Source organism: Cololabis saira, chromosome 9 (assembly GCF_033807715.1).
Source record: "Cololabis saira isolate AMF1-May2022 chromosome 9, fColSai1.1, whole genome shotgun sequence".
Classification (NCBI taxonomy): Eukaryota; Metazoa; Chordata; class Actinopteri; order Beloniformes; family Belonidae; genus Cololabis; species Cololabis saira.
The window spans coordinates 24,560,294-24,632,382 of NC_084595.1; the positions used below are offsets into that span (position 1 = coordinate 24,560,294).

Sequence of the window (72,089 nt, forward strand, 5' to 3'; positions counted from 1 at the left end):
ACTGGCCAGAGAAATAATTTGGTTCACTTCAGTTCAAACCAGTATCAGTTCACAACAAATGTCATCTTGCATACTTCACAGAAAGTAGATAAGTTAACTGTTGTCCCATCAAATAGGTTAACTGTTGTCCCATCAAATACAGTCCACTTCAAGTGAATTATAATGATTATTATAATGAATCCATATATTTTGATTAAATTCAGTTAAAGAGAATCCGTTCATAACCCAGTTATTATGATTTAAAAGTTATGGAGGACCCAAGTGTAGGAAATCCAGAGGCACGGGTAACATTATTTTCAACCACAATCAAAAATATAAACTAAAACGCATGTCACGGGGAAACTGAATTAATGGAGCTCGGTCCTCAGGAACAGCACCAAGTAAATGGAAGAGATCATCCTACTTTTTTTGTAAACACATGGTAAATTTGAACCGATCTTTCCACAGAAAAGTGACAAGGCTGCACTAGCGAAAGAGAGAGAGTTGATATGGGAGAAATGCATTATCTACATATTTATTGACTGTTAAGGCATGTGTGACAAGTGATGGAATGTGGGTGTAACATAACTGCCACTGACTTTTCATGCAGGTGAAATCCTGTTGGTGAGGCTTTCCCTCTCTAATAAGCCATGTTCAGCATCCCTCTCACTGTCAAGTTAACTCACATTAGCAAATACATTAACAGCTAAATAAATAGGTAATTAAAACCAAAGTATTTTGTGTGAAGTAAAGGGATAATATTTGCGCTGGGTAATATTTTTGATTCATAAAGTGAAAATATCATGAAGGCTATGTTATATAACTGTGAACTAAATAACATAAGAAAGTAGTGCTAACAAAAACAGGGTAGACTATGCCAAAGTATCTATTATGATCCTCAATATACTTTCCAGAGGAAAAGCAGCTCCATTCTTACCAATGTAAACTCTTCAGACGTTCAGACGTCCCAAAAATGTGCATTATTGCCTGATGAAATGAAAGTATTTCAGCTTTATGAAGTGGGCGATACAGAAAATAACTGTGTTTGTGGAACAACACTTGCTCTAATCCAGGTTTTTCTCAAAGAGTAAATCAACAGACTCCAAGTATAAGTTTGTTCCTCAAAAAGGCTTGGCTTAACCCGCTTTCTCAGGGTTAATTTACGACCTTGTTGAAAAATGAAAGCCCCTAATTTTCCTCATTTCAGGTTCAGCATGCTCAGAGTTCACACACATCGCCTTTTCTGAAATATGTCCCTGATCCCTTTACTCGTAATCAGCCACATTTGCTGTTATCGAGACAGTAAAACAACAGTAAAAGGCTTCATCTGTTGGTTTTACCATTTCAGCGGACATAATCCTGACAATCCTGACTCATCTTTCTCACAGATCTCATCCTTCCCTGTCACAGATCTTCTGTAACTAGCTGTGGATGTGTTATTTTTCCTCTTTGAGGGATTCTTACGCCCTTTACACTGTGTGTGACTTTGAGCCACCAGGGACACTTACTGCTGCAGATACAATAGTTCAGTTTTCATAAACAGGGGATGTAGCTAATATTATCAGCACAAAGATAGACTTTCCAGCAAGAGGAGCAAAAAGAAGCAGCTGTGCATCCTGGGAAAGCTTGGCAGGGAGTTTGGGATTATGATCAATCTCAGTATGAGTAAGTGATGATTGAACTACTCTCCAAATACATGGGAAAAAACTTAAGTGTGAAAGTAACAAAGACTACAGGGTAGTTCTTTTGAAGTGTTCATGATGAAACGTTTCTGTACTGGAAAGGCATCCCCGATGTTTGTATGAATCTACGTGTGAACAAAATGAGTAGAGGAAGAAACACAGGATAAACAATACAATAACAGCAACAGGAAGAAATGGACTTAAGTGAACAGGAAGCTGCCAGACTTCCCAGTCAAGATGTAAATAATTGGTGTTAATGATTGTGAGCACTGAGAGGGCAGTTATTCACAGCTACATGGTTTTGCCACACATTTATCAGCAATACTTACAAATATGACAATGTGATACTTAGTCATTAAACTGACATGAGAAAGTTTACACTGCCAGCATGCCATATTTTATCAACCATAAATTCTGCACTAAATTGTCTCCTTCAAATTTTAGTAAAGAGCCAGGCTTTGTGCAGAACTCAACTAAAGTGAAGAGGTGTGCTAATGTAGGGAACAACTGCCTTCATATTTAAAAATAGCCAGTAATTCCCAGGAAGTTTGACTTGAAAAGCTCAGATACCACACAGTCATAGAGAATCAGAATGCTAGAGTTCCTCTCAATTATATGTAAAAAAAAAAAAAAAGGAGAATATTGTATCAGTTTGAATAAGTAATTCCTCTTTAACGAAGAGTTTAAGGCCTTAACGAAGGCCTTAATTCATAACTTCACATGTATTTATAGGTGTGTCTTATTGTATCATGTATATATGGAGATGTACTGTATGTATACACATTTTTTCCAAAGTGTGTCATGCTTTCAAGTTACATAGCCGAGAGAGAAGAGTCGTAAACTCTGATGTTTAACCTTTGGTATTATCCCTGCGGTGTTCCGGGCATGTCCCACCGGGAGGAAGACCCAGGACACGCTGGAGTGACTACGTCACTCGGCTGGCCTGCGAACGCCTTGGAGTCCCCCCGGAAGAGCTGGAGGAAGTGTCCGGGGAGAGGGAAGTCTGGGGATCCCTGCTCCGACTGCTGCCCCCGCGACCCGGACTCGGATAATGCGGTGGACAATGGATGGATGGATGGATGGATAATAGCTCCTTTCAAATCTTATCTAAAAAGGATTGGTGGTGGTCATTGTCCTACTTTAAACATATTTAGTTTGGAATATACAAAGACATTTAAATATACATGCGTAAGAGACAGTTTTAAAGGAGCTTGAGGCCGGATTGTGGCAAGATTTATGAAAAAAATCAGTATACATTTTAAGTTTTCTAGTAATAATGTCAGATGAAGCGTTCCAAACCCAAAAGAATGAGCCCTCTAGTGTATCTCTCCTTTGCCTTGAACAGGCTGTGTGCTGCGAAATGTGCTGCAATTCGGTCCCGAATTTCCCGCGCTGGGCTGCGGATGTGACGTCACATGACGCTGCATGCACGTTCTCCCCGTTCTCCCGTGCCGGCTTCACTGTTGGCTGCAGTACCCCCAACGGCCGTCGTGGTGAAGGGTGGCGCTAGAGAGTCTCATTTCTTAAAAGGAGCCTCAAGCTCCTTTAAATAAATATAGTTTTCAAATATTGTTGATTGTGTCAGGGTTTGACACTTCCCCCTAGTCTTTCAGTTTCTGTTTTTCCCCGCCTGTGTCCCATCTGCCCTGATTGTCTGCACCTGTGTCTCATTGTGTCTCGTTATCCCCTGTGTATATCTGGTCTTGTCATTCCCTTGCTCCTTGTGGTTCCGTACTGTGCTTCCCTCCATGTGCTCCATTAGCTCTAGTTATTTGATTCCTGTTGCTGTGAGTTTTGATCCTGCTAAGCAGCGCTTTGTTTTTGGTTCTTGCCTTTTTGTTAATAAATCCTTGTTTTTTGAGAGCTCTTGCCTCTTGTCTCTCTCCTGCATCTGGGTCCTCACCATACCAGCCTGACAGCAGGCCTGACAGAACGGAACCACCAGTATGGACCCAGCGGGAGAGAGTGCCGCCTTCTGGGACATTGTGTACCGGGAGGCGGAACTCACTATCCCTGGTTGGCGGCACCCAGACGAGCTGGACTCCCCGGATGAGCTGGAATCCCCCTACCGGGGAACACGCCTGGCTCGGGGAGGGCCCCGGAGCATTCAGGCTCTGGAGCGACGACGGCGTCGACGCCAGCCCCAGCTAGCCGCTGTTCCGGCGGTGGTCTTGGGCGCGTCGTTGGCGGTGGTCCCGGACGCATCAGCCCCTGCTCCGGTGATGGTCCCGGACCCCCCGCAGCCAGCACCACGGACCCGGGTCCTCCGTGAGTTTGGAAAAATGTGCACAATGCCATAAAATTTTGTCAAACAAAAAGGGGTTCCCCCTTTTCAAAAATGGTCAGACAAGCATGAATAAAGAGATGAATTTTGATTGGCTAAATAGATTCTAGTTTGTTTATGTGAATAGAGAGTCTTCCTCGTACAACAGAGTTGGTCTTGGTGTCTCACAGTGTTCTGTACTTGGGCCTTTACTTTTCATTCCATATATGCCTCTGTTAATGACATGAATACTACCTACTTATTTCCTGTTACTAAGTTCAGAGAAGACGTGTGGCTGTTGTTGATGGGCCTGAGTACTTCTCTTTTTCTTTTTTTTTTTCTACCTTGGCCTGAGTACTTCAAACAGACTATCTAGTTAATAAGTTACTCATGATGGTGGCATTTAGTCCTACTATAAGGAACTTTAGAGTTATATTTGACCAGGATGTTACCTTTAAATCACACATTACACAAATGTGTAATACTACCTTTTACGAACTATAAAATATTATAAAAATGGAAACTCCCAGATCAGAGTGATGCAGAAAAATGAGTCCATGCATTTGCTACTTCCTTGTAAATTCAGGATATAACTTGAAGTTTGTCTCCTTACGTATCAAGCCCCTACATGCCTTGCTTCTCCCTGTCTTAAGCAACTTATTTTTCCATATTATCCTCACAGAGAATTTCCGAACTCATTTCTTTGATTCCTAGAGTTTTCAAAAGTAGAATGGGAGGCAGAGCCAGCTATCAGGCTCATATCTTGCTCCCAGTGACAGTTCAGGAAGCAGGGGAAGGCAATTTTAATTGTACAGCACATTTCGGCAACAAGGCAATTCAAGGTGCTTTACATAAAAATATGAAAAGTGAAGAGAAAAAAATAAATACAATTTAAAAAAGTTACAGTGCAATGGCCGAATAAAGAAAAGTTAGATTTAAGCTAGAGTTATAATTTAGTACTGAAATTAACATGGTTTAAATTGAAATTCATAAGGGTTTAAATAATTTAGTCAAAGGCAGTGCAGCCACACCTGCAGCCCCATAAATGGTGGTAACCTCAAGCACCGACACTTTTATTTTTGTTTATTTTGTACACACTTTTATTTATATTATGTTGAAATGCATAAGTTCCATTTGTAGCACGCACATTTGGTTAACTTTTTATATTCAACTTTTTGTTTCTTTATGGTTTATTGGGACTCCAGGTTGCAGCTGCCAGAATGAGGCGATTGGGACTGACCAAGGGCAGCTACATCATCGTGGGGAAATCATGGGGAATTTTGTGTAAATATTCACTATAATTTAAGTGCATTAGTATAATTTTGTATTTAAGAATTAAGTTAGAGCAACTGCCATCCTCACTGTTTAGATTATTTGTGTAGGTCATTTGTTAACAATGTTTGGTGTTTTACTCCTGCGTGTCACTGGTCTGATCAGCCAGTATTTAAGTTCCTTATGTGTGTTTGTTCAGGTTAGGTCCATTTGGTTTTGTTTCAGTGTGGTGGCTGTTATTGCTTAGTTTATTTAATTGACCTCTTTTAAAGGCCCTTTTAAAAATTTATCTTGGTAATAAAACCCTCTTTTTCTTTAAAATCTTCATGTCCTCATGCTTAACTGGCTGGCTCCCTCACAGTCAGCTGTAAACACACACGTTTTTAACCTTGATTTAAATGAACTGAGGGTTTTGAAATGTCTGAAGTGTTCTGGTAGTGTGTTCCACATCTGTGGAGCATAAAAGCTGAATGCTGCTTCTCCATGTTTGGTTCTGATTCTTGGGACAAAGAGCAGACCTGACCAAGAAGACCTTAGTCGTTTGATCCTGGAGACGTTCTTCAGGTGATAGAAGCCTGACTTTGTAATTGTTTTAATAGTCCATGACTACACCCAGATTTCAGAAACATATCAGTGGTTTGTAGCTCGAATACCTGAAGCTGTGTGCTGACTCTTAAATGATCTTCTTTTGGTCTACAAACAACTGCTTTTGTTTTATTTTTGTTCAACTGAAGAAAACTATGGCACATCCACTCACTGATTTGTTCCGTGTATCTACTCAACACTTGTACGGGTTCATTGTCACATGGTGACATTGTAATGTAAAGTTGTATATCATCTGCGTAGTTATGGTAACTTTTCTTATTTTTTATTATCTGAGCTAGCAGAAGCATTTAGGTGTTAAATTGGAGGGGTCCTAGGATACAACCTTGAGAAACCTCTTCCTACCCCTTTTCAGTCATGCTAAACAGGATTTGTGTGTGCATGTATATAGGTATCTATATATAAATAGGTGTACATTGGGTATATTATTTTACAGATGTATTTATTTCGTGTACATTCGATTCATTTATTTATATAAATGTATGTACCAGGGATTCTGTATTTCCATAATATCCACCAGGTTTTTGTAATTTTGTGTATGTGTATATTATGTATCCAAATTATTTTTAATTGGAGACAGCATTGTTACTTGATATTGATTCAGTGACAGCTTTTCTAATCTTTTGGATTTTTTCAGTAAAAAAGTTGGCAAATTGATTGCAGGCCCTTGTAGGGTGGAGTTGAGATGCTAGTGACATCGGAGGGTTTGTTAACCGTCCACAGTAGCAAACAAGGCACAACTGTTATTGATGTTTTTGTTGATGATTTCATAAAAGGATACCCTTACATTCCTCAGTTGTGAATTATGCCAGTTAAGTCTCTCTTTATATACAGTAGATATAATGAACCAGGAGTCCAATATTTTACCACCTTTGTTTGCTTTTCAACACTCTTTTTTCACATCTTACTAGTGGGGCATAATTTGGATTTATCTTGATTATATTAAACTTTGTAAACTTTGAGTGATTTCTGTGTAAAGTATCTTTTAGATGGCTTTTTTGTAAAAAGGCCCTTGAGAAGTAAAGTAAAGTGAATTTAATTGAATCCATCATTCATACAGTTTATGCTTTTAACATGAATCAACATTGCTCTGGCATATTTTATGTTTGACAGTGAACACATCTTGCGTGCGAACTGAAGAGATTGCCAGAGCAGCAGGGATTTATCACTATGACGTTATTATTAGTCACAGAAAACAACGTCACTTCAAAGTGCTTAAAGTATGTAAGATGCAAGTGGAGCATAGAAAGCTCATGTGACTCAGCTCAGACACAGTTGGCACAACAGCAGCTTCATGGTAGTTCACAGGTGGCCATTTAGAGTTTACAAACATCCTCCATAAAGCTGCTAACATGGCACTGACTCATCTTCACTGGCACATGTCTCTAAGTGCACCTGCACATTCGCATGAAGACCAAAAGAAACAAACATATATATACACACCAATAAACAAATCCATACTTGCACATACACACTCAAACACACCCACACAGTATAACAACATTTTATCTATAATGAACTATCATAATGAAGATAGTCGACAAGCTTGGAGCTGTTCTTGTGCAGAAACACAGACCAGAGAGTCTCAGTGAAAACAAAATGAGTGGTATTTCTCTACAGGCTGGTTATCGTCACAGATTTAACTATGCTTCCCAAGACCATAGCTGTTTACAAGCTCATAAATTTCTTAATGGAAAATATTTGCCCCCAACAAAGTCGCCGCCAGTGTTGCTGGATATATTACTCTGTGCATGGCTTCCCTTTTTCACTGACAAGCATGACTATAAATTGTGCAGCTTTCAGTTAAATCACCTTTTAATTATTATGACAACTCCAAGTCTATACGTGGACAAGTACAAAACAATAACAACAACAAAAAACAGCGAATCAGTAAAGAGAAGTAGAAAATAGAAAAATAAATGCTTTTAGTCCAAGTTCACCTTTGCTCTCCCCGTGCGTGCGAGGTTGCATCAGCGAGGGTATCCGGCATAAATTCGGGCTAAATCAGTGGAGATCCCTCAGAGGGATTAAGCTGAAATAGTTAATGATACTGTAAGTTCACCATTGGAAATAGTATAAAAGCCTAGAAATGGTCAGTATTCATTCACCAAGGTCTGTACAGACATTTATGTCTTAGTCCAAAGAGCAGACGAAGAAATAAAAAGAAAAACATAGGCTATTTTGTAACGCAGCACGGTGGCTTAGTGGTTAGCACTGTTGCCTCACAGCAAAAGGTCCCTGGTTTGACTCCCAGGCCCGGCAGGGTCTTTCTGTGTGGAGTTTGCATGTTCTCCCCGTGCTTGCGTGGTTTTCCTCCAGGTACTCCGGTTTCCTCCCACAGTCCAAAAACATGCATGCTAGGTTAATTGGTGATTCTAAATTGCCCGTAGGTGTGAGTGTGAGTGTGTCTGGTTGTTTGTCTGTATGTGTGGCCCTGCGATGGACTGGTGACCTGTCCAGGGTGAACCCCAGCCTCTCACCTGAAAAATAGCTGGGATAGACTCCAGCAGACCACCGTGACCCTGCAAAGGATAAAGCGGGTATAGATAATGGATGGATGGATATTTTGGAACTTAATCCTTCCCCTTAGTTTAATTTTATTGTATTTAATCTAGTGTTTATAATATAATATCTTAATAGGTAAATCAGGTAAACGAAATAGGTAAGAAAAGAAAGAAAAGAATCAGAAAAAAAATAGTTGTGAGTGAATTGGAAGTAGGCCTACTGTGAAAGAGGGTAACAAAAGTTATCAAAACATTTTTAAAGAAGCAAAAGATGGAGTCACTGTAGATCCCAGTCTGACTTTTTGTCCAAAATGGTCTGGATATCTATGTTCCCTCTGTCCAACTTCTTGTCATTCATGATGAAGATAATTTCATTTAATTTATGTCAAAACCATTGATGATGCCAAGATGATGGATGCAGCTCTTGATAAGTGACCTGTGAAAAACAAAATGAGACTGAAGATGAGGCAGCAGGTTCAAAGTTGATTTAAGACTAAAGTTCTCCAGACTTTCGTAGGTGTTTTAACATGTCCATCCATAACTTTGGTGGAGTCCACATGATGCAAATGTTGTCATTGGGGATCCGGTTCCAACAACCTAATTCAAGTGAATTTGTTATCACATTCATAGATTTCATCTTTCTCTGTGGCAGCAGACCTACTTGGATTGCTTATCCAAACATACTGCAGGGTGTCCGTAGTTCTATCGGCTGGTGTCTCCTATTTCAAATGCCTTTCAATCAGTACAAAAAGCATACATATGTGCATATTTAACATGTCTAATAGTTTACTAGAACTGTGGGGTTTTTTTTAAACTGCAACTTGACGTTCACATCAAAAACAATTGGTTGCTTATTCTGTTGCATTACTTTAATGTTGTTTGAGTGCCCTTCTGTTCCAATTAATTAACCAAAAATCTTTTGCAAAATGATTATAAAGATTTGTGGGATAGACTGACTGTTCTGATTCAAAGGAGATAACCACATAAAAGAGGGCTAAGATGGAAAAGCTGGAACACTAATTTGCCTGGTCTACAAATCAAAAGTTAATTATATGTATTCGAATTACGCACTGTCATATTAACCTTTTTCTATTTCTGTGCTGCATAGTTGTGTTTGTAAAGAGACTTTTACATAAACATCGATACATTTTTTTGCAAAGTTTTCTACCGTGCATTTTCTGTTTGTAGCATTTTGGGCCATTACATATTCCATGAAGAGGTAGTTCTGCACATCTAAAAAGCAAAAAATGATTATAAAGTTTTGTGGTACTGACGGATTTGATTCCACAGACCAATAACCACAACACAGAGGGCTAAGAGAGAACAGCTGTAAAACTAATTTGCCTGGTCTACTAATCAAAAGTTAATTATACGTATTAGAAGTAGGTACATTCATATTAACCTTTACTGTTTCTGTGCTGCGTAATATTTGTAAGGAGGTCTGAATTAATATTATTCCCAGTATCAGGGAATTTTGTGCCAGGGCTGTTCCACATGTAGCATTTTGAATGTTTATGTATTAATTGAAAGCTATTCTAGATATTTTTCTTTTAATCATATGCTGGAATCTTTCATCTTTAGTGAAAAATCTGAAAAAGGTCTATGATAAACCCTAGGGTGGGGTGTCATTCAAACATACAAAAGATTATTTTCATTGTATAATAAAAACCAAAACCTCCAAGCCATCAAACACATACATAAATTAAAAAGGTGCTTATTTCACATAACATCTATCCCTGTTGCCAGCTGTAAACCATGACGATACTGCAGGGTCCCTGTAAACATCACTGGGGTCCAGTAAGTAAGTAAGATACTGTGGTTTACACATTCCCCACTGCACACACAGACATTCATCAATTATGCTCTCCAGGCAGGCAAAGCTGGTTTATCTCATGACTTAGACAAGAATGCAACAGTACAACAGTGCTGTATACATTACTTGTGGAGTCCAGTGGCTGTTGTGTAGTGTGTAGAGGCTTTTGTCCTCCTGCCAAAAGGCTACAGGATCAATCCCCTGCCAAATTCTCCCTAAACAAATATTGAACCCTGTTTTAACCCCACTGGAACACAGCAATGTGCTGGGTCTGAACAAAAATTGCTTTTGCTTCTACAGTAAATCCACTTTCAGTTTTGTCATATTCAAGATCAACTTCTGTAAGAAGCCATTATAACTTATAAGAAACAAAAAATCTCAGCTCAGAAGTGCATAGCCCAACTAAACCTGTTATTATGACTATACCAGTCAATGCAGAAATTTTCAGATCATGAGCCTGTCAACAAGCAGCTGAAATGTGAAATCTCTCAAGGATGACAACATGAATTTGAAAATAATACATTTGGATACGTCTTGTTTTCTTTTTTTTTTTTTGGTCCCACTCACTATGAATGTTCAGTGTGGTTTATTCAGCCAAGTTAAACCACTAGGACCAAACTACAGCAGAAACTAACAGTTCTTATTTACTTTCCCTTTGGAAAGTAAGAATATAATTTAAAAAAGGCTCTCTTCCTTATAAAAATCTAATGACGAAAACCAATGGACTCAAGCTTCAGCCACACCATTGGCCGTAATAGACCCAAGCGAAAGGTGGTAAATCTTTGAACAATCAACAGGTCATTTCTGGATGTGTTTTATACTGTGCCCTTCCACTTCTGACGCCTTAACACTGACTGTCCATAATAAGATCCCAGACATTTGCAGGCCCTTCAAAACAATAATAGCAGTCCAAAAGTGCTGTAATCATGTAAGTTTGAAAGTTTGTGGCATCATTCATGTTATAAGACAGCCTTAAAAGTCAAGACCAGACTTTTATGGCTCTGTTCAGACTACCAATGCAAATCACTTCTTTAGCGTATTGATCAGAATTCAATCTTTCTGATTGACAATTTAGATTATAATACTAATGATCAGATCTCTTATGTGGGTCCTTGCTGATTTAAAGAAAACAAAACAAACAAAAAAAGACAAATGGAAATGGGTGAACTGGTCTATACTGATGCAAATGCCTGTCTGGAGCCACTGGACAGATTTTCTAACAGTTACAAGAACCAGTCAGAGACGTAGGAAGCTTCTTTGTCTCCGTGGGTGGATTATTACAGGCATGTTTGCTGGTGTCTAACAGATAAATACGTCTAGGTGATGGAAGAATCCTTCATCACTTCTGTCTGTCTGGTTAATGTAGTTGCTGTTTGGCATGTTGCAGCTGACTCAAAAGACAACATGAAATGCTATTTGACCAACCAGACCAATCAGATTGAGTCACATCTGATTGACTGGGGTTCAGACTGTCAAAAAAATCTCTCAAGATACAATCTGGGTATACCAAAAATTGGACTTGGGCTGGAAGTGTGCACATTGCTTTAGTAATAAGTTCATAATAAAATAAATGACATTCCCATCAGTCACTGCTGTATGTTTTTGTAAGTGTTAATAGTTGCATGTGTTACCCTAATAACACCAAAACTAAACAGGTAACATGGTTAATAAATTAACAACTCCATGATAGCATTGTCATGTTAGTATTACAGTTGTGCATATATTTATCACTTTTTAACCCTGGGGAGTGGGGTTCAGGTTTAGTTCACTTTGAATGTTTGTCTAGTTATTGTTAGCCATTTAGGTTTCCCCTGTGTGTGTTATTTGGTTTGGCTGCACCAGTATACAAGTTACCCTCATGTGTCATTGTGGCAGATCAGTTTTTTCCAGTTGGGTTGATCTGTGTGTTAAGTTAGAGTCTGACTATTGTTATATTTCTTTGACATCTTTTACAAGCCAGCTGTTTTATTCATTCTTTTGGATTTGTATTCATTTTGGAAATTTTTGGGTCAATAAAAACCCAGGTTTTTGAAATTATTGTGCGTGCTTGTTGCTTTACTGCTTGGTCCCTGACATGCACACACAGACAAAGAGAAGAGGCTTTGACCCAGCCTTGCTTTGTTTGCACTTCCATGGCTGCCACAGTTTGATTTAGTTTGTGATGGCTCAGTGGAAAATGTATGGCAACTTCACCATCTTAGCCAGTTGCACAGAGCAGTAGGAGGATATATTTGGAAGCAGTAAATGGTCTTTCTGTCAATAGAGTTGTTACTGAAAAGACTAAAAGCCAAAAAAAAAAAGACTACTCACACTGTCCACTGATATAAAACCATTACAATTGAGGCTTTTAGCTGAATTAGCTCTTACTGAGTGATGTTGTGGAAAAAGCACTTTCTTGCTCTGACAGACAGTTTGACAAGAAACACAGCTCTTGAAAGGATCCAACCTGCACCTTTTTGAAATAAAATTCTCTCCTCATCACACTATATGTTGTCTTATTCTCATGACTGACAGCTAAGGGAAACTTTTTATTGAGCACCGCTTTTAACTTCTTAAAGATAATGTACTTATGGTCTGTCTTAGGCGCTGCTTGTGTGATATTAAACACAAATATAATACATTATACAGTAGTCATGTGATTTACAACCTGTCCAGAAAACAATGTAAAATAAACTTGCATGGACAACAGCAGATTACCTATTTCACTATTATTTAACACAGACCAAACTATCAATTTGTTATCAGGCAATTTCAGGCAATTTGAAATTCATGATTTCACAGTGACAAAGATTATTCACCAGTGGAAAATATTCAAGAAGACCATTCTTCTCAGGTCTCCCAGCAAGTTCCCCTCAGTTTATAGATTGTGCAAAGCTTTGAGAAACTACAAAAATCAAAAGGTTACACGTCAAACTCTACACGCCTCGGTTAAAGTACAAGCCAATGCAGTCACAGAAGGTTTGGATGACTCCGTAAGAGTGCTGTCTCCAGATTTCAACAAACCAAAGCAAGGTTGTAAAGAACAGTTATTCAAAAATGAGACTATAAACCTCCTCAATTCCTGGCTAATAATTTTTATTTTGAGGATTTTTATTACAAATATGCTAATAATAACTTGGATGCACGAGGATACTACGTTCTAGGACCTACAATATAGGTGGATGATTTAAAAAAGAAAAAATCAAGGCTACTTCAGGTGGTCATTAAAAATGTAATTATTATAATTCAATAATTGCATAAAAATGTAATAATTGAATCAGTTTCATATTTGTTATATGGCCTATACTTTCTCCAAACAATTGTTAAAGTAAAACACATGCAAGCATGGAATTTGTGGCATTATGCAACAGAACCTTGAATAATGGTTGAAAAAGGCTTTTTATTTTCAGGGAAACAAAATTTACACTTGTAGAACAGAACATCTGAGATTAAGAAATATACACTTCAACAAATGACCATGAAATCTCGAGTTCTTTTGGTGCTTCATGGACAGGGAAAATGGAGTGTATCTTGCTTGAGTTCATTCTTAACTTTACTTTTACAAGTTAGCCTACAGTATATCTGCTTGTGAAATACAGTCTGGTTGTTATGGTTATATTTTGGCCATTGCCCTGATGTATGTACAATATCATACCACCAAAGCTGTTATGTGCACTGAAAAATCCTACATATGGTATAAATGAGGCAATAGCTGACGTTGGCTGAATTGTGGCTAAGATGTCGTTTTAAAAGTCTTCAGTGTTTCTTTTGTTTTTCTTGCATGTTTTTATTTTTCCTTGTGCTGGCCAGCTTTACCAGAACCCCGCGATGCCCCACTAGGTGAGCGTTCAAATTTATCGCCCTTCTGGTGTTCTTAATCAATGCTTTTGAGACTTTTGTCAAATTTTCCTTCCATCTTGTAAAATCCAAATAACTTCCAGACATTAGATTTGATGGTGGGTTGTAAACTGTGTTTGAGTTGGTCGTTGATCATGTAACTGGCTATACCCCGCCAGCAGCAATGGTGGGCATACACTGCAAGACCTTAGTGAGGCATCTGGCAACCTGCACTCTTTAAAATCATGATTTGTATCAGTTGACTTTTCCTCAGCCAAAAATGTATATATTACTTACACAAACTGAAAAGTGAAAATTTTCTATTACTATTTCCCCTTGCAATTTAAGTTGGCATCTGGCAACCTGCACTCTTTAAAATCATGATTTGTATCAGTTGACTTTCCTCTGCCAAAAATGTATATATTGCTTAAACAAACTGAAAAGTGAAATTGTTCTATTACTATTTCCCCTTGCAATTTAAGTTTTAAGAAAAATGCCCCCCTCCCTGCCAAAAAAAAGAAAGAAGGATTTTATCTTGCTGTCTCTTATGGCTTCTGCTGACAGCTGTCTTGTAAAATAAGTGATTACCAGCTTTCCTGGAAAAAAAACTAGTAAATATATGTGAGACCCTGTAAGAGATTGATTTAACCCCCTGTCTGAAAAATCAAACCGCAGTGACTTAAGACTGCATTCTTCTGAAGAGCCAGGAGGGGGAAACACTTGCAGTTGCCTGAAGAAGTCTGTTTGTACATAATAGATATACATTGCAATAAACATTTTATGTATATGTGTATATATATATATATATATATATATATATATATATATATATATATATATATATATATATATATATATATATATATATATATATATATATATATATATATATACAGTATGTACATATATCCTTTGCTCTCCTTCTGTTCTTCAAGCAACTATTACTTCTTCTGTGATTGCTTAATAACACCGATTGCCCTTTTCTTCCAGCTTATACCACTGCTGTTGCCAACTGAACATGTAAAGGATTCTCTGTGCAACACAGAGACCTGACTAGCGGTAGTTTTCTGGCTGCTCCCAGAGGGTGTACATGGTGAGCGAATGGGCTGCCATTAGCCCGCAGGGGGCCAACATTGCTTCTGGATCTAGGCAAGCCTCCAGCCCGCAGCACGCATACCAGCCCATCTTCCTACCTCCAGGGCATTCTCATTGATGGCTTTAACTGGTTTTTCCCTGTGTCATGATGCTTTCATTAAACTTCTTTTTTCCCTTTTTTTCCACTGCTGGGCATCTTTCCCATCTGCATTCAATCATAGCAATCAGCTAGCTTGCTAGGTTCTGGAGGACATGGAGGCAATAATCCTGTGATGATGGACATCCCTTTCACTAGAAATCTTAGTGTCTTGTGTCTTAGTAAGAGGATCCTTGCTTTTTTGTGCTTCAATTTTCACTTTGTAGTTGAAAGTCAGGTTTGATTAATCCACTAACATTAAGTTATTGGAGCAGTGAATAAAACAGATCTCTATTGAGAATAACTGTTCTTTTCTTATTACCAGCATTATTACAACTACATTCTTCTTTCCTAGCTTATGCATGATCCATAGCAGGATATGCAGTCCGTCTTAATTGGATGATATTGAAAGACCCGCACATTTGGCTCAGACAACTCAGATGTAAAGAACAGAACAATGGAAAAGAGGTGACAGACGCAAAGAAAAATTGTGTGGCTGCAAGTTTTAGTGGTACTGGTTGTTTTTATTTTGTATCCAGCTCCAGAACTCACATAAGGTTTGATCTATTATTGTTTGCTTATAGGAGTTAGGAGTAGATAGCAGTTTTTTCACTTGATATGATCTAACTAATGGTTGTAAAGGAGCTGCGGTAATGTTGTTTGACTTGTGGTTGTCATGCTGGTAGCATGTCAAGGGCATATTAACCATATTTAAAATACCCTTCTACTACGCAGCAATATATGAAGAAAGAAACCGCTGAAAGGACCAAGGAACACTGGAAAACTGCTGACATTGTTTGAGGTTCATTTCATTGTCAGTCTTCATTTCACATTGTGACAAATGAGGAAAATTCTTATTTTGGCTTGTGCTCTGCATTCACAACACCTATACATACATACATACATACATACATACATACATACATACATACATACACACACACACACACACACACACACACACACACACACACACACACACACACACACACACACACACACACACACACACACACACACACACACACACACACACACATACATACATACATACATACATACATACATACATACATACATACATACATACATACATACACACACACACACACACACACACACACACACACACACACACACACACACACACACACACACACACACACACACACACACACACACACACACACACACACACACACACATACATACATACATACATACATACATACATACATACATACATACATACTTGTTATCAGTATACTGTTTAACAGCCACCGTCCATGATATGCCAAGTGTAACCAACATATCTGAGAAGGCACATCTAACGTTGAATGATATATACTGTACATGTTTCAGTGAAACATATGCTGCCATCTAGACTACACTTTTTTTCTTTTAAGTTGAATGCCTTATTTATTTCAGCAAGAGACGCCAAACGACATTCTGCATAAATTACAACAGCATGGTCTTGTAATAAAAGAGCTTTAAATTAGCCTGGATGTAGTTCAGACCTGTCACCTATTAAAACATTTGGAACACTATGAAACATAATATACAACAAAGAACAAAGAATACAAACCGTTGAGCAAATGAAAACCTAAATAAATATATATGGAAAAACATTAAGCAATAAAGTCTAAATGACTTACACCTTTTTTTTGTTTTTAAAAATAAAATGAGCACAGTAAACAAAAAAAGACAGGATTGTGATAGAAAATGTTCTGTCAGTCAGTGTTTGACAAGAAAAAGTCAGAAAACGTTTTTTTAAATTGGTCCCAGGGCGCAATGTTTACTCTCAAATCTTAACATTAAAAATGTTATGTGACTTATATTCGTTGTGTTTACAGGTATCGTTTTTGAACAATTTTCCAATGAAGGCCTGCCAGAGTGCTGAACCCATCAACTTCTCAGCCTCTCTGGGATTTCCATACACTGCTATCTTTTAAACTGACCGCCTGCATGTAGACGTAAGACATTTTAGCAATATTATGATTTAATGCTTATTGTAATAGTTTATCAGTTTTGTTTTGGTTGACTTCAGTTCTTTTCTTCAATGCCTTTATTATGTGTTTTATCTTGAAAGCATCTATCTTTCTGTCTTTACCTGCTCTTCTGGTGTCCTTCCTCATTGTTCAGACTTTCATCTCATTGGCCCATGTGTCTATTTATTATCCATTTTTGAAATTGCTTCTGTACGCTGTCCAAGCAAAGCAGGCTGGTCAGTTGCATACTGGAAATTTTCCCTGACATAGCACACCACCCCTTTATATTTCATTTACTGCAGATTGTGCAATTGTTGGCATACTGTCTACCGCATCCTATATCTTGGTGAAATTAATATGTACTTGTAGTACAATATGCGGTTTTGAAAAGTCCCATTGCACTTCCCCACTTTTACTTCCCTACAAGTATGTTCGCTCCTGCTTGCTAGTTGTTCTTTCCTTCTTCTGTCTGCCCATCATCATTTCTTTTCTTATAAATCAAGGACCAAATCATTTTTCCTGCCTTCCTGCCTTCCTGCATTTGGGTCCTGCACACCTCAATAGTGACACTTATACATGATTTCCAGTCAGTTGATGATTATCAAGGTTGAATCAGATGATTTAAAAAAAAATACAAATATTTAGTTTCAACATTTGACATGATGTGTTTCAGAAGTATTTGATTTTCAGTAATTTATGCAGTTTAAATAATTAAACTGTAATCTTTCACAACATATGTCATAATGTACATGATGTGCACGCTACATAAACTTCAAAGACATATTTGAACGCTATAAATTACTTGAGAAGTTTCTGACTGTAAACATGAGTTGGGCATGGAAAATTTGGCTGCAGTGGGAGACAGAAGTTGTGTACACATCTGCCCACAAAGGAACATATCATAAACATCCTGGCATCTAGCTTATGTTCCCATCACAAGCTACGCTCATATTCAATTACCAAGTCAACATTCTTTGAGCAGTGCTGACGAGCTCTTGATGGACTGCTATGTGCATAACCCTGATTAGGACTTACACATAGATGTGATGAATACCGCAAGACCATTGGGAAATACTCCAGCATCATAAATCTGAACCGAAAACAGCCCTCCAGATTTTAAACTCTATTCTATTCTGGTCAATAGAAAAAAGAAGAACGTTAGTAAAAGCTTTAACAATTTTTAGTATTAGTTTAGGTGTGAAAATTATATTTTTACATCTTTAAGACTTGATTTACTATATTTTTCAGAAGCAGAGTCCCAGAAACATTAGCACACAATAAGAGCTGCATGAAGAATTTATGATTTGTGCACATGACTCGTTCACATATATTTTTCTTACTAAACCATTGGTTCAACCACAGACTGCAGCTATAAATCTGCTATATGTGCAGACAAGACTCGTAATGAAATCTATTCATGAACAAGATACATGCTTCAACAGAGCAACACATTTGTAATGTCACTGAAATGCAATATAACTCAAAACACCACATTTATGCAGAAATAGTGTAGATCATGTAACTAAATGGCTGCTTGTGGGTAATATGATACATCTGCTATATACATCTGCTATCTATGTTTAAATTTGAAATACATAACTTTGGTTTCAAAGCTTGTTGATAAATCATGGGTGTATGAATTGACATGACAGTGGGTCCCTGAGGATGAATTTGAACAACTTTCCTTTTTTCTTCACAGCTTCAGAACATTTAAAATGGTAAGGGAAATAAAAAAGTGTGAAATAACCCAGTGAATCAGATTTGTTTGACTACAGCTCAGAATATGGCAGAATTCATATTTAAAGCTGTATTGTTTTTCTTTAACTATTTATGTTTTTCTTAAAGGGAGACTAGAGTTTAAAAAAGGAGAAAGAGAAAAAGTGCAACAACCTCACAATAAATAGGGGTTTTCCCTAACAAACAAAGATGTCTTTTCTTCACAATTTATATAATCACACATTACAGCAGCTTTTTTATTTTTATATATATGTTTTTAACAGAACACAAGGTCTTGATCGTCAAGGAAACATCCATCAATGATAATTTAGATTACTTTGTTGTTCTCCACCTTTTTTATTGTAGATGCTGTGACTAAGGCACCACTTTGTCCAAATGTTTCCACTGTAGTTGGACGACAGAGGGATGCTCAATGTTTATTTCATGGCCACGACCAAGGAATAGTTATCCAAGAATGAGTGTTCCCTTGCATCTATGGTCTTTATAGTCACTAAAAAGCAACATAGTAATCAAATCAGCTTTTTCAGGGCAGCAAGTAGCTGAATTTTCCTTTATTGAGCATAATAAGTTTAAACCATGCCTTGTACAGTATCATTAGGGTTGCTTGGTGTTGGCTCCAAAACATCTCTGGCTTGAAAAAGTATCTAATTTAAAGAGGGTCACGTCCCACCTTCTGTTTTTAATGCATCCAAGACACACATGAATTTACAAGAGAAATTTAACATAGGAGGGACATTAACAATATAGAAAACAGAAAGAAAAAAGGAAAAATAGGAATAAATAAATAAATAACTGGGCTGTCGTGGGTGTCCCTGCTAAAGTCCACTAACTCTCCCTCAGCTACTCTGGCTGCTTTTTCAAATAAGCACCAGAAGTCAGAACCACCCCAAAAAATATTACTGGCGTCTGAGAGCTACAAACCATGTTTAGAGGAAGACCATACTTTTAGGTCTCTCTTCCTTCATAACCTCCATGAAAGTGTGCGGTTCAATGTAACCCTTTAATGCAGAAAGAGGAACCTCCACATGCAGGAAATACGTGAGTATGCACAGTTTGCGTGGGAAACACAGAGACGCCCCACTGTAGGTTCTGAGAGTGGCCCACAGAGTGACAGCTTGGCATTTGAGGGCAGAGAGGTGCCCCACTCCAATGCTGACACCAAGGTAAGGTCCAAGAGACGACGCAGACGTCGTACATCAGCAGGCCGAGAGAGCAGGACTAAAAAAAGGGAGGACATCATCTTCACATTTTTTAGCCAGAGCACTGAGTCAGCTGCATGGTCCTTCTCATTCAGCAGCTGCATCTAATCCGTTAGAGGATTAGAGTGCTAAACATTTAGGCTGTCCTACCTTCACAGCGTCCACCACCCTGTTTGCTGTGAAAGATCTTTACAGCCCCAAAGATTTTCTTCCCCAGGAAGTGGAAATCAGCTCCACACCTGGAAGGGGGGTAGGGTATCTTGGAGTGTTGGTGATAAGTCAGGTGGTGCCCCGTTTTGATTCATTTATTTTGATAATTCATTTTGATTATATATATATATATATATATATATATATATATATATATATATATATATATATATATATATATATATATATATATATATATATATATATATATATATATATATATATATAAGCACATGTACAGTACATGTTTATATTTGTGCATTAATACAGTTACCTATACTAATGTGCTAACCATGAATTGTGATATAGTAGACAACACACAATATATAACATCTAATGAGATGATAAATGTAGGACAATTATGTACTCTCAAATATAGAATAGTAATAATATAGAATAGTTTCCACATTGGTCTTTATTGAGAACTCCCGTTTTTTTCTCCCACAAATGTATATGTACTAGTTGACTGGATGTATACAACTTTATATTGGTATACGTATGAGCAGACACTGGAAGTCTATGTGTAGTTTTAAGGAATGGATTGAACGAATGTCTAGAATGACTACGTTTGAACGGGTCACTTACAGAGTAATGGGGAGAGAGGATATCTTCAACCAAGTTTGGGGCTCGTTTTTAACATTAATGGAGGGGATGTCTGATTAATTATGTGGCACTTGATGTAATATAAGTGATTGGTCAATGCAAGGGTCAAATGTACATTAGATGTAAGGCACATGTTTGTTTGTTTGTTTTTTGTTTGCTTCTTCTTGTATATGTTTTCATTTAAGAAGACAGTGAACATCATGTATGTTTATAATTTTGTGATGATATATTTGTTCTGTTGCAAAAATATTAACAAAAAAGAAATATGTATGAGCAGTTACAGATACTTGTATGTACAGTATATTATGTATATGTATTTTGTATGCAATTGTATCAATACTGATTTATAAAAAATACAATTTAATAAAGAATCTAATGTAGCCCCTGGGTGGGGTTGGCAAAAGGGCCCTTCTGTGTGGAGTTTGCATGTTCTCCCCGTGTTCCCTTGGGTAGCTAAAGTTAGCTACCCTCACAAAAACATGCAGCAGTCCTGGGCTATACATGCCCCCTCTGGCCAGCCAGGGCGCCAGTATGGGGTGGGGAGGATCTGGCCGGAATAACGTGATCCTTCCACGCGCTACGTCCGGCCAGAGAAGCGGTACGCTGTCTGGTGAAAAGAAGTGGCCTGCTCACTCCTCAGGTTAAGAAGGAGACTTGAGCTCAGTGCAGGGACCTCCCAGGGTTGGCAGAGGATGACTGTGGCAGGGTGGAGAGGTTGATTGGACACAGGTGTGTCCAATCAACCTCTCCACCCTGCCTGCCTTCTTAAGGAGCAGCTGCACTTCAGAGAGGGCAGGCAGGGTGGAGAGGTTGATTGGACACACCTGTGTCCAATCCGCTGAGTGGCTCCTCCACCCTGCCACAATGACAATGCCCAGGACTGTCACTTAGGTTGGAGCACTGGGTGATTAAAAAAATGGGAAAAAATCTGGGATAAAAATTGTATTAAAAAAAAGAATCCTATGTAGCTACATTTTAGTACAAATGTAGATTTCTCAAAATAACCAAACATGTACTGATAAATTCATCATTTTCTTTAGTAGGCAGTGTCTCAGTACCAGAGATAAAAGAGGATTTTTAAAGCAGTGCTATTGTCTCCTTGAACGAAGTCTAACAACATTTGAGTACGGTGCTGCAAGTGGAGCAGCACTAATGCAAGATGTGAATGATGGGGACTGTATGCCTGATATAGAACTTATATAAGGTCTACCACTGTGCAGTTCCTAACAGATTAAATCAGCAATGGTATTAGCATGCAAATTGAAAAAGGGGCCAGTATTTCCTTTGGATTGACTGCCACTGGTTGGGACAATTTATAAATGCTACACCACGAGCCTTATCACAGCCATATGAAATAGTGGAGCTGAATGAGGATATACCATCCACATCCTAAGGAAGGTCTCCTCTCTAGATGCTGTAGATGTGCCGTTATAAAGGATTTAAACCAGTTCAAATACCAAGATCACGCTGGCCTTGAAGATCTTGTCAGGGTGGATTCATGTGTGGTGATGTCACAGACACGCACACATATGCTCTCATATATACTAGTGTTACATAAATATTAAAGGTCTTTGCCAGTGTTGGTAAGTGGTCAAGATACTGTACATAGACACTTCTTTTTGGTTTTGCCGCATGCTGCATGTTTAATGCAGCTACACATGGACTTCCTTCATCCAATACCAGATATGCAGAAGCAACAATGATGGTTTCTAAAATGGAAACTGGTAACTGACGGCGTTTCATACTCAAAAAATCTGAACACAAAGGGATTTTTGCAAACCTAAATATTTTCTGTTTTTAATGATAAAGTTGACTTTTTTTTCTTTTGGTATAGGAGCTTGTGAAATCATTCCGACACCAGCGATATAAATTTAGCACTATGCATGGTTCTCATCACTTCTCAGCTCTTTACTTTCTTCATGTATGCTGAGAGCATATTTGCAATAGCACTGCAAGTACGTGTTGCCACCCTAGAGTCTGAGAGCTGCAGCTGCGCTTCAGCATGCAAAGCTGAGCAGTGACATGATCCAGCCTGTCATCAAGGTGTAATGCAGACAGTCTTCTATATGTACCAGTCTCTTTTTGAAGCACCTTTTTAGAAGTGGCATTTATTACCTCTCCTGGCTTAAAAGAAGAAAGAAAAAGAGCTCAATCAGTTGGGTTTTAGAGACATTTAAAATTGAATAATTGAAAACACTTGTCCGTGTGAACGGATGTGGGCACCGCTCCAAAATGTATTCCTGTGATTCCTGGGCTGGAGTCAGATCCAGATGGGTTTGAACTGAAACCAGATGGTTGGGTACGGGGAACAAAGCTTAGATGCAGTACTACCGCATGCTGTATGGACAGAATCCTTCAAAAGCTCAGCCACTGTCGCTGTGGTCGCTTCGTTTGCATATGGTATACATGTTTGTTAGTGTTAATCATAAGTTGTACAACAGGAAGCGTTGATGCACAAGTGCATGAGTGACAGAAAGTAAAAAATAATTACATTATTTATCTAAAATCCATGATATGATCAGTTTTGTTTAACTTGAGCAAAGATTCAATCACAAACTACTGTACATTATGTAAAACAAAATATGCCCAGAGATGCTATACTGAAACAAAAAACATTACAAAAAAAATGAAAAAGCTGCAAATCAAAAGTTTTTTATTATGCTTTTCAACTGCAGATTACAAAGGTCACCTACCAGACATTTTTTTTTCCTTTAGTGCAGTGACACACTCTCATCAGTCACCTTCATATACAGTACATCCTGTGATGTATATATATTTAGGAGGGAGTCGGGGGACTAGTGAATATCAAAGCTGCCTTCCAGTATGACACAACCAAGATCCAGAATATGTAAGAGCCTGCCTCAGGCAGTAGAAGCCCAGTGAAGAAAAGGAGAAAGAGGAGAAAGCGTTATAGAAGGAGAAACCCCTACACATTGTGTAATACCAATAGATTTAAGATGTGGCTGATATAAATATGTCGTACCGATGGCTAGAAAAGGCTGGCCTGAAAGGCAGCACTGAGGCACTAATTATAGCTGCACAAGAACAAACCCTGAGGACAAGAGCAATAGAGGCCTGGTTCTACCACACCATATGAGGTACAGTAGAAAGGTGTAGATGCAAAGATGCCCCCAGGACAACCCAGCTCATAACAGCAAGGTGTAAGATACCAACAGACGCAGTGTAGAAGGAACATGTAACTGTGCTTAGTTTGGGTGGGAAGTCACAAAGTCAAAGATGCCTCCATGGGGGGTAGAGAGTGAAAGAGCAAAAGATCGTGTGGGATCTCCAAATCACTAAAATACATATATTGGCTAACCTGGTAGATGCTTTTGGTGAGTGACAAAATACAAAAAAAGGAAGCTGTGACAAAGGTTACAATCCCAAGTCACAGTATATATATATATATATATATATATATATATATATATATATATATATATATATATATATATATATATATATATATATATATATATATATTTATTTATTTTTATTCTTTTTTTTATAGATATCCCCGACATTAACCCCCCCCTCACACACACACACACACACACACACACACACACACACACACACACACACACATGTACACACACAAGCACACCTCAACATAAAATATTAATGGTGTACAAATCAGGGAACGAAATAGCCGCCAAATAAAATGTGTTTCTGCAGAAAGAAACACATTGTTAGAGGGATCCATCATTAACTAAAGCCCAACTCTGTGAAAGTTCACTTGATATGCATCTGTAAAACGGCTATGGTTTGTGCAAGTGAACTGCACTTATTTCCACCAAAAAACATCTCCTATCACACCGAGCTGATTGCAAGACTAAACTGGAACAAACAAACACAAATTATGCAGACAAAATATGTCTCAATGCTTTTAGGGTCGTGATCTGGGTGAGCGACATTATTTTAATGTCCTGATGAGAGATCAGTCAATTCAGTTTTGTTACAACGAGGTGAGAGTGAGGGATGAACTACAGAACAGCTCGAGAGGTTAAAAATACCTGAATGTTCATTTACTCAATTATTGCTCTTAGACAGTTTCAGGATACGTTTTACTTAGGTTAGTAGTTGCTTTTAAAAAGATTTTACTAAATATTAAGAAGCTTTTGCAATCGAACACCTAACACCACCCATTCAAAATTTTTTAGGGATTTTTTTTAATTTTTTGATAGTGTTCTCCAATTGTTTTATTTAACTAAATGTTGAAATGATGGAAAGTCTTTCAAATCAAAAATTTGAGGGAAAACGTTTAAAAACAGCGAACAGAGCAGTGTATGAGAATCTCCTGATACCCTCAGATTTGAATCGTACAAAACCCTGCATGTGACAAGGTTAGCAGCAGCTCTACCTCCAGCAAAGCCAACCTACACATACTGCTTTCACAGAAATGCTTCTTTACTGATATTTAATGTAGTAATATATGATGTTATTCCCATCTGTGCAAGCAACAGCAGTTCAGTACTTGTAACCTCATTTTGCAGCGATTCGTATGTACTTTGTATTATTTTCCACTCACCCAAGCTGGATTGGACATGCTCAGCTAGAAGCTCAGCTGCAATAGCGATCTCTGCGTGGGATTTTAGGACTGTTACAAACATCCCAACATCCCAACTCTGTGATCTAATATGCAAAATATTGTTTGTCTTTTCACTGAAATGTTTTATTTATTTTCCTTTATCAGATACTGACTCCAAATAGCATTTGAGTGGTGTAAGAATCATTAAAAAGGTCATAGTTAAGAATGATGTACTTTTAACACGTACCAGAACAAGTATGCACCTCAAATAATTTACTGGGACATGCAGCTCTTTCAGCTGAATTCTCGACGGTTGGATTTCATAATTTACAAGATGTATATTATCATTTCTTTTCTCACATGTTTTTTTCACTCTTTTTTCATCTTGCTTTCCTCATTGTTCTGAGCATCGTTTGCTACTATTTGGTCTTAATATTTTGTGTTTGGTATGTAAGTTCAGTGTGCTTGTGTTCAAACATTGACTGACAGAATACTGAATGCACATAAAGGAAGATTCTGAAAGCTTTGCATACGTCCAAAATAACATAAACATTGTACCTTCCATTTTGCTGATGTTAAATTGAGAAATCTTTAGAAGACAACAAAATGAGAGCCCAGTGAACAGCAGTGCCTGCTAATCACAATACTCACAATAGTAAAAGGCTTTCGCCATTCAAGTGCACCCACAGAAACCAAATCTTAGTTTAAATTCTCCACTTCTGGTGGTTCAGTAGACTTTCTTTCAACAATGCACACATATAACTGTGATTTCAATAACAGTGGACAGGATAATTTGAGTTATGATGGCAGTTTTTAAAGGTTTTTTTGAACATTTTTCTATAATGAATGCAATTTCTCAGCACAGCGCTTTACAGATGGATAATTTCTTGGAATTTAAATTTGTTGGCATCTCTTCTGACATCTTATGGCACCACTGGATGCTGTTGGACAGATCTTGGTTCCTTCTGTTTTCACTCCGCAGCGCCTCTGCCCACAGCCCACCTCCTGTTCAAAATATTTCCCCCAAAAATTAAGTGTTATTCTCATGAGAGCACAACAAGCATCTGCTGGAGAGAAAAACACACTATTCCCCTGGCCAAACTTCACACATCAAAACAAAAACACACACACATGCACACTCAGACACACAATTCTGAATCTGGGCACAACTGCATAAACATAGAAGGCTTTACTAGTGTTGTGAACTATAATACTGTACAGTGTCTTATCAAATTTTCCCCAAGTCTCCCAAATCTGAACATTCCTATGTTTTTTTTCCCACCCCTCCAATATGACAAGGAAACCAGGGTGTTGGAATGTGTTGCAGTCCAGTTCTATCTCCTGTAAACGATGAACATGTGATGAAAGTCCCTCTTGTGGACACCAATAAACTTCACAGTCATCGTAGTACCAGTCCTGAGCTTTGGTCTTTAAACTTGTGTCAGAGCGCGGTGAACTGCTGTGGCCCCTAAAAAAAGGAAAAGCCAAAAGACATTGCATTACAGCTGGTTATAATGGCATTACACATGAAAATATAAAAGACTAATGTCCGAGGATTCAGCAGTCATGGTGTTATATTAGCATGAGAAAGCTCTTAATTTTTAAGGGGTACCAATGTAAAAAACATTGGCAAGACTCTTTTTACTATTGCTCATATTTTTAATTATTATTATTAAGTAAGAACAAGTCAGTAATAATCTTGGCACAAGATTGATGTTGATGTTGATTGATGATGATTTTCTAGAATCCTTGTTTGTGCTGAAAATGTTTAAATTTAAGTGTTTCTTTGCTTGGTTTCTCTGTACACTGTGTTTTTTTGCATGCCTTTCTGTTTGAGGTATAATCTTGGAAAATATCCATTTGGAGGGCTGTGTAGCCCTTCGTCTTTGCCCTTCCTGTTCATCAACTGAATCTGAGCACCCCTACTCCTAACGTGAGATATATGGATATGGCTAAGGAATAAAAAGAGACTAGCAGTGTCCTTCAGATAACATTCCCAAGAGTTTTTATTATTATTATTTATTATTTATTTATTGACAGCTCATTGTGTAATCTCTTTAAAAAGCTGCAACAGCGACATTAGCAGTAATTGGGTTTATGTACATGTACTTTCTTAGAAAGATCTTACGATCTTAAAGATCTTATTAAAACAAAACTTTGACTCATACTGTTACATTTCAGAAATCTTGCTCATAATTAACAATTTGGTAATCTTATAATTATAGAGGAAGCAGTATCTGTTAGGCAAACAGCAATAAGCTCAGGGCAAAATTCAACTTAGATGCAAAGTGACCCCCAATCAGAGAATCAGTTCATCCACCTGAATGGAAATGAATGCAAAACTTTCTTGTTGCAGCAGACCATTTTGCTGTATGTTTATCCTCTGTAGCAGATTTGTCCTTTCAGCGAACTCTGTTCTCCATCTCCAGCGCCATGCCAATGTTGTCTGTCATGTCTCTGAAAAGGAAAAAAAAAAAAAACAAGGCGAAACACCTTCTACCTGACAAAGGAATTCATTATCCTTTTCTCTAGAGGACACAGAAGTGGTCTTTTTGTGTATGTGCGTGTTTGAGTGTGTTCGTGCGTGTTTGTGGTATGGCTGTGCTCCAAGAAGAAAGGGAGCACTGTGATGTGCTAACAAGGATGAGGCTGACTTCTAAACTCATGAATAAAGTCTTAATTCACATCTTCATTTTCAGCGAAGACACACCAAACCCCCACCCACTGGAGCAGATTAAGAAAAGGGAAATAATTAATGCGAAGACAACAACATGTTGCGGGAATACAAGCTCAATATCTGATTCAAATTTTAAATTGTTCATATTGCTTTTGGTTATTTATTTATTTTCAGTATAACCAGTAACAACAGACTGGTATTTGACTTCCTCTTTTTCAAATTCAATTGGTTGGAAGGACAGCCTGTCATCACATGAACTGTAAGAATAAGATACCTAAAGTTAAAAAATGAGACACATACTCTCAAAGAAGATGGAAAAGGGACTCAAAATAGTTAATATTCTTTATTGCATTTTGATACTGTCACCAGGGAAGCATCCTGAAGTAATCTGAGAAAGTGAATGACAGATTTTGTGGACTCAGTATGACCCCGTTGAAGTATCCAAATGATCAAGTATCACTCACCTAAATCACAGCTCATTCATATGGCTACTGAATACGTATTTATCTTCTCATTACAGGGCTCATATTTAGATCCCCTGACAGACAAAAGACGTCAGCAGCTCGACATTTTACTAAACTCCTGACAAAGCTCTTGGTGAAATAAGTGAAACTCCACAATGATTGCGAAAGACGACCAGATCCCACCAGAGCGATGTGCACAGCTCAACGAAATTCAAAAGACAAGACAGGTTATTTAATAGTTTATTTATACTTGGCACAGTGGGAGTCACAGGAAGATAAGCATAACTTGAAGCAGGGTGATAAAGAGGAGCTAGTTTGAGCTGTAAATCTTCATCTCAATCTCTCCCACTATGATTATCAGGATATTACTTCTCCCATCCTGTCTGAAATGGTTGAGTGTTACACTAGGTGAGGAGGCGTGAGGCCTCCCTGATAAATGATAGCTTACAGTCCTACACATCATCCTCTGTATGTCGGCACGTGCAGCTGCAAATTAGGCGACTCCGAGCAAGTGTTTGGCAGTTTTAGAGGAGAGAGGGAGAGAGCACCAGTTGTCCACACTTTGCATCACCAACCCACATAGCTTATCTCCATGTTAAACAGATTTCCTGAGCTAAGGCAACAATGGTGTCATCATAAAGCAAGGTTCAGCAAAATGTCAGTGTGATAAAGCAAACATGTCATTTGAATTGATATTTGGACAGCATTGTTGAAGTCTGGTAAAGTACCCACTACATTTGACTAAAATACGTAGTTATGATGCTACAAGGGGCTGTGAGGCTGTACAAAATGTATTTAGGATGGGGAAATAGACTCAACTATTATTTTCTTTTAAGGAATGAAAGACCTGCCTCAGTGATATCAATTATTTCTTTGAATGTAACACCTCACACAAAAATAGCGTAACTATTGTTCGGGAGTCCACGATTTATCTTGCATTTGTCTCTGTGATAACTCAGATATGCAGACCCGTGGGTATAGAGGATGCAATTACAGCGTTTTTGTTTCATGATGATGTGACTAATAGTTGAACAGTTTAATCTAAACCTTAGAAAACACACTAATATGGTAAAGGAGTTTATATTTACAGAATGTAGCCAGATTTTTAAATAAAATAGTTCACCAGAACGGTGAAAATAAAGCTTTGATATAGGCTTTTGCCTTCAAATATGACAAACGGACACACCAGGGCATTTTTTTCTTCTGCTAAATTCAATTTTTAACTTTAAGTTCACAAGTGATGTAAAAAAAAATTGATAAAATGGCTCAGTGTGCATTTCGAAAAACGGCTGTACAGCCTTGTGAAAGCGCAAGTGTTTTGTTGTTGTTGTAGTTTTTTATTATCATTATTTTGAGAAAGAGCAGGACAAGGCTATAGCCTCTAACATTACTGAAAGAAGCAAACACGTGGGTATTGTACTTTTTCTGCTCTCTCTGTCTCACAAACACACACTCACACACATAGACACAACCAAATACACACAGAGAAAGGTACAAAGGCAATTTGATAACCATGGAAGAGCCACAAGGGGGAAAATAGGAGGTCCATTACGACAGAATTTGTCAAGACCAAGCTGCAAACCACTAGGTTATGTTTTGTCTTGAGTTTAGTGATGTTATTTGCCAGTTTGACCCCTAAGCATCAGACAATGCTGAAACGTGTGTAAATAATTAAACCCCAGGTAAATCACTTAAAATGAACCCAAATTTTTTATTTTATTGGGGGAGCAGCATCAGAGCCAATGATTTAAAGAAGCTGAACAAATTTGATTGGCTCTGTTCTGGGGACTGTTCTGGAGCCTCTGGAGCTAATTTTGTAGAGGAGGATACATCATGAAATGAAGAAGATCATGGACTGAGTATCCTCTTCATGACAAACTGATTCAGCCCTGGAATGTCTTCATTCAGAGGTTTCTTGAGAGGATCTCCTGCCATGGTCCGTGTTGCAGACCGCCACAGGAGATCCTTTCTGCCCACAGCAATGAACATCTACAATGAATTTGTGAAGAGACTGAAATCATGGAAACTACTGCAACAATTAATTTCCTTCCAGGAATTAATAAAGCATTTTTAAACCAAATTATCATTTATATTAACAGGTGCAGCAGGGACATTTTTAACCATTTAATTGTATCTATAAATGACACCTCACAGCACCTTAGGGTCAATGATATTAAAGAGTTTATCCAAATAAATAACACAAAAGAGGACAGGTGAGTATGTATGCCTTGATTTTCTCAGTTTTTCTACAATATTTTCCATTTTTATTTTTTATTTTCATTTAAGTGTGTGTTTTTTTAACTTTAAATCGTTTCCATCAACAATTAAAACAAAAACCTTATTTCAAAGATCATATGTAATGTAGATTAGTGTCAACTTGGGTCACCTTGAAACTAGCTGTAGGAGCGGTTCAGTGAAGGGCAAGGGCGTAGGTTTGGTCTCAACATTGGTAGGGACGATATAACGGCATAACCTGCATGTACACTTTTTGCTGGGGACGGGACGTTAATAAGACCAAACAGATTTGGGTGAACGGGGGTCAGGGCTACATTTGTCATGAATAATTAATTGATAGGCTAAATGATCAATGCAAAATAAATCTGTATTGACTTATACAAACTTTCATGTGTATTGGTTCACCTGATACACGGTTCGATTCAAACCTTTGATTTCAAAAACTACTAAAGAAACATTTTGAAAACTTCCAGAATATTCCAGGATTTTATTAGCAATTTAAATTGCAATATTTGAACATAACTTAAATTATATTAACATACACAATAAATGTATTAATTGTACTTATTAATAATCTCTTAACTATCCAGAATACCAAAAATAAACATTTGTCTAAGACCATCAGTCAATCAAAAGTGCGTTTGAGGAAAAAAAATGGACCGGCAAATTCAGCAAGTGAAGAGGGGTAAATATAAATCTGAACATAATGAAAATAATTCACTTAATAATGGTAGGGTCAATTCTATCCTTACCCAACATTTGGGAAGACAATCTAAATTACCTTTATATCTGAACTCATTATATAATGCAAATAAGGTTGCTTAAAAGTTGGTGGGGACAATTTGAGCCTCCTGAAAAGTTGGTAGTGTTATGTCCCTACCGTCCCTATGCAAACCTACGCCCTTGGTGAAGGGTGATGTTGGGCTGCATTATGAGGAGAGTTGGGAATGAGTGTTGATGTATCCAGTAGGATTTAATGAAACGGCTATAATTTAGAGGAAAAAAAAATACATAAATCGTGTCGTTACAATAGATATTGGCTAATACTTGGTGCCAATGTGTGTGTTCTCCAGGTTTGGCCGCTGTTAAATCATTGTATCAATTAGTAGTGGTGAGAGCAGGAGCACGGGCTTGAATCCTGCCCTCTGATTGGTCCGAGCGCTCCTCTCGTAATATTCAGCGCTCCTATATAAACCCATGCAGACTTCACATCGGCGCTATCTGTCATGCAAGTCAAAAGGATAGAGAAGAGCACACTGTAGAAAAATCTGCCGGCAGCCTACTTGTTACAGCCTACATTTAATTCTGCAGAGCTTTTCGGAGCCTTATTCATATGAAACACACACAAAGCAGGAAGCGTGTCTTTATATTTAGTTGTGTGATCTCCTGTGCTGAGAGGACGATGCCTTTGAGGACCGGACTTTTTCTCCTGATGGTGCTGAACGCATCTGCACATGAACTGGATCAGAACGAGTCCTATTCGCCCAGAAGAGTACGTTTTACTGCCAATAGCCCTTGTAAGTACCAGGCTGCCTCCATCTGCATACATTTCAAAGAGCGCTTTTTCTTCTTTCTTTGTGTCTTTCCTTCTTTTGATACATCATTTTCAGACATATGCACATCCTTATTATTACCCGCATACTATGTGTCGATTTTTCCCCCCCTTTTTTTTCTTCTTTGGCCTATGCAGCCTTTTTCTTTGTAAACGAGCGCGTTGATTCCCAGGGAAGGCTGCGGGATCAATGCTGTGATTTTGTGTCCTGCCGGCAACAGATGAGCACGGTGCTTGGTGCTGACACCTGAGAGCGCCGGCTGTGTCATGCTGTTAAGGCTCATTTATGGTTCCGCGTTACACCAACGCAGAGCCTACGGCGTACCGTACGCGGCGACGCGCATCGTACGCTGTACCCTACGCCGTAGGCTCTGCGTCGAATTAACGCGGAACCATAATTCAGGCTTTAGTCTCCGACTCATCTCAATGCTCCTGCATGAGCTCCACTATTCAGCCTTGGTAGAGGACTTAAGGATGTGTCAGGGCATAAAACATAGCGTTTTATTGTATGGGTTTGCTGTGGAGCCTTGAACTCAGAAAAAAAAGAAGTAGAGTGATGTACCTTTTCCTCAGCAGGTCTAAAAAAAAATGAAGCTAGAGTGCTATAGCGTTGTGGCTTTACAGTACATTTCTTTGTACTTATCTGTCAAAGAAAGAATGAAAGAAAGAAAGAAAGAAAAAGTCCAAGTCTAAATATTTTGTGGACACATTCAAGAAATGGAACTGCAGTGCATAAATCTGCATTCAAATCTTGAGTTGTATATGGTTGAAGGCAGTGGGAAATGAGGATACTCATTTTCTATCTGCAGGAATTGCTTCATCATCACAAGATTTGTAGCTCACTCTAAATTTTGAGAGCCATATTCAGGCCCTGATGGCAGGCGGACCTTATCTAACTGTGCAGGTCATCTTGGGGCCCCAGATTCAAAGACTGCCAAGTAGGCTTAGGCTCCTCTATGGCATTTATTAATGGCTATTGCATAGGATTGGAGTCAAGCTGTCATCCATCTCAATGGACTCTTGGATAAAGATGAAGAAAAACCAACCTTCTGGATATGCTGATTTACAGATTATGCATTATAGCGTTGTCTTGGTGTAATATTTCAAGTTGACTGCATAGATGTAAAGCTGTGTCCTTATGCCCAAGATCAGATTGTGGCATATTAATTGAAAGATAGAATGTTACTGCACGGTGGTTGTGTGAAATGATTTACTCAAACTGGGGTTACCTGTGGGCTAATCAGGCTGATAACAGTTTCAGTTATTAGACACTCCTGAAAGGATATGGCAGCATTTTCAAATGTACGTGGGATGCATTCTGGATATTTAACTGGACAGTACTTGGTTAGTAGTTGCATGTGCTTGATTGATGATGAGGAATACATCATATTATATAAAGCGGAGTCTGGTGGGAGTACATGTTTGCATCTTTACAAGGGATAAAAGTGCATGTTTATACACATCTACAAGCATGCCAATAATGTTGAGGAAACTCTTTGTTATTTCTTATGTTGTTCGTCCAAGTGCTACTGAAAAGAACCACACTGTGGAATACAAGAAAACCAAGAAAATCCATGCCAAGAAAACGCTACTTTAGTGCCAAATAATGTCCGAGATTCTTAATACTGTAAGGTGTCCAAACTCTAGTCAAGTGACTGTTTGCCCTGAGTGATGGTACATCTTTTGTGAATCACCAAAGTATGAAAATCCTCTTTTGTTAACGGAATTTTTAGCTGAATCCCTGGTGGCCCTGGCGCAATGAGCTCTCAGAGCGTGCAGTGATTCCCTGTGAACCCACGGTTGGCTCCTGTGCTGACGGTTCATTCTCTGTGTCCACAGCAGATGTGGCACGCTGTCTCAACAGTGCCCTCCAAGTTGGCTGTGGAGCCTTTGCCTGCCTGGAAAACTCAACTTGTGACACAGATGGCATGCATGACATCTGCAAATCCTTCCTTTACAGTGCTGCTAAATTTGACACTCAGGTATACACTTTAAATTTCTCCTTCGTGATTTGCATGTGAGCTGTGCCGTTTTTATGGGTGTAACTGGCAGGACTAGACTGTGTAAAGAACTGTTGTTTTTACTTCTACAGGGTAAAGCATTTGTGAAGGAGAGCCTTAAGTGCATTGCCAATGGCATCACCTCCAAGGTATTCTCCACCATCCGTCGCTGCTCCACCTTCCAAAGAATGATAACTGAAGTCCAGGAGGAGTGTTACAGCAAGCTGGACATCTGCACTGTTGCCCGATCTAATCCAGATGCTATTGGTGAAGTGGCACAGCTGCCAAGTCACTTCCCCAATAGGTGAGCTCTTCCTGTGCTTTACAGCTGATCCTGTCAGTCAGAGCAGAATAGAAACCTCTTGGTGACCAACAGGCTCTTGTTCCTCTGGTTGTTGTGGGCCAAGAAGAGAAAATAGTGGACAATTGGACAGAGAAATGTGCCTGTGGTTAACATATAACACATTGACGTATACAGAAACGTTTTAATGCAGACTTATATAGCATGATAAATGAGTACAAATTGTGTTTCCACGATTTGGTTTACCTTTTAAATGCTTCCAAGCAGTAAAGGAAAATCAAACAGGAATATCGAGTTTGAATGTTTCGTTCTTTTTGTCATTGTGATACATTAAGGATTGCATTTTGGGAGTGGACTCAAAAGGATTGGAGGGTGGAGCACATGACTTAGTGGTTACTCCCATATGAATGATCTCAGAAATACAAAAAAATACTGCATGAAGACTTGGGACCAATTATGTTGACTTGCCATGCTACACATTTTGTCCTTCTTTTTGCAAAGTCTTAAGAATTCCCTCTGTGATGCTTCATTGTCCTAGGTTTTATGGTAAGCTGCTACAGAGCCTGATGGACTGTGATGAGGACACAGTGGACCTTGTTAGGACCAGCATGGTGTCACGTCTGGGCCCAGAGATGACCATGCTTATTCAACTGCTGCAAAACAAGCCCTGCCCATCCACCACTATGGCTGCAGCTGCTGCCATCCCGACTGGAGTTGAGGGCCGTGGGAGCTGGCGTTGGTCCACAGGTCCCCATATGTTCAAGATCCAGCCTAATCTGCGAAACAGAGACTCTGCCAGTCATTTTGGCAAAAAGCGCTCCGCCAGTGACAGCTCCTAACTTCCACTCAGATTCTGAAAACTCCACACAATCCTCAAAACATCATGAAAGCTCCTCTATTCCCTCGGGGTGATAAACCCTGTTCCTCTGCTAGACTGGAAGTTGCTGAAATGTGCACCTCTAGGGAATGCTGGACCTCCCATAGAATTGATATCAGTTTGATTGTTGTTATATTGTATATCTTACATGCTAGGCTTGAGAGAAACCCTCTTCCATCGACTGTTTTCAAATATGTCCTCTCACAGTCAGTGTTGAACATGTGGCTGTTGCATTCGTGCAACAGGGTCCTGGCCACCCCTTTTCACATGTGTCCAACAGAAATAATTATTTAAGAAGTCTTTTTATGCCAATCTTGAAAGAAAAAAAAATAATAATAGAAAAACAACAAACAACCATAGTGATTCATGTCTCTAGAGCACAATCTAGTGCATTAAAAGACAAAAACATTATTCTATCTTGTTTGTTAATATTAGTAAGTTGTTGCATTATTGGCTAATTTGTGAGAATGAGAATTAGTGGTAGATGTTTTTAATATTTCTGCAGTGAGACCAGTCAAATGTAGAGCCTGGGAAATGAGTGTCATACTGTCACACGAACATAACACTTAACTGTACTGTACACAAAGTTATCTAAAACAGCCATAGATCGCTCTCTAAGGAGCGCTCGTATGGAGTGAGGTCTGTAGAGGTTTCATGATAACCTTTGAGAGGTGACCTTAAACTGACCAAAAACAACAACAAAAAACTTCAAACTGCCCTGAATGCTATTCATGAAATACCAAAATTGTGTATAGCTATAGCACTTAGACTTATTTATTTTTCTGATGGCAGATGTAGCCATGTTCATACATTTCAAAACATTATTCTGCACAGACTGATTGTCCAGGTCAGAAAAAAACTGTTGTTTGCATATCTTATATCCAGACACTTGCAATGCATAAGACTGTTGAGCTCTGAAGAGTATCGGGGGCCGTGCTTAGTTGGATCTGTGTCCATGTTCTTAACTGAGTGTGAAGCAGTTGTGTATGTGCAGTAGCTGATGACATGGTCACTGATGAGAGCGAGAGCAGCCATACTACTAGACTGATGATCATCATTCTCTGAAGTGACTCATGTGACATACACACTGACTTCCTGAGTCAAGATGGAGAATGACTATTTAAAAAAAAAAAGCCTTGTTTGAATGATATTTATTTTCCTACTATATTATTTAATGCTTTTTTATTGTTGTTTTAATGCATAATTGTAGTTTTCATTAGTTTTCAGGTTAAAAAGCAGTTTAGTCATGGCTCCTATTTGAACATGAGCTCTATGCCAAAAAAAGAGAAAAAAAAAAGAAAAAAAATTGAGCTAATGCTCAGGTGACTGAATGGGACCCATGTCATGACTCTGTGCTGGCCATAGGGGAACAAGGTTGGTCATTCATGTCAGGTGATCTACTTTATGGGTGTTACCAGGGACCACAGCAAAACCTTAGTTTAGTTTGGCACTTTGGTGTGAACGTAAAGGTCGTCACTGCAGCTGCTAGGAATACATGTCCGGTGGAGGTTGAGCACATTACTGATAACTGACCAGCTTTAACTATCGTAAAACAAACACCAGCATCAAATACCCTGTTAGCCAAGTACTGCAGAAGCTTTATAGTCTATACCATGGGGTGCAAACATTATTGATGTTTCGTACACATCCTTTATTGGTGCACTTTCATCTCTTTTTTTTTCTAAAAATACAGTGGGATTTATGACAGATAACATACAGGTAACTACACACATGTGTGACTTAATGAAACACATGCTTAATGCAAATCAATGATTTGGGTGACTTTGTTGTTAGTTAATTGGATTCAAAATAGCAGGGTGTAGCTGCAGATTTTCGGAAACAAAAGCCACCGACAGATTTACACAATTGAGCTGTTATCTTTTAAACCATGGCCGCGTAGAAGAGGAAGACAATCATACAGAATCAGTAGGTAGGAAGGAGTCTTCATGCTGGTGTTTGCTTCGATTTTTACCAAACAGATACATGGTGATCTGGCACCTTGGGCTTCGATGAGCTTAAACTGGTTTAGAGCAGAGTTAGTTAAGTATGTTTAGAGTAAATTACAAATATTTGTGTCTGTTAAAAATTCAGTACAGAGATGAGTTTTTAACTAGGGTCTGGGTTTGGCTCGAAATGTCCCTTACTTGAAAATTCAAACCTTGCTAATTCGTATTTTATAAAACTGTTTTATGAACAGATTGTACAAATTTACAATGCAATGAACCCAGTCCCCCTTTGAGAAGAAGTGAATATGTCCTGGATTTCTAAGAGAGAAACGCAGAGCAGAGAAAGAGAAGTTTTAATTTTCAGTGTCAGTTTGAGAGCTATGTTAAGAATTACAAACTATGCAATAATCGTACACAAAGGATTCACAGCAACACAGAACTGACCTTTATTTCATTCAGTGCCAGTTGATGCTGTGTGAATAAAGCAGCAGCGTGTGTGCTTTCATGCTGCACTCACAGTGTGAAGGCATTGCTACTCTATAATGCTTTCTGTTTCTGTGATTTTTCTAAACCAGTGTTTCTTTTGTTCCGTGAATAGGATCATTCCTTTTGTGTCATGCCGTGTGAAGGGACAGGCATTCCTAAGGAATTACTTGGGAAGATAAGAGCTATAGTGACACTGTAGTATATCCTAGCTTATATTTTATGTTGAATATGCACTTTGCATCTTAACCACTATAAAGGGCATTGAAACATTCAGGACATGTGTAACGAAGCATATTTTATTTACAGGATGAGCGGAGATGACTTAGAATAATCCATATCCTGAATGGTCGGGCTTCTTCATCTACTATTGATACATTTTGTCTGTATCTTTGTTGTCCATGGTTAAATCCAAAACCCAACAGCTGCTGCTAAACTCTAACTACCCTGTATGATGCTGTGCAGATGCCCCTCCGCCAAGGCCGCTCTGATCTGTCAACACAGTAAGCCCAACATCAGTCCATACTTGCATTTAAAACATTGTAGTTTTTATCCATGTCTTTATATTTATTTTTTTGGTGAACATTCATATCATGTACATTTGGCAAGGGCAAATTGACTGTTTTCTCACCAAGTAAAATGTAATGGTAATTTTAGAGAATGTACTTGTGTACTGAATGTGTCTTTTGATAAGGACATGTCTAAGTAACGTGACCAATGAAGGTTGTTAAGAAAACCAAAAGTAAGAAAAGTCTTTTCAATTTTGTCTGTATTAGATTTGAATTAAGGTATTAAGTGCTCAAGGAGGTACTGGAGAAATGTCAAATCGACCCACGGTGAGTTTTGAGAGACTGTTCCTGTTATTACCAGAGATTAAAACCACTTCATGGTACTCTTTCCCCTCAAGACTTGAAATAGTTTGATAAGTGTTTTTGTGCTTCAAATCAAAACACTTCAGTGACTAGTAAAGTTTATTTTGCATAAACATATATATATATATATATATATATATATATATATATATATATATATATATATATATATATATATATATATATATATATATATATATATATATATATATACACACAAAAGTGGAAGTTGGAAGTTGTTTTAATATTGGATTCAAAAAATTTATTGCAGATTATTGGAGATTACTGAAGCTCCTGATCCAGATGTTATGTAACGCATGATTGACCCTTGTGAATCACTTGCACTTTAAGATATACCCATATACATATATGCCCATACCGTGTATATGTTTGGGTTTTTCTTCTGTACTGAAAAGACATGAAAGATACAATTGCATCACTTGTGTGTCTTTTGCTGATCATAAATAAAATATCTCTCAAATCTAACATGGTATGAGATATGTTGCTTTTTCCTTTTTTTCTGTCATTTATATTCACTGTGCTGTAAGTTGCATGTCATATCCATAATGATATCCTTTCAGCTTTGATTCTTCACTTCAGTTGCTCTAAATTTGTGTCTGACTTAATTTATGCTGGTTTACCTGCATTGCCAACTCCCTTCAGCACCCCCCCTGCTACCAGACCACAAATTGTACAGTAAATGTGCTCACATAACACTGCATTAATATCCAGGGGTATTGGGATTTCTAATTTCCTCTGACACCTGAAAGACGAAGAGGCAACAGTTGTCAGATTGCAATCTTTTCAAACATTAGTGTCAGCTTCCACTGAGTTACATAAACATCCAAGACAGCGTACGTGCTCCAATCTTTCACAAAACTTGAGAAAAATTTTGAAAGTAAAGTGTAACCCAGGCAAATTTAATACGCTCTGACCATTCAGAATGCATTTAATTTAGTTCATCACCTGCTGCACTGTGACACATGCAACGATATCAAGGTTTCAGTTGAAAACGGGTCAAAAAAATGAAATCAAAAAAGGTGGCGGGGAAGTACGATACATTTCCTCTTGAGAAATCTAGAGCTTACAAGGGGATATTAGAGTGGAGGAGGGACTAAAAACAATCACAAAATGAAAAAATGAACAGCAGCAGTGGGAGGAACAGAGGCAGCATTTGACTGCATGACTTTCAATAGTGTAACAGGAAGACAATCTGCAAAAGGGCCAGTAGAAAAGTGTTGTTGCTTTCTACTTGTGCCATAAAGAAACTGAATTATGTAAGTCCATAAATCTCTTTTTTTTTGTTCTTCTTTTTGTCTACTCCAGCTGTAGGATGTGCAGCTGCAGCATCATCCACCAGAAAGTTAACTTGTTTTGTTTCCTGCAATATTGCAGGTCTTAAAAGCAAAATAATGAGCTGAAAGTGGTTACCTAGCTGTATAGATCTCTGGACCAACTCTTTCATATGATGTTTTGTCACTGAACAAATTGTAAAGATAGAAATATAGAAATAATAAAAGATAGAAATAATCTGCTTAGAGAGAGAATGGTCAAGTGGATTTCATGTGCTGTAAACTGGACCTTCAAGTCTTCATTTCTGTTGACATTATGTCTCAGAGGTTGTGAGCTACTGTCACGTCACCTTTTAGTTTGAGCTTCTATAAGTCCTTATTAGTAGACACTTAGTTCACATTAGTTTACACTTTACCCATATATTTTGTTACAACTTCTTGTATCTTTCTTTTTTTTCAACAATCCTTTCCAAACTTTGTAGCAGTAAATTCAGCACTGCGTCTCCTAAAACTAAAAACTACAGCATTCTTTCCAGTGAATGATACAATAGCTACTCTTTTAAGCACCAGTAATTAGAACGAAAAATTGCTTTGGTTCACCACATACCCTCACCATGTGTTACAAATCTTGCAATACCCCATGAAGGAAGCTGATGAGACACAGACAGGACCTTCTGATGGATATGAACTTTCTTAAACTTCTGCACAAATGAGCTGAAACTGCAAAGTGACTGTTTGGATTGAGAGCCTGAGGAAAAGAGTTGGCAGAAACGCAAGAGGCTCCGTGGACGCTAATCTCAGTCAGAGGGAGATATAATTTCATGCCTATTTAGAGAAGAGTCCTGAAGGGCTTTCTCATCAGCAGCGCTCCAGTCTCATGGATAGGTGATGCAGCAGCTCTGCACACAGATTCTATCATGTCTTTCTTTAAAGAGACATTCACCACAAAACCCATTGATATATTGAGTATAAGCAGGATGTACAGAACACTCTATATATTTCCCTATATGCTCCTTTTAAAGAGTGATTTGTCACTGATTCTTTCTGCACGGCTTCATAGCTGGAGTTATGTAGTGGGCAACTTTTAAAAGCAATTTGCATGGAATTACTGCTTTCAACACAGAGAAGCATCTCGTTGCCAGGAAACATTTGAGCAGATTTTTGACCCTGCCTATTCATTTTGTTGCCTGTTGCTTGGGCTGCTGTCAAGTGTATCACCACTCTGACAATCGCAACCAGAGTAATAATGAATAATGACAAAATTACAATATCATTATGCAGATACAATTCAGACCATCTGCTTGTGTGTGTCTGTGTGCACGTGTATGGGTGTGTGTGTTTTATTTGATGTCACTGCTTCCTAAAAGTGTTTCTATGATACATTTGAAAGCTCAGATGCAACGTTATGGGACCATCTGCTTTGAAATAACAGACTGTGTGCAACATGCATGCATCTCTGCTCCGCAGCGGTTACAAATGTCAGTAATTTGATCGTGCATTTCTTACAGGCAAGCTTCCAGAAAGCACACTCAATTGCACAGAATTATGAGGTGCTGCATTCCCTCCTTAGGCAACCACAGTGACCCTGAAGGCGCGGATCATATATGATCATAAAGCTTCTGTTTCCAGGGAGGCAACAGATCCAGCATTTTTTTTTTGTCATTGTTTTAACCTCTTGAAGAAATTCTGAGGGAGGAACGCACTGAATCCAAAGTGCAAGCACCGTGTCAGCAATTTGATGGGGCAAATGAACAATAGTCCATGGTTAGTGCGGCACAGCAATAGCTTCTCCGGTCTCCCATTGTGTTTTATATTCATTATGTCTTTCTCTTTCCCATGAAACTTGTGGCATATTCATCAGTGCTGTGACAAATTAGATGTGCAGTGAAATGGAGTATGACTGAGAGCAGTGGAAGATTACATCCACTCCAATCTTACCCAGCAATCACTATCCCTTCATTTCTGTGGGGAAATACCCAAGGACGGGAAAGAAAATTAGATCAAATTTTACTGAAGAAAGAGATGGAGTGGCGGGGGAAAGAGATGAAACAGAGTATTTTTCCATTTCGGTCAAAGCATCTCTCTCAAATGCATTTGTCTTGGAATCAAATGCAATGGGGTTTTTTTTGCTTTGTTTTTGGAATGATTATTCATAATACACACAATTCAACACAAATTCATTTTCACTGAAAGTGAAGGCACACATCTATTTTCACAAAGCTTTTCATGCAACTGAAACCTGGCTTTGCCAACGACAATGACTGAGCTCGATGAACATCACAAGTGCAGCTGAAAATGCTCTCGAACACTCTCAGTTGTTGCCTCCTGACTACTGCACTTTATGCACTTGCTCTCCTGCTGAGCGCAAATGAAAATGCACAACACAGAGATATCCAAGAAAGAGCTATATTCTAGCTAGACATCATTGAAGACTACCCTCGGTTCCAGCTGCATTCTTGCCTTTATGTAAGACCTGCAGGATATTCTTAAAGTACACAAGAAACCCACCTACACAAGACTGAGCCACAGTTTTGCAGCTCACATGCTGGATCCTCCAGAGGCAGATTTCAATTTTAGTTCATGTGTCAAGGAAAAGGAATTGAAAAGAGGAGGTTAAGCAGTGCAAATGTTGTTTTTTGTTGTTTTTTAGTCTGAAAAGAAACTCCTACATAAGGTCTGAATTCAACAGCAAGGCCATAAATGAAATCTCAGTTATTGATCAGAAAGTTTAGATAAAGACCTTTTATTAGAATTAATAGAGTGGTAGAGACATCTAGTGGCCAAAAACTGGTCACACTAAACACTTTCCTTTAGCACATTCAGACCCACGATGATGCTGCAGTCTGTCTTACCAAAATAATGTTGTTTAAGAGTCATTGGCCCGGTTTCCCAGATCAGTTAAGTAGTTCTTAACAGCGAAAGACTTCTTTCAAACCATCTTAAGGAGCCTGTGAAAGAAGTCTTTCGCTGTTAAGAACTACTTAACTGATCTGGGAAACCGGGCCATTATCTCTTCACATCCAGAATTCATCTGCTGCAGCGCCTCTCAATTATTTGTTTATGGATTAGCATGTAAAAACAACACTGCAAACCTGCTGTTTTAGAATGAAAAAGATATTGAAAACCTATGAGTGGTGTGTGTTGGATGCACTACACATGTAAAATGCTGCATTACTCCATTGCAGCACAAACAACCATAAAGGAATTCTTAATAATTAAAGTAACAGTAGTTCAAGTAAGTTTTTTCTTAATCTTAAAAAAAATTTAACTTTCACATAATTTGGCTGAAACATGACAAATAAGTACAACAAGAAGATGTCTCTCTAGTTATTTTGATTTTCATTTGTTCCAGCTTTAAATTCCTTAGTTAGTGACACTTTTTAAATGAAAGCGTGTGCGGTCTGGAAACATTTTAGAGGGACAGTATAATTATTTTCTCAGGTTTTCAAAGCATGCTTAAAGATTCAGTCATGCTAAAGGTTTTCAACAATCTTAGTCACTATAGTTCATGTTGGCAATGGTTGAAGGCAGCTGTAGCTTCTCTCTGCCAACATCAGAAGGGTTAATTCTCCAGCACTCACTTAACTGACTCACACACAGTACATTGAAAAAGTTCAAACGCACCCACACATTTGGCTTTACCAAATCATACTGGCCATTGATATACAGTACATGCAGACAGTTGTTAAAAAAAACGAAGAAAGAAGAAGTTCAGGCAACCCAGTTAAGATCTGTGAAAGAGAACAGTAGATTTAATAGAATCAGGAGTTAAGTGTTTTTCTGAGTAATTTCTGGAAAACTAAAAATTCTAATATCTTAAGTTAAAAACAGTTGTACGTGAGTAAACGTCACAGGTGTAGCCACTTTACCAAGTTCTGTGGGACAAAACAAACTTACACCTCTAGATAAGATGAAATTTGAGGGTGTTGGCTTGAATGGTTTCGAGCAACCCAGAAGTCATCATCATCAAACTGCTGTTGAGTCATAAAGAGCAAGTTTCTGGAACAGGAGTGGCTCATACCCCTATTGACTGGGAGGCGTTCGTAAAGGAAAGAGGGTCCTGCTGCGTCACTGACAACATCAAGCTTGACTGAAGTCTGCATCTAAGAATATTGCTATTGCAATTTCTTGAAAGCAGCATATGTTCTTGTTCTACATCTAATGTGCTTTTCTGTATTATTGCAGCACAAACATGTAAAGTAAGTTTACCAAGTTCACTAACATAAGCCCATACAGAACCATCAAGGAGCCGGGTTTTTGAACTTGTTGCTGATAAAAGTCAAGTTTTTTTTTTTCAACTTTTTTTAACTTTGGGATGAAGGACACAATACCCATTTCTTTCAAATGTTTTATACTTGGAATACAGACTTGTCTGACCACAAACTGAAAAATTAAATGAAAATAAAAACTTCAAAGAAAATTCTAAACTATTATAACTCTGCTCTTCACACACTAAAATTCATCCAGATATTATGCTTTGTAGAGGGAGAAAAATACAACTCCCTCCCCATCTTCTTTGAGGAACGTTGTTTTTAAAAGTCTTAATGATTTCTTCCCGCATTTGCATAACACATCAGAGCATCCAGTGAAGTGTTCAAACGTGAGTTGGCTGCAAACAAGGACATACATGGGGCATCCTGTCATTCAGTAGAGCCACACAGCTCTGCATAAACCAGCACATCACTTTTCTGAGGTTTTTCAGGGTCAACCAAAATGTTTTCTCGTTCACTCAAACACCAGCTGTGATTTCAGAAAAAGCTAAAAAAAAATATGTTTTTTAAACTCATACCACAGGTTCATTTTCTCATTGAGTTTGTTTGTGTTTTTTTTTTAACTGGAATCACTGTCATCCATTGTGGTCAAATTATTGGGTGGTTTCTCTTTGGGGACTGAGACTATAACTGCTTATGAAATCTTCTATGTTTTAATGGCCTAGAAAATGGGAATGATCCTCGTCACCCTGACTTCATGCAACATGTGTGTGCTTTTACCTCTTCAAGCCTGGAGCAATGCACGTGTCACATCAACATTTACAAGACATGCACTACTAGTGTTTAAACAAATATATCATATGACGGCATAGTCAATAATATTCATCTCTAATCTTTTCAAAACTGCAATCGAAATACAGTGTGAAAAAGATGCAGGCCCATCAAACCCCCATGTGTTATCACAACAAGGAGATGTTTTTGTCCATTTGCTCTTAGACCTTCACCTTGGTTTTACTTTAAGTGTTCTGCTCATTTCTAGCCACAAGCACACTTTTCTGCTTCCTTGTTCCTCAAACCACAGTGCTGTTAAATTGTTGCACGTAAAAGAATGCTCCCATATCTCATGACTACTGATTGCCACATTAGATTTTGAAGAAGAATCTTTAGCCACATATAGGCCAAAGGAAGGCTGGGTCCAGTTTCACCCAATGTAAGCTGACTCCATCTACTCTTTCAGCTTCCATCAGCTTCCTATTTAGCTGTATGATGAATTAGGGGTAGTTTGGGTAAACTCTTCTTCTTACATTACAGTGAGGGGACATATGATGGAATCAACTGTGGAAGCTTTGATGATAATAACCATCACAGTGCACTTAGGGTCACAAAGATACTGCCAGTGTGCTGTGAGGGTTGAGCAACAGTAGTCACAGAAGAGCGTGCATTGCTTCAAGGGTTAAGAGAACATTGCTGCAGTAGTTAAGTAATTAAGGCATCAAATTGGACATGCTGAAATGCCCAGGGTGTCAAACAATTAGTTTTTTCAGTCTTTTCTTTTCTTTTTAAGCCTGTGCTTTTGAAGTTCGGGTTTCTTGGTTTGTCACAGACTGTCGATGTTAAGGGGGTTTGCCTTGCATCAAGCTTCCTGTGCAGGTGAGTTAAAATGCAGAATTTAAACAGCCTGCAGGAGTCTTCTCAATTTAACCTCCAAGGTTTCGCAAAGTGATACGGTAAAAATCCTCCTGTCTGCCAGGTCTCAAACTTTTTTAATAGCCATATACTGAACAACAACAGCCCTGTGATGGACTGGTGACCTGTCCAGGGTGAACCCTTGCCTCTCACCTGAAATGAGCTGGGATAGGCTCCAGCAGACCCCTGTGACCCCGCAAGGGATAAAGCGGGTATAGATAATGGATGGATGGATGGATGAACAACAACATTCGTTTATTACAATATATCTTCATTTATTAAACGAAAATGAAGCCAAAACACAGAAATAACATGTAAAAATCGAAGTATATCCCATTATTTAATAGCTTGTAGAGCCGCTTTTTGCTAAGGTACATTTTTGTCTTTGATGTTATGAGTTTTTCAGAACACTGATAATCTTTGGCCCACTTTTCTTTAAGCTATTGCTTTTGTTTATTGGGGGATTGTAGACTTTCATTTATGCACAGCATTCTTGAGTTTTCACCATATAATTTCAATCAGATTGAGGTCTGGTCTCTGGATTTGGGATCACACTCCTTTAGCTTTAATTGTCCAAGAGAGGGCCTTCAGGGGCCTGCAGAGGAGTTTATGATCAACTCAATGACAGCAGGATACCCTATGGTTGAAAAAAATAAAAATAAAAAGCCCCAAATCATGTAGCTGGGATGAGGTGAAAGTGTTGATGTGCTGTGTTTGTTTTTTCTCAATGTGGTCCTGTGCATGGTGGTCAAACATTTCCATTCTGATCTTGTCTCTTAACGGACATTAATCCATAATTCAGGTTTCAGGACAGGCTGATGCAGATGCTGCTTTTCAAACGTTGGCCCTTCTGCCTTGCTCTTTTCAGAGAGAAGACACTTTCTCATAGTAGCATTTACAAACATGCAGTGCAGATGTTTTCTAATTGTACAATTAAAACATTTTACATTTAACATGGTAACTGCGGCCTGTAGAGTCAGGTTTTTGGTTTTTGCAATTTCTCTGACCATGGCACTGTCTGATCTTGGGTTGAACTTGTTGGGACAGCCACCCCTTGCATGACTTGTAATATTCTGGAGTATTTTTCAGTTTGGCATTGGTGATGTTCGTCATGTTTGGCATTGTGCACCAGACCAGCAAATTAACAAAACATCTGCTTTTAAAGAAGAGCTCAAACTCGCTGCTGATCATTTAATGAAGTGCATTTGTTTCTTATCCTTGAAGGGTGCAAGATAATAGTGACAGTAATGATAATCGGGTGGACCTTGGGTTGTTTTTTGTACATAAGGTTTGAATTATAATCTGGTAGGGGCCAATTATTTTTTATAATTATTATAACTATTATTATTGTTATTATTATTGTTATCATCAGTAATAGTAATAATAGTAGTAATAGTAGTAGTAGTAGTAGTATTATTCTGAATTTAACTTGAAACAATGTTCATTTTTGTACTAAATTTTCTGACCTTAATGAAATGGCGGCGCTGACCCATTTGCTGCTGCCTCATGCACCGGTCTGCCTACGTTTTCTCTGTTCTCTTTGGACGGGCTGTATTGGAATTAAATGTCATTATAAAATGACTAATAAATAAATCTTACATCAAATGAAATTTTAAATCTAGTTTATGTCAAACTTGTCTTTATTCTGCCTCTACACTGTAACTTTGTTTTTCTTTACTCTTCACTTTTCATATTTTTATTATGAAAAACACCTTGAATTGCCTTGTTGCTGAAATGTGCTACAAATAAACTTGCCTTGCCTTGCCTAACCTAGTAGTTGTAGTATTTTGTCATGATAGGAAAAAGGAAGAGAGAGAGAGAGCGAGAGAGAGAGAGCGAGAGAGAGAGAGAGAGAGAGAGAGAGAGAGAGAGAGAGATTTTTTTGATTTTTACAAAAACACTTTATTTACATTTGGAAACTTACAGACGTTTCACATTAAAGTGTTTATGCATAAAAACGTTTAAAATAGATTAAAATAAATTAGTCCCTTAAAAACTGTGCAAGTAGCAGCTCATTGTTCGTTACAGAACATAAAACATCCTCCCAACACCAACAATCTCTAAAATCATCCAAATTACCAATGTTTTTCCAATATCTAAATTCTAAAAAGAGCCTGGCTCTGACATTGGTTAAAAACACTTCTCTGGCCTCCTGCCCTTCTTTGTTCTCAACCCTGTTCTTCCTGCTTATGTATATGGCCATCTTTGATTCACCAATTAAAAAGTTTAGGAGCTGCCACTTCTGCCTTTCCTTCCGCCTGTAGCCAGCTCCCATGATAAAAACCTCTTTACTAAAAGCCACATTAAAAAGACTAAAAACCATGGTTAAAAGAGAGAAGAAACTAGTAAGTCTCAAACACTCTGTAAAAACATGGAAAACAGTCTCTTTAAAATCACAGAAAGAACACTTGTTAGAAACAGTAGGGTTAAGAACAGAGATAAAAGCATTGGAAGCAACAGCACCATGTAAAATCCTCCACTGGAGATCACCAGCTCGTTTTTTGAGGGGAGGTTTGTACAGAACCCTCCACTGTGCTTCTCTGTCCATTTTTTGTGTCCATATAGTGGAGGGTCTGTTGCTCAGTCCGACCTTGTGGATGCTTTTCACACAGTTTGCATATATTGCTTTCTTGTCAGCCCTGTGCAGCGTCATCTTCTTTTCGTTGGTTGTCTTTAGTAGGGGGCCGGTCAGCTCCCCCAGCCCCGGGCTCAGGATGATGTCAGGGAAGGGGTCTGCAGGGTCAGGTTTCTCCTTTTTGGTACAATAGTCCACCAGGAGACGCCTCTCCTCTCCTGAAAACCTCCGGGCCCAGAGCTCCAGGATCCTCTGGGCCACCCGACCAGACTGCAGCCCCAGCAAAGAGCCCAGGGCTCGGGCATCGCTCAGCGCCGGCCCCACTGCATCCACCAGCTGCCTCAGATTGTGGGTTCCAGACTGGACCAGCGCCGCCGTCAGTCCAGGCGTCGCGTTGTTGCTGACGTCCAGTCTGGCTCCGTGGATCAGTGGTTCTCTCAACAACCAGTGCAGAGAGTCGGCTGCGGGACATCTGTTCTTAATAAAAAGAGCCCAAGACTTAAAAACACCTTGATAAAACGGAGGTAACCCATTTAATTTTAAAAATTTAGAATCAGTTAAAAACAGAACATCATCCAACCCCAGGTTATTGGCACGTCTAAGGATGCAGCTGGTCACGTCTCTCCACACCAGGTCCGCCGGACCTGTGAGGTATCTCTGTATGAATTGAATTCTAAAAGTGGCGGTCCGGCTGGCCAGGTGGACGAGGCCCTGTCCCCCCTCCTCCCTGGCTAAAAACAGCACCCCCTGTGGCACCCAGTGCAGACCCCCCCAGAAGAAATCCACCATCTTCCTCTGGATTTCCGTCAGCAGGCCTGAGGGGGGGTCAATACAGTTTAACCTGTGCCACAGCTGGGATGCCACAAGGTTGTTTAAAACCAACACTCTTCCTCTAAAAGACATGTGAGGGAGTAGCCATTTCCATTTGGCCATTTTTCCTTCTATCTTTTCAGTGACGGTCTCCCAGTTTTTTTTTACATTGTTCTCATCCCCCAAGAACACTCCCAGGTATTTTAAACCTCCTCTCTTCCATTCGAGGTTCTGGGGGAGAGCCGGGAGACCGCCACGCCATTCACCTACAGCGAGGGCTTCACTTTTCTTCCAGTTTACCCTCGCTGCAGAAGCTGTACTAAAATCCCTCACAATGTCGGCTAAAAGGTCTGCGTCTCTCCGGCTTCCAATAAAAACAATAAGATCATCTGCATATGCTGATAAAATCATGTTCTCATTAAAACCCGGTAAAACCAAACCCTGCAGGCTAGAGCGTAACTTATGGAGGAGGGGTTCCAGGGAGAGCGCATAGAGCATCCCAGACAGAGCACAGCCCTGCCTGACACCTCTACACACCCTAAAAGGAGCACACAGACCGCCGTTCAGCTTCAGCACACCCTCAGCATCACTGTACAGCACCTTGATCTTAGCTATGAAACCAGCGCTGAACCCAAACTTCCCCATTACTGTCCAGAGGAAGCCGTGTTCAACGCGGTCAAAAGCCTTCTGCTGATCCAGAGAAATCAGACCAGTGTCTAAACCCAATGAACTGGAGACATCCAAAACATCCCGAATCAGGTGGACATTGTCCACCATGGACCTGCCGGGTACACAGTAGGTCTGGTCCCGGTGGATGACCTGCTCCATAGCCCTCCCCAGCCTGGAGGCCAGTACTTTGGACAGAATCTTGTAATCCACACAGAGCAACGACACGGGGCGCCAGTTCCGGATGTCCCGCAGGTCCCCCTTCTTTGGCAGCAGTGTGAGGACTGCTCTTCTGCAGGACACCGGCATGGAGCCAGAGGCCAGACACTCGTTAAAAACATCCAGGACATCCTCAGCGAGGATGTCCCAGTATGCCCTGTAGAACTCGGTCGTTAGACCGTCTATCCCTGGAGCCCGCCGTCCCTGCATTCCCTGCAGGGCGGCAGTCAGCTCTCTTATCTCCAGGGGGGCTTCCAGCTGTGAGTTGGTCCTTTCGGGGACCTGAGGCAGTCCATTGCAGAACCCCTCTAGGAGAGCTCGCTCTTCCTTATACTCGCTCTTATACAACGCAGAGTAAAAACTCACAGCTTGGCGTTTTATCTGGCTTGGCTCCATGAGTTCCTGCCCCGTGTCAGATAGCAGTGTGTGGATTACCTTCCTCTGTCCGTTCCTTTTCTCCAGGCTGAAGAAAAAGCTAGAGGGAGCATCCATCTCCCTGATGTTCTGAAACCGGGACCTGACCAGTGCACCCTGTACTTTCCTGTCTAACAGGTCCGCTAACGCCATTTTTTTAACTTTGAGGTTTTCAATATAACCTCGATTTCCTGTGGACTCACTTAAGCGTTCTAGGTCCACTATGTCGGTCTCCAGATCCCTCATAGATCTGGTGATGTCTCTTGTGACATTGAGGGTGTGCTGCTGACACAGGAGTCTGATTTGAGTCTTACCATGGTCCCACCACTGCTTAAGACTACTAAAATCACCCTTCCTCTGTCTAAAAACATCCCAGAAAAAAATAAAAGCCTCCCTAAAACTCTTATCAAGTGTTAAAACGGAATTAAAATGCCAATATGCACTTTTGGGTGAAAAGTTTCCTATAAAAACATTACATAAAAGCAGTGAGTGATCAGTAAAACCAACAGGTAAAATATCACACTGTTTAAACACATTAAAATGATGTTTAAAACAATAAATACGGTCTAACCTAGCTAAAGAAACCCTGCCCTCTCTGAGGTGGGACCAGGTGTACTGCCTGCAGTCTGCATGGGTCCTTCTCCAAACGTCCACCAGGCCATGAGAGTGGACCAGCCGCTTTAAGACGTGCTGTGAGACTGGATGAGGTTCTGCATGGTTGCGATCTAAAGTCGCGTCTTCCGTGCAGTTAAAATCCCCACCCAAGAATAAAAAATCCTCCGACGCACAGTTATCTAAAACACCATCAATGTGTTGTAAAAACTGCTTCCTCTCTGCACCGGTTGTTGGAGCATACACATTAATAAAAACAGCTTTAAAATGGCCGAACTGAGCTTTTAGTAAAAGCAATCTCCCCTCAACGAGCTGCTGGACCTCCAGTGAGTTGGGTTTAAAAGCCCTGGAGAGGAGGAAGCCCACTCCTCCACTTAAAGAAGTGTTATGACTTAAAATGGCCTCCCCCTCCCACTCCCTCCTCCAATCCGTCTCATTTCTAAAATCACTATGCATTTCTTGTAAAAAGAGGACATCGACTTTCTTCACTCGAGCTGTTTCATATATTACTGCTCTTTTTTTTGCTTCTCTTGCACCATTAACATTTAAAACCCCTACTTTAAAAACATCCATATTAAATGAGATGATAAAAACAAGTGTAAAAACCAATAAATTAATTAAAACACTTATTCTTTTCATCATCACTTATTTGTTTTTTTGCTTTCAGCACTAGTTTTTTTTAATCTAAAAATTTCCTGAGTTGTAAGGCCAGACTTTTCTTTGTTAGACATGTGAAGCCTGGCCGAAGAACAAAACAATTTAAGGTCAGGAAACCCATCTTCAACTTTTACGTTGTGCTGGTTTTTTGTTTGTTGTAGGAATGTTTTTATTTTCCCTGCCGAGTACATCTTCTTTCGTTGACTGAGAGTTATTGCTTCACTGTCTGTACTCCATTCCTCGCTGTCCTCATCATCATCATCATCACTAACTGTTTTCTGGGATTCTGTTTTTCCTACCTTACTTGTTTTTGTCTCAATTGTATGTTTTGTCTTTCTCCTTCTTTTTGCTGCTGCCCTTACATTCATTCCTTCTGCCACTCCCTCCATTTCCTCCTCCACTTGTTCTGCCCATGAACCCCTGTTCTCGCTGTGCTCACCCTCCAGTCTTTCACCTGCCTGCCCCTCCTCCTCACCAGTCATCTTCACCTGCTCACCCTTTTTTTCTGTTTTTTTTTAATTTTCACCACACACACTTTCTCCATTCATCACTCTTTTCTTTTCTCCCACCTCTGTTCCTCCTGTCTCATCCACACTCTGTCCCGCTACCTCCTCCACCTCTCCTCCTATTTCACCCATACTCTGTCCTGCTTCCTCCACCTTTTTTGCTGTCTCCCTCTCACCTTGTGCTCCACACTCACTCACATCATTCACACAAACACCCGGTGCAACAGAACTCACCCCGTCGGGATCGGACACAGCAGTGGATCCCCGCGTCATCATCCGCGGAGCTGTAATCGGCCGCTCGGACGCCGCAGCCGCCACCGGGGGGGGCGGCGTCCCGGGCGCCGACGTCCCGGGGACCGGCGTCCCGGGGGCCGACGTCCCGGGGACCGGTGTCCCGGGCGGGAGGGGGGGGACCCCCCCCGCGGGGTCCGCCGCCACGGGGGCCGCCCCCCAGGCAGCGGCTCCCCGCCGCTCCGGCCCCGGCCGAGCAGCGGGAGTCTCTCCCGGGCCAGGCGGAGTCGGATCACCCTTGTCTGGACAGGAGCTCACGGTGTGTCCCCCTTTCCCGCAGCCGAAGCACTTCATTACTGACGTGGTGGCTAAAATCACGTATTCATAATCATCTACTTTCACTTGGAAACGAAGGTTTAACTCCTCGCTTCTGTTGTGAAAAATCATATAAAGCTGTCGACGGTGCGACACAACGTGTTTCAGCAACGGAGACTTACATCCAGACAGGATCTTTCTGACAGGTGAAACCACCTTGCCATGTCTAGAAAGCTCTCGAATTATGAACTCGTCAGTAATAAATGGTGGGATGTTACTCAGGACCACCCTAGTTGCGGGCAGCGACAGCGGCAGCACCTGCACCAAACTCCCACACACCGTGATTCCCGTCTCAACGACTTGGTTCACCTTCTCCACCTGGTCCAGGAAGATGACCACCGCGCTGTTCATCCGAGCGGCCGATCTCACACTGCTGTGTCCGACTTTTTCCCCTACAGCCAACCCGATCTCCTCCACGCTGCAGGGGAACCCAGTGCTGATTTTAATCCCATGTTTCCGCGTCAGGGATTTAAAATCCGCGCCGGCCATGGCGTCAGCCAGGCCGACGGCGAGACGCCGAAACAAGGGATCAAAAAAAGAAAAGAAAACCCCAAACCCCTCAAAAGAAACTAAATGTGAAACGGTGTGAAACTATACAAATAAACTATGTTAAATCAAAACCCATCACCATAAGAAAAAACGGAAAAAAAGTCACTCAAACACTCCCACCTCCACCTGCTCACACTCCCAGCATGCACCGAGAGAGAGAGAGAGAGAGAGAGAGAGAGAGAGAGAGAGAGATTTTTTTTTGATTTTTACAAAAACACTTTATTTACATTTGGAAACTTACAGACGTTTCACATTAAAGTGTTTATGCATAAAAACATTTAAAATAGATTAAAATAAATTAGTCCCTTAAAAACTGTGCAAGTAGCAGCTCATTGTTCGTTACAGAACATAAAACATCCTCCCAACACCAACAATCTCTAAAATCATCCAAATTACCAATGTTTTTGCAATATCTAAATTCTAAAAAGAGCCTGGCTCTGACATTGGTTAAAAACACTTCTCTGGCCTCCTGCCCTTCTTTGTTCTCAACCCTGTTCTTCCTGCTTATGTATATGGCCATCTTTGATTCACCAATTAAAAAGTTTAGGAGCTGCCACTTCTGCCTTTCCTTCCGCCTGTAGCCAGCTCCCATGATAAAAACCTCTTTACTAAAAGCCACATTAAAAAGACTAAAAACCATGGTTAAAAGAGAGAAGAAACTAGTAAGTCTCAAACACTCTGTAAAAACATGGAAAACAGTCTCTTTAAAATCACAGAAAGAACACTTGTTAGAAACAGTAGGGTTAAGAACAGAGATAAAAGCATTGGAAGCAACAGCACCATGTAAAATCCTCCACTGGAGATCACCAGCTCGTTTTTTGAGGGGAGGTTTGTACAGAACCCTCCACTGTGCTTCTCTGTCCATTTTTTGTGTCCATATAGTGGAGGGTCTGTTGCTCAGTCCGACCTTGTGGATGCTTTTCACACAGTTTGCATATATTGCTTTCTTGTCAGCCCTGTGCAGCGTCATCTTCTTTTCGTTGGTTGTCTTTAGTAGGGGGCCGGTCAGCTCCCCCAGCCCCGGGCTCAGGATGATGTCAGGGAAGGGGTCTGCAGGGTCAGGTTTCTCCTTTTTGGTACAATAGTCCACCAGGAGACGCCTCTCCTCTCCTGAAAACCTCCGGGCCCAGAGCTCCAGGATCCTCTGGGCCACCCGACCAGACTGCAGCCCCAGCAAAGAGCCCAGGGCTCGGGCATCGCTCAGCGCCGGCCCCACTGCATCCACCAGCTGCCTCAGATTGTGGGTTCCAGACTGGACCAGCGCCGCCGTCAGTCCAGGCGTCGCGTTGTTGCTGACGTCCAGTCTGGCTCCGTGGATCAGTGGTTCTCTCAACAACCAGTGCAGAGAGTCGGCTGCGGGACATCTGTTCTTAATAAAAAGAGCCCAAGACTTAAAAACACCTTGATAAAACGGAGGTAACCCATTTAATTTTAAAAATTTAGAATCAGTTAAAAACAGAACATCATCCAACCCCAGGTTATTGGCACGTCTAAGGATGCAGCTGGTCACGTCTCTCCACACCAGGTCCGCCGGACCTGTGAGGTACCTCTGTATAAATTGAATTCTAAAAGTGGCGGTCCGGCTGGCCAGGTGGACGAGGCCCTGTCCCCCCTCCTCCCTGGCTAAAAACAGCACCCCCTGTGGCACCCAGTGCAGACCCCCCCAGAAGAAATCCACCATCTTCCTCTGGATTTCCGTCAGCAGGCCTGAGGGGGGGTCAATACAGTTTAACCTGTGCCACAGCTGGGATGCCACAAGGTTGTTTAAAACCAACACTCTTCCTCTAAAAGACATGTGAGGGAGTAGCCATTTCCATTTGGCCATTTTTCCTTCCATCTTTTCAGTGACGGTCTCCCAGTTTTTTTTTTCATTGTTCTCGTCCCCCCAAGAACACTCCCAGGTATTTTAAACCTCCTCTCTTCCATTCGAGGTTCTGGGGGAGAGCCGGGAGACCGCCACGCCATTCACCTACAGCGAGGGCTTCACTTTTCTTCCAGTTTACCCTCGCTGCAGAAGCTATACTAAAATCCCTCACAATGTCGGCTAAAAGGTCTGCGTCTCTCCGGCTTCCAATAAAAACAATAAGATCATCTGCATATGCTGATAAAATCATGTTCTCATTAAAACCCGGTAAAACCAAACCCTGCAGGCTAGAGCGTAACTTATGGAGGAGGGGTTCCAGGGAGAGCGCATAGAGCATCCCAGACAGAGCACAGCCCTGCCTGACACCTCTACACACCCTAAAAGGAGCACACAGACCGCCGTTCAGCTTCAGCACACCCTCAGCATCACTGTACAGCACCTTGATCTTAGCTATGAAACCAGCGCTGAACCCAAACTTCCCCATTACTGTCCAGAGGAAGCCGTGTTCAACGCGGTCAAAAGCCTTCTGCTGATCCAGAGAAATCAGACCAGTGTCTAAACCCAATGAACTGGAGACATCCAAAACATCCCGAATCAGGTGGACATTGTCCACCATGGACCTGCCGGGTACACAGTAGGTCTGGTCCCGGTGGATGACCTGCTCCATAGCCCTCCCCAGCCTGGAGGCCAGTACTTTGGACAGAATCTTGTAATCCACACAGAGCAACGACACGGGGCGCCAGTTCCGGATGTCCCGCAGGTCCCCCTTCTTTGGCAGCAGTGTGAGGACTGCTCTTCTGCAGGACACCGGCATGGAGCCAGAGGCCAGACACTCGTTAAAAACATCCAGGACATCCTCAGCGAGGATGTCCCAGTATGCCCTGTAGAACTCGGTCGTTAGACCGTCTATCCCTGGAGCCCGCCGTCCCTGCATTCCCTGCAGGGCGGCAGTCAGCTCTCTCATCTCCAGGGGGGCTTCCAGCTGTGAGTTGGTCCTTTCGGGGACCTGAGGCAGTCCATTGCAGAACCCCTCTAGGAGAGCTCGCTCTTCCTTATACTCGCTCTTATACAACGCAGAGTAAAAACTCACAGCTTGGCGTTTTATCTGGCTTGGCTCCATGAGTTCCTGCCCCGTGTCAGATAGCAGTGTGTGGATTACCTTCCTCTGTCCGTTCCTTTTCTCCAGGCTGAAGAAAAAGCTAGAGGGAGCATCCATCTCCCTGATGTTCTGGAACCGGGACCTGACCAGTGCACCCTGTACTTTCCTGTCTAACAGGTCCGCTAACGCCATTTTTTTAACTTTGAGGTTTTCAATATAACCTCGATTTCCTGTGGACTCACTTAAGCGTTCTAGGTCCACTATGTCGGTCTCCAGATCCCTCATAGATCTGGTGATGTCTCTTGTGACATTGAGGGTGTGCTGCTGACACAGGAGTCTGATTTGAGTCTTACCATGGTCCCACCACTGCTTAAGACTACTAAAATCACCCTTCCTCTGTCTAAAAACATCCCAGAAAAAAATAAAAGCCTCCCTAAAACTCTTATCAAGTGTTAAAACGGAATTAAAATGCCAATATGCACTTTTGGGTGAAAAGTTTCCTATAAAAACATTACATAAAAGCAGTGAGTGATCAGTAAAACCAACAGGTAAAATATCACACTGTTTAAACACATTAAAATGATGTTTAAAACAATAAATACGGTCTAACCTAGCTAAAGAAACCCTGCCCTCTCTGAGGTGGGACCAGGTGTACTGCCTGCAGTCTGCATGGGTCCTTCTCCAAACGTCCACCAGGCCATGAGAGTGGACCAGCCGCTTTAAGACGTGCTGTGAGACTGGATGAGGTTCTGCATGGTTGCGATCTAAAGTCGCGTCTTCCGTGCAGTTAAAATCCCCACCCAAGAATAAAAAATCCTCCGACGCACAGTTATCTAAAACACCATCAATGTGTTGTAAAAACTGCTTCCTCTCTGCACCGGTTGTTGGAGCATACACATTAATAAAAACAGCTTTAAAATGGCCGAACTGAGCTTTTAGTAAAAGCAATCTCCCCTCAACGAGCTGCTGGACCTCCAGTGAGTTGGGTTTAAAAGCCCTGGAGAGGAGGAAGCCCACTCCTCCACTTAAAGAAGTGTTATGACTTAAAATGGCCTCCCCCTCCCACTCCCTCCTCCAATCCGTCTCATTTCTAAAATCACTATGCGTTTCTTGTAAAAAGAGGACACCGACTTTCTTCACTCGAGCTGTTTCATATATTACTGCTCTTTTTTTTGCTTCTCTTGCACCATTAACATTTAAAACCCCTACTTTAAAAACATCCATATTAAATGAGATGATAAAAACAAGTGTAAAAACCAATAAATTAATTAAAACACTTATTCTTTTCATCATCACTTATTTGTTTTTTTGCTTTCAGCACTAGTTTTTTTTAATCTAAAAATTTCCTGAGTTGTAAGGCCAGACTTTTCTTTGTTAGACATGTGAAGCCTGGCCGAAGAACAAAACAATTTAAGGTCAGGAAACCCATCTTCAACTTTTACGTTGTGCTGGTTTTTTGTTTGTTGTAGGAATGTTTTTATTTTCCCTGCCGAGTACATCTTCTTTCGTTGACTGAGAGTTATTGCTTCACTGTCTGTACTCCATTCCTCGCTGTCCTCATCATCATCATCATCACTAACTGTTTTCTGGGATTCTGTTTTTCCTACCTTACTTGTTTTTGTCTCAATTGTATGTTTTGTCTTTCTCCTTCTTTTTGCTGCTGCCCTTACATTCATTCCTTCTGCCACTCCCTCCATTTCCTCCTCCACTTGTTCTGCCCATGAACCCCTGTTCTCGCTGTGCTCACCCTCACCGCGGTGAAGTTAGTTTTACGTTGGATATTCGTTGGATATTCGACAGACATTCGCCTGTCATGGGTCCGTCCAGGGCGGCTCTGAGCTCTGGCGGTTCTGCGCTCTTGCGCTCTGGGTAAACCTCTTATGGGTCCGTCCAGGGCGGCTCTGCGCTCTTGCGCTCTGGGTAAACCTCTTATGGGTCCAGGGCGGCCCTGCGCTCTGGCGGCTCTGCGCGGGTCCAGGGCGGCTCTGCGCGGATCTGAGCGAACATTTCCAATGCGCACGTATTACAGACTTTACAGTAAACACATGCACGCAGAAAAGGGCTGAAGCTGTCCTGACTTCATGTTTTCAAAATGTAGATGTGAGATATAAGCATAGATCATACCTGCCAACATTGGGCTGTGAAAAAGAGGGAGATTTTCTGGGGTAGTGGTTGGAATGCTCCACTCACAACATCCCAGCCCTGATATAAACAAGGCGACTTTTAATGAGCTTTAAATCCATAGCTACAATGAAATGTGCTAAAATGTACCTCCCAAAATGATTCTACAGCCTTCTTGGAGCCAAATAAGTTTAGTATTAATAACAATAAAATACAATATTTGTAGAATTTTCCAGGTTCCCTTTGTCCCCCAAGGACCTGTTGTAATTGTAGGTGTCAGACTTTGCAGCTTCAATCACTTTCTTGGAGGGTACACACTTGTGACCAGGGCTGGTATGGTTAATCTAGCAAGAAAGGAGTGTGCAAAGAGTAGAATTATCCATACTCATCGTGTTTTCTGTGAGGATCTTTTTCACCATGCTGAATGACCTCTCTGAGCTGGCATTGCTGTGAGGGATGCAGAGCTTTGCCTTCACCAGTGATGTCAGATTTGTAAAGCTCTTCTCTTTCCCTAGAAGAACCCAGAAACTTCAACTCTCTCTTCCTGTGGGAGATCCTTGCTTGCTATGACTTGATACTCCACCAACTCTTCCCTCAGCTTTTTTTCAAAGCATTTTCTCAAACAAAACAAATTTTCAAATTTTCAAATAACAAAATAACATATTTTAACCATTTTCCAAACAATAAAATAACTGAAAAAATCTGAAAAATGGTTCAAATATGTTATTTTGTAACTTGAAAATTTTAAAATATGTTTATGTAATGCTTTGCTGATGAGAGAATATGTTTCTCTATTTTTCTTGTTTTTGTGAGGGGGGATATATATTGTTTTTCGGCACTACCTTGTTCTCTATAGCTGATATAACATGAATTACTCCTATGTGGGATCAATAAAGTTCTTATTTTTGCCATCTGAGAAAATTAAACATATTATATTTGGTGCCTAGCTGTTTCCCAAGTATATTAGTGCGTGTGTGAATCAATAAATGAGACGTAAAACGTAAATTTCTTTGTAGAAAGGCGCTTTATGAAAATAAGTCCATTCACTTGTATTAGTTTACAGCACAGTCTTGCCACATCCAATATGGCGGCGACGTTGACGTATTGGCGGCTCCATGGGGCGGAGCTTGGACGTAGGCAGTGCTTTTGGGTTTGGTTGCCAGGTTTGTCAGGAACCCGTCAATATAATACATCCACGCAGGAACCCTGACACGTGAAACCCCATTGACTCATTTCACTTTAAAATCGGGAGATAAGCGGGAGAAATTACAAATCGGGAGCAGGGCGGGAGAAATGGTTGAAAATCGGGAGACTCCCGCTTAAATCGGGAGTGTTGGCAGGTATGGCATAGATACTGTGTTTAGAGTTGATTAGGAACTAACAAGCTATATTTATTAAATATCATAATGTATACAAAAATTATGAACATATTTGAAATAAAAATAAAGAGGCGTATCTTATGCAGCCAGAGTAGTACTATAATCAAACACTGATTTTGAGTCAATAAAATTAATATAATAAAATTACCTGGAAGCTATTGAGCAAAAATGCTAATATTGTACATGAAATACCCCTCTATACATATAAATATTAATAAAAAATATGAACAGATTTGAAATATGAAACCAGGGGGCGTATCTTATGCAGCCAGAGTAGTACTATAATCAAACACTGATTTTGAGTCAATAAACCAAATTACCTGGAAGCTATTGAGCAAAAATGCTAATATTGTACATGAAATCCCCCTCTATACATATAAATATTAATAAAAATTATGAACAGATTTGAAATTAAAAATCAAGAGGCGTATCTCATGCAGCCAGAGTGGTACTATGATCCAACACTGGTTTTGAGTCAATAAACCAAATTACCTGGAAGCTATTGAGCAAAAATGCTAATACTGTACATGAAATCCCCCTCTATACATATAAATATTAATAAAAATTATGAACAGATTTGAAATATGAAACCAGGGGGCGTATCTCATGCAACCCGAGTAGTACTATGATCCAACACTGATTTTGAGCCAATACATCAAATTACCTGGAAGCTATTGAGCTAAAATGATATTATTTCCATATAAATATTAATTAAAATTATGAAAAGATTTGAAATATGAAACCAGGGGGCGTATCTCATGCAACCCGAGTAGTACTACGATCCAACACTGATTTTAAGTCAATAAACCAAATTACCTGGAAGCTATTGAGCTAAAATGCTAATATTGTACATGAAATCCCCCTCTATACATATAAATATTAATAAAAATTATGAACAGATTTGAAATATGAAACCAGGGGGCGTATCTCATGCAACCCGAGTAGTACTATGATCCAACACTGATTTTGAGCCAATACATCAAATTACCTGGAAGCTATTGAGCTAAAATGATATTATTTCCATATAAATATTAATTAAAATTATGAAAAGATTTGAAATATGAAACCAGGGGGCGTATCTCATGCAACCCGAGTAGTACTATGATCCAACACTGATTTTGAGCCAATAAACCAAATTACCTGGAAGCTATTGAGCTAAAATGCTAATATTGTACATGAAATCCCCCTCTATACATATAAATATTAATAAAAATTATGAACAGATTTGAAATATGAAACCAGGGGGCGTATCTCATGCAACCCGAGTAGTACTATGATCCAACACTGGTTTTGAGTCAATAAACCAAATTACCTGGAAGCTATTGAGCAAAAATGCTAATACTGTACATGAAATCCCCCTCTATACATATAAATATTAATAAAAATTATGAACAGATTTGAAATATGAAACCAGGGGGCGTATCTCATGCAACCCGAGTAGTACTATGATCCAACACTGATTTTGAGTAAATTGACCAAATTACCTGGAAGCTATTGAGCTAAAATGCTAATATTGTACATGAAATCCCCCTCTATACATATAAATATTAATAAAAATTATGAACAGTTTTGAAATATGAAACCAGGGGGCGTATCTCGTGCAACCCGAGTAGTACTATGATCCAACACTGATTTTGAGTCAATTGACCAAATTACCTGGAAGCTATTGAGCTAAAATGATATTATTTCCATATAAATATTAATTAAAATTATGAAAAGATTTGAAATATGAAACCAGGGGGCGTATCTCATGCAACCCGAGTAGTACTATGATCCAACACTGATTTTGAGCCAATAAATCAAATTACCTTGAAGCTATTGAGCTAAAATGCTAATATTGTACATGAAATCCCCCTCTATACATATAAATATTAATAAAAATTATGAACAGATTTGAAATATGAAACCAGGGGGCGTATCTCATGCAACCCGAGTAGTACTATGATCCAACACTGATTTTGAGTCAATTGACCAAATTACCTGGAAGCTATTGAGCTAAAATGCTAATATTGTACATGAAATACCCCTCTATACATATAAATATTAATAAAAATTATGAACAGATTTGAAATATGAAACCAGGGGGCGTATCTCATGCAACCCGAGTAGTACTATGATCCAACACTGATTTTGAGTCAATTGACCAAATTACCTGGAAGCTATTGAGCTAAAATGCTAATATTGTACATGAAATACCCCTCTATACATATAAATATTAATAAAAATTATGAACAGATTTGAAATATGAAACCAGGGGGCGTATCTCATGCAACCCGAGTAGTACTATGATCCAACACGGATTTTGAGTCAATTGACCAAATTACCTGGAAACTATTGAGCTAAAATGCTAATATTGTACATGAAATACCCCTCTATACATATAAATATTAATAAAAATTATGAACAGATTTGAAATATGAAACCAGGGGGCGTATCTCATGCAACCCGAGTAGTACTATGATCCAACACTGATTTTGAGCCAATTGACCAAATTACCTGGAAGCTATTAAGCTAAAACGCTAATATTGTACATGAAATCCCCCTCTATACATATAAATATTAATAAAAATTATGAACAGATTTGAAATATGAAACCAGGGGGCGTATCTCATGCAACCCGAGTAGTACTATGATCCAACACTGATTTTGAGCCAATTGACCAAATTACCTGGAAGCTATTGAGCTAAAATGCTAATATTGTACATGAAATACCCCTCTATACATATAAATATTAATAAAAATTATGAACAGATTTGAAATATGAAACCAGGGGGCGTATCTCATGCAACCCGAGTAGTACTATGATCCAACACTGATTTTGAGTCAATTGACCAAATTACCTGGAAGCTATTGAGCTAAAATGATATTATTTCCATATAAATATTAATTAAAATTATGAAAAGATTTGAAATATGAAACCAGGGGGCGTATCTCATGCAACCCGAGTAGTACTACGATCCAACACTGATTTTAAGTCAATAAACCAAATTACCTGGAAGCTATTGAGCTAAAATGCTAATATTGTACATGAAATCCCCCTCTATACATATAAATATTAATAAAAATTATGAACAGATTTGAAATATGAAACCAGGGGGCGTATCTCATGCAACCCGAGTAGTACTATGATCCAACACTTGTTTTGAGTCAATAAACCAAATTACCTGGAAGCTATTGAGCTAAAATGCTAATATTGTACATGAAATACCCCTCTATACATATAAATATTAATAAAAATTATGAACAGATTTGAAATATGAAACCAGGGGGCGTATCTCATGCAACCCGAGTAGTACTATGATCCAACACTGATTTTGAGTCAATTGACCAAATTACCTGGAAGCTATTGAGCTAAAATGATATTATTTCCATATAAATATTAATTAAAATTATGAAAAGATTTGAAATATGAAACCAGGGGGCGTATCTCATGCAACCCGAGTAGTACTACGATCCAACACTGATTTTAAGTCAATAAACCAAATTACCTGGAAGCTATTGAGCTAAAATGCTAATATTGTACATGAAATCCCCCTCTATACATATAAATATTAATAAAAATTATGAACAGATTTGAAATATGAAACCAGGGGGCGTATCTCATGCAACCCGAGTAGTACTATGATCCAACACTGGTTTTGAGTCAATAAACCAAATTACCTGGAAGCTATTGAGCAAAAATGCTAATACTGTACATGAAATCCCCCTCTATACATATAAATATTAATAAAAATTATGAACAGATTTGAAATATGAAACCAGGGGGCGTATCTCATGCAACCCGAGTAGTACTATGATCCAACACTGGTTTTGAGTCAATAAACCAAATTACCTGGAAGCTATTGAGCAAAAATGCTAATACTGTACATGAAATCCCCCTCTATACATATAAATATTAATAAAAATTATGAACAGATTTGAAATATGAAACCAGGGGGCGTATCTCATGCAACCCGAGTAGTACTATGATCCAACACGGATTTTGAGTCAATTGACCAAATTACCTGGAAGCTATTGAGCTAAAATGCTAATATTGTACATGAAATACCCCTCTATACATATAAATATTAATAAAAATTATGAACAGATTTGAAATATGAAACCAGGGGGCGTATCTCATGCAACCCGAGTAGTACTATGATCCAACACTGATTTTGAGCCAATTGACCAAATTACCTGGAAGCTATTGAGCTAAAAGTCTAATATTTGCATATAAAAATTAATAAAAATTGTGAAAAGATTTGAATTATGAAACCAGGAGGCTTATCTCATGCACCCAGAGTGGTACTATACTACTTTTTTAACCCTATTATTTCCTCTCCGGAACATTTACTTGTCTGAAATTCTAAGCACTGAGGACTAAAATGGCACCTTTAAAAACTTGATAAAGCTATCAGGGGCATTACTATGGAACCAACTTCCAATCTGGAGCCTTACACCACCTCCACCTTTTAAAACTAAGCTTAGAACATTTCTGTTTAGTAAAGCCTATAGTTAGTGTTTAGTAAACCTCTAGCTGGTGTTGGTAAATCTCTAGGTAGTGTAAACGGTAGTGTGTTAGAGTCAGTAGTCATAGTTGCAGCTGCAGAACAAGACTATAATAGTTAGTCCCAAATATAGCTTCGCGGTAGATATGCTGCTATAGGCTTATGCTGCAGGGGGGCACCGACATGATCCGCTGGGCGGTGCCTCTCACCCTTCTTCTCCTCTCCTTTTCCCTTCCTCTCTTCTCCATTACCATTTTTATTTATTATAAATATCTCATAGCTATCATTTTTGTCCATTGTTCCAGCAGTTTCTTCTGCTGGCCCCTCTTTTTTTCTCTTTTGTGCATGTTTGCAGCCCGGAGCCTCGGGAGCTGCGTTCTGGCCCACGGTCCCGGTCCCCCCCCCATCCCCGGTCTTCCCGTTGCTGCTTCCACCTGCCTACGTGGATGTCTGCTGTGTGTTGCTGATGCCCCCCCCCACCCTGATCATCCCGTTGCTGCTTCCGCCTGCCTGCCCCCCACCCTACTCTGGTCATTCCGCTGCTGCTTCCACCTGCCTGCTGTGTGCTGCTGACATCCCCGACTCCCCCAGTCTGGCCTGCGGCCCCCCCAACCGCAGGCCCCTCTGATCATCCCGCTGCTGCTTCCACCTGCCTGCGTGGATGTCTGCTGTGTGCTGCAGACGGCCCCGACTACCCCAGTCTGGCCTTCGGCAGGAGGGTCCCCCCTTATGAGCCTGGTCCTGCTCAAGGTTTCTTCCTCCTAAAGGGGAGTTTTTCCTTGCCACTGTTTGGCTTAAGGCTTTCCTCCCACTATGGGAGTTTTTACCTGCCATTGTTTATGTAATAATCGCTCGGGGGTTTACATTTATATTTATAATTATATTTATGTTTATGTTCATGAAAGCGTCTAGAGACAACATCTGTTGTATTAGACGCTATATAAATAAAATTGAAAAAAAAAATTGAATAAATAGAGGCCCATATCTATGGATTGGAAGCACCTTAGAAGCAACATACATATATATATATATACACATACATACATACATACATACATACATACATACATACATACATACATACATACATACATACATACATACATACATACATACATACATACATACATACATACATACATACATACATACATACATACATACATACATACATACATACATACATACATACATACATACATACATACATACATACATACATACATACATACATACATACATACATACATACATACATACATACATACATACATACAATAATGACTTGGATTTATATAGCGCCCTTCAAGGCACCCAGAGCGCTTTACAGAGATCATTATTCATTCATTCACATCCTCACTGGTGGTGGTAAGCTGCCCTGGGGCAGACTGACGGAAGCGTGGCTGCTATATCGCGCCAAACGGCCCCTCCGACCACCACCAAACATTCATACACATTCAAACACATTCACACGGGGCAAAGTGGGTAAGGTGTCTTGCCTAAGGACTATATATATATATATATATATATATATATATATATATATACAGAGCTAGGTAGTAAGGAGGTGTAGTTTTGAATCACTATACTTTTGAGTAGTTTTTTGAGTAGATTTGTGAAGAAGAAACTGTTACTCTTACTCCGCTACGTTGAGCTGTTACTTTTCTTTTATCCCTTTTATCCACGTACGCGTCAATCTCATGACATCACTGGGTGATTCTTTGGGAAAAATGTTTGTTTTTGCATGTTTTGTCACATTTACACAGACTCAAACACACACAGAGTTTATATGAGTTCATGTTTGTTCTAGTTCTGCCTGGTTCAAAATGAAAAGTACAAAGGCTTGAAATGTTGTACTACTTGTGCTTAATTTATTTTTTTTATTCTGTTATTATTTTATTTATTAAAGTACTCGATTTTACTTTAAGATTATTTAAATTTAAGCTATTTTTTATTTTATTTTAATTCATTTTATTATTTTATTGATTTAATTTGCCTGAAGATGATTATTTTGTACTTTTGTCTGTTTGAATGGTTGTGTTAAAAAAATAAAGCAGACGTAACTCAACAGCTACTCAGTACTTGAGTAGTTTTTTCACCAAGTACTCTCTTACTGACTACTCAAGTAATTATTCGGATGACTACTTTTTACTTTTACTTGAGTCATATTATTCTGAAGCAACAGTACTTTTACTTGAGTACAATTTTTGGCTACTCTACCCAGCTCTGTATGTGTATGTGTATGTATATATATATATATATATATATATATATATATATATATATATATATATATATATATATATATATATATATATATATATATATATATAATTTCGGCTTGTGAAGAGTAGAGCTTTTATTCTGAAACTGAGAAGCTGAGGTTCAGCCTGAGGTAGGAGACTGGCTGAGACCTGAGACAGGAGACAAGAGTTTGCAGTATTTAGGACTAAAATCTTCGGTAACAATTTGTTAACTGTCGTGAGTATGGGGCGTTTCAAGAAAGGGCAGAGACAGATAACCACAGATATGTGGGTAAAAGCTGGGGGTAGAGAAGCCATTATTGGCTGTTTCATGCGTCATGTTTGTGAGATAAATGTCCCGGCAGATATTTGGACATCAATCACACTTGGGGTGCGTCCCAATACTCCCCCTCGCCCTCCTTTTCTTCCCTAACCCTAACTTTTGCGCGTTCCCGTGAAGGTAGTGGTGTCCCAATTCCTCTTTTCACCTAGGGGGAGGGGGCATAACGAGGGCTAGGGGCTGAGAATAGCCCCTTCAAATCGAGGGATTTCAGATGCTGACTTGGCGAGCGAGGGGGTATGAAAAAAAGAGGCTCTGCGTCGATTTGACTCGCCGACCGAAGGCAAACAGGCAGACTGGTCTCAGAGAAATAGAGAGAAATAATCCTGTGACTCGTCAGATTTGTTTTGGATGTTTCTGATATAATAGTCTTCAGAAACCACAAAGTAATCCAGCTGTTATCTGGGTAATTTACACACTTTCAGATAAAGTTGCGGAAGATCACGCCAGAATAAAGGGATTTATGGTTCCGCGTTACACCAACGCAGATCCTACGGCGGAGGTTACGCAACCTACGCCGTAGGCTCTGCGTCGATTTAACGCGGACCCAAGCTCCGGACCCGGCAGACAGAAATCTCTAAATTTCGAAGCAAATTTCTTAACAGGCGTAGCTACAACTGTTAGATTTAATCTATTAAACCAACATATTCCTAAATGATTTATTTCAGCCGGCGTGATTCTCAACAGAGCTGCGTCCCGGGAGAGAGTGTCTCTCCCGGGGCTGACGGAGCAGCCTGACCCAGCGATCACGTCTCTTCTCGGGCTGTGAGCTGAGGCTGCTCCCCGGGGCCGGCGGCTTTTCTCATCTCCGAAAACATCGGGTCAAATTTCTTAACAGGCGTTATTTGGATAAACTGAGCCCCGGTTGGGGATCTTAAGGTTACCATTATACCTGAAAAAATATTAAAACTTAATAAAGTGCCATATTAACAGCGCTACAGCTGAAATTAAAACAGCTTTTGGCTCTCAGCTTCCTGATCAGGGAAGGGATGAAAACGAGGGGTAGGGGGAGAATTGGGACAGGCACCTGGGCCAAGTGCCCTAGATCTCAAGTGCCCTAAAATCTCCCCCTTCTTTTTTAGGGCTTAGGGAAGAAAAGAAGTGCGAGTGGAGAAAAGAAGGGCGAGTGAAGGAGAATTGGGATTGGGCCTTGATGTTTTCAAAACAACCAAAAAACAGTACACTAACTGGCTGAAAGTCATCTGGAGGGAGGACAGACGAGGAGTCCGGACAGGAGTGCTCTGTGCAGGTATCCTAATTTAAAGAGTAACTCGGATTGTATCATGGCCATTTAACATTTACCTTAATGGGCCGCACTCGGCCTCCGCTTTCGTCTTTGCACAATGCGACACAAACGCGCTCCGTAATCTTTGGTTTATGTTGTTTGACTGCACAAAAATAAACGTTGTCTAGCGCTCCATGGATTATTATTATTATTATTATTGTTATTATTATTACATTACATTATAAGTATATTACTTACATTTATATCCAATTGTCATTCTTATGTGCGTTTTTAGTTGGCTATCTCCTACATTTTCTTTATGTAACTAAACGTTTATATGAGCTATTAGTTTTCTTATTTATAGTAAATTACATTAATCTTATGATATCCTTTTTTATTAAACTTTTTACAATTTAAGTGAATAGGAGGAAATGTGATACATACTAAACGTGTACACGTACTGTACAGTATATAAATATCAAAGATATATATATATATATATATATATATATATATATATAGTAGTAAGTAGTACATCAATACAGTAGCCTACATACCTCCATAAGCATATAGAGCATGTCAACATCGTATGGCCTACGTAAAGCACATAGCCTACCATACCATCTTTTGTTCACAATGTGTTATATGGACACATTGTTTACTGTTACCAAGGTGGTGTACAGCACCAATGGCAGTTATATGGGTAAAATATTACTGAATGCCAAACTTCTTGGACTGTAAGGTTAATTCCGCTTAAAAACTACTTAATGTGAATCTATTTGTTGATATAAAAACGTATTTTGCTTAAATTTTATTTTTACTACATAATTTCATACTGCTTGTAATTTGGAAACAGCAAAAGCTAGCAGCTCCGTGCTTGGTGATGCATTTTACAGAGGAAATGGATTGTATTTAATCATTAATTGTCTTGTATGGAAGCATATTGCTACCATGGCAGAAAATTTGATTTGTTTATATCACATTATAATATGATACTAACATATCACGTTGTAATCTAATTGTAGATGAAGCACAAGAACTGGCAAAGAAAAGCCATGGAAAGGAAAATACGGATACGAAATACAATGTGGAGGAGAGTTCCTCTATATATTCAGAAGAGATACCAGTAGCAGAAGAACGTGACAGTTCAGTGGGTGATGAAGGTGCACAGCAAAACCTTCAGAAACACAGAGTAAAGAGAGTCAAAACTAGTGACAAAAAGACAAAAAAACAGTCAAAGAGCCATGGAAAGGAAAAGACGGATACAAAATTCAAAGTGGAGGAGAGTTCCTCTATATATTCAGAAGAGATACCAGCAGCAGAAGAACGTGACAGTTCAGTGGGTGATGAAGGTGCACAGCAAAACATTCAGAAACACAGAGTAAAGAGAGTCAAAACTAGTGACAAAAAGACAAAAAAACAGTCAAAGAGCCATGGAAAGGAAAAGACGGATACAAAATTCAAAGTGGAGGAGAGTTCCTCTATATATTCAGAAGAGATACCAGCAGCAGAAGAACGTGACAGTTCAGTGGGTGATGAAGGTGCACAGCAAAACATTCAGAAACACAGAGTAAAGAGAGTCAAAACTAGTGACAAAAAGACAAAAAAACAGTCAAAGAGCCATGGAAAGGAAAAGACGGATACAAAATACAAAGTGGAGGAGAGTTCCTCTATATATTCAGAAGAGATACCAGCAGCAGAAGAACGTGACAGTTCAGTGGATGATGAAGGTGCACAGGATGAAGAGAATGACAACAGACATTGCAAACCAGGACGAAAAAAGTTCAAATTTCATATAACAAAAAAAAAATGGGACAAAATAAAACCTAAAGATAACATGAACAAACTAAGATCTCCATGGACAGACACAATGTATAAGGAGTTTCTGAAAGAAAACCCATGTTGCACACTTGCTTTCAAGTACCAGCATGTCAAAAAAACACACAGCCATAAAAAAAAATGTAAATATTTCAGTGCAAAAGCAAGGTGTACTTTTGAAGGGTGTGCAGCTGTGTACCTTTTCTCTAAGAAAAACATGCCAAAATCAACAGATAAAAAAATAACTTTTCAAGTTATTCGCTTTGGTGTGGTTACCCACAGAAAAAAGCAAAGGCGATTTAGACCTGCAAAGTACCTGCGACGAGCAAAAATAGCGAAAGCTATAACGAAAGGTGTCAGTAATTTCCATTATGCCATGCTGAAAAATACACCAATGCAGGAAATAATAGCTGGCAACATAACTCGCAGCATGACAAAGGATGTTTTGAAGAAAATATCCTCTGAGGTGAAGAAAAGCACAAGGCTTCACAATGATGTCATGCTGGAACTAATGATCACTCAAAAGGTTATCCGGGAGAGCAGCAGCCATGCGTCTTTTAAAGGATATCTTCAGCACCTACAAGTCGATCCATTTTCCCTACAGTTGTACACAGAGGGTGGACTTAACATTCTTACGGAACACCTAAAGAAACCATCACCTGTTTCTCTTTACCTTGATGCTACAGGAAGTGTTGTGCAAAAAATACCCGATCAAAAAAAGAAAGTTTTGTATTATGCTCTAGTTTTGCCTGGCATGGGCAAGGACAACCCTCCCCTACCTGTCACAGAACTTGTGTCAAACAGCCATTCAGTTCCTGCCATATCACACTGGCTTATGGAATTTCAAAGAAAAATATCAAACAAAACAAAAAAAAAAATAGCACAGGTGGAGACGGATCATAGCTGGGCTTTGATTAACTCTGTTTTAATTTCATTCAACAGAGAAACTGTTCCTGTCTATCTTTCCAGAGCATATGAAATCGGAATGGGACAAACCAAACAAATTCCACCATTTACAGTGCTTCATCTTTGCTCTGCCCATATTCTGAAGGCTGTATTACAAGCTTTGGTGAAGAAAACCACGGACAAAGGCATAAAGGAATATGCCTTATACGCTTTTGCTTACCTCCTAAACTGTACAACAATGAAGATGGCTGTGGAGGTTTTTTATCACATGTGTGTGCTTTTTGATTCAGAAGAGGACACACAAGTGATGAAGCAGAGCAAAGCCTATCTGGATCTGTGTATTTTGGAAAACAAGAGCCTAAAGGTGGAAGAAAGTGACCAAATGGTAGAGGGTGAGAAGATCATCATAGACAAAAATGCAAACACGATTCTTCAAAAGTCACCCTTTACACAAGCTTTTCAGCTGCAAAGGGAACAAGCCGAATGTGACATCTTTTCCGATGATGCTGTTGGCACGAAAAACGAGTACCACTGTCCTGGCGTTATTGATGTCCTACTAAGAAACTACATGGGGATCTTTCCCTTATGGAGTGGTTTGCTTCTTGGGGATCTCTCACGGCACATTAATGGAGAAGTTAAAAGAAGTGATGAAAAGAGAGAAAACAAGACTAAAACAAGAGACACAAACTGCCATGTTGAACTGTGGTTTGGTTTAGTCAAGCATTCTATCCTGCAAAAGAAGAAGTACTTGCGACCAGCAGAGTTTGTGTCCAAAATGCATGCCTCAATGCAGGGACGATACATCGAGCACATAATGCAGCAGAACCTTCCAGAGCACATTTTGGACAAGGTCAGTGCAATCTCAAGAAAGTCCGACGAAGACCCCGTCGAACAGTGGAACAAACGCGACGGTTCGGCTGGACGGTCTAAGTCATCAAAATACTTCAATCCACCAAAAAAACTAAA

At 39.6% G+C, this 72,089-nt stretch overlaps 1 protein-coding gene across 2 annotated transcripts; it reads left to right on the forward strand.

The window, feature by feature from the left end:
- Positions 1–32,040: 32,040 nt before the first annotated feature.
- stc1 (stanniocalcin 1) lies at positions 32,041–37,327 on the forward strand. Of its 2 annotated transcripts, none has more exons than XM_061728920.1 (4): positions 32,041–32,324; positions 34,199–34,341; positions 34,452–34,663; positions 35,199–37,327. In XM_061728920.1, the coding sequence occupies exons 1-4, from the start codon at positions 32,141–32,143 to the stop codon at positions 35,497–35,499; spliced, it is 840 nt and encodes a 279-aa protein (XP_061584904.1). In that variant the 5' UTR covers positions 32,041–32,140; the 3' UTR covers positions 35,500–37,327. The 2 variants fall into 2 exon arrangements, with proteins under 2 accessions (XP_061584904.1, XP_061584905.1); XM_061728921.1 differs by having other exon boundaries at positions 34,202–34,341.
- The last annotated feature ends 34,762 nt before the right edge of the window (positions 37,328–72,089 follow it).

Bases quoted from the DNA above. Each gene is read 5' to 3' on its own strand.
- stc1 (XM_061728920.1), top strand. From the start codon at position 32,141: ATGAAACACACACAAAGCAGGAAGCGTGTCTTTATATTTAGTTGTGTG. The intron at 32,325-34,198 runs GTAAGTACCAGG...CTGTGTCCACAG, and splicing joins TTTTACTGCCAATAGCCCTT to CAGATGTGGCACGCTGTCTC. The intron at 34,664-35,198 runs GTGAGCTCTTCC...TCATTGTCCTAG, and splicing joins CCAAGTCACTTCCCCAATAG to GTTTTATGGTAAGCTGCTAC.